The 71,833-nt window shown below is 40.8% G+C and overlaps 3 protein-coding genes across 5 annotated transcripts; 2 read left to right on the plus strand and 1 right to left on the minus strand.

Moving 5' to 3' along the window:
- Nucleotides 1–27,564: 27,564 nt before the first annotated feature.
- SPATA2 (spermatogenesis associated 2) lies at nucleotides 27,565–35,934 on the minus strand. Its single transcript, XM_081949364.1, has 3 exons — nucleotides 35,725–35,934; nucleotides 30,833–31,250; nucleotides 27,565–29,283 (listed from the first exon to the last, which is right to left on the minus strand). The coding sequence occupies exons 2-3, from the start codon at nucleotides 31,142–31,144 to the stop codon at nucleotides 28,048–28,050; spliced, it is 1,548 nt and encodes a 515-aa protein (XP_081805490.1). The 5' UTR covers nucleotides 31,145–31,250; nucleotides 35,725–35,934; the 3' UTR covers nucleotides 27,565–28,047.
- A 4,145-nt stretch (nucleotides 35,935–40,079) lies between these two features.
- Nucleotides 40,080–48,975, plus strand: RNF114 (ring finger protein 114). The gene is made up of 6 exons (XM_081946209.1): nucleotides 40,080–40,378; nucleotides 43,057–43,207; nucleotides 44,825–44,931; nucleotides 45,640–45,754; nucleotides 46,134–46,241; nucleotides 46,592–48,975. Exons 1-6 carry the CDS (start codon nucleotides 40,257–40,259, stop codon nucleotides 46,655–46,657), a joined length of 669 nt encoding a protein of 222 aa, XP_081802335.1. The 5' UTR covers nucleotides 40,080–40,256; the 3' UTR covers nucleotides 46,658–48,975.
- An 11,730-nt stretch (nucleotides 48,976–60,705) lies between these two features.
- On the plus strand, nucleotides 60,706–71,635 carry SNAI1 (snail family transcriptional repressor 1). Of its 3 annotated transcripts, XM_081948622.1 has the most exons (5): nucleotides 60,717–60,824; nucleotides 62,324–62,358; nucleotides 65,740–65,845; nucleotides 66,608–67,129; nucleotides 70,050–71,635. In XM_081948622.1, the coding sequence occupies exons 1-5, from the start codon at nucleotides 60,776–60,778 to the stop codon at nucleotides 70,229–70,231; spliced, it is 894 nt and encodes a 297-aa protein (XP_081804748.1). In that variant the 5' UTR covers nucleotides 60,717–60,775; the 3' UTR covers nucleotides 70,232–71,635. The 3 variants fall into 3 exon arrangements, with proteins under 3 accessions (XP_081804750.1, XP_081804748.1, XP_081804749.1); XM_081948624.1 differs by lacking the exon at nucleotides 62,324–62,358 and having other exon boundaries at nucleotides 60,706–60,824; XM_081948623.1 differs by lacking the exons at nucleotides 60,717–60,824; nucleotides 62,324–62,358 and adding an exon at nucleotides 60,848–60,892.
- Nucleotides 71,636–71,833: the final 198 nt, after the last annotated feature.

Here is a 71,833-nt window from a genome sequence, read left to right on the forward strand (position 1 = left end):
TGTAAGTTGCTCAAGTAAGTTGAACTGGGAGACATAAACATAAACTTTGTGTGAATTTCCACTTAATAAAGAGTGCAAGAATCCCTTGCAGCAAAAATGAAGAGTCTTGTGACATCTTAACATCTAACAAATTTATTATCGCATAGACTTTCATGGATCACAGACCATTTTATCACAAATCTTTCAGTTTCCAGAGTGCTCAAAAACTCAGGACTAGAGATGGCATGATAGCAGTGTTCCAATAAGGGGCTGGCACAAAAAGAGCGGTCAACCTATTCTCCAAAGCTTCTGAAGGCAGAATAAGAAGCAAAGGGTGGAAACTAATCAAGGAGAGAAACAACTTAGAAATAAGGAGAAATTTCCTGATAGAACAATTAATCGGGGGGGGGGGGAGGGTGATGCCTCCAGAAGTTATGGGTGTTCCCACACTGGATGTTTTTAATAAGACAGTGGACAACCATTTGTCTGAAATGCTATAGGGTTTCCTGCACAAGGAGGGGTTGGACTAGAAGAACTCCAAGGTCCCTTCCTATTCTGTTGTTCTGTTATAATTTCTCAACTGAGGTGAATTGCTGGAAGCAAATTGAAGCCTGCCTTCTTCATGATTTCACTTATGGAGACGGGGAATTGTAGATGTTGGGGCTATCCTTTAAGAAGCTTCAACTGATCCATAATGCAGTAGCGCAAATAGTGATGAGTATCTACTCATCTGTATGCATCTGCTTTGCAAGCTAAACTGGTTGCTAGTTTGCCTCCAGATGTCATTCAAAGTGCTATAAATGTCTACATGGCATTGGGGGTGGTTTCTTGAAAGACCATCTGTCTTCCATAACACCTGCCTAGCCAATTTGATTCTGCAGGTTTGATACACCCTGTTAGGAATGTAAGCTAACAGTTGGGTTAGCAATGTATAAACCAGGATGGTAGTACTGTAGCTTTAAGTACTGCTGTAATGTGATTGGTTGCTGTTACCTCAAGCAGCCATAAGAGGGAGCTAGAATGACTGTTAGCTCTCTGTTTGTTAGAAGCTGATTGGTGTATTGTGAGGTTTTGTGTTTTTGCTACTGTTAGCTGCTTTGTGTGCTAAACTGACTATTAGATACTGGACTGTGTTCGAAGGAGTTCCTTCAATATTGGCAACACTCAGGATCCTGGAAGTGCATTTTCTCTCAAAGCAGCATCTGCCCTATGGAGTGATGTTACCCCCAAGATCCAGATTGTCTTCACTCTGCTGTTGTTTAGAAGAGCTTCAAAGACTTGGCTTTTCATCTAGGCTTTTGGTGAGGGGATGTGAGTCGCCTCACTTCATTGCACTTGCCAGTTTTTACTTTTGTCTTTTATCGTTATTGTCATTTGTTTAGTTGTCATTAGTTACCCTGTTTCCCCAAAAATAAGACCTCCCCATATAATAAGCACAATTGGGCTTTTGAGCACATGTGCTAAAATAAGCCCTCCCCTAAAATATTTAAACTCATGCACAGCAGGTCAGCGCCATTTCCTGGGCGGGGAAGGGGGGAATATGCACCTGCCATCCACACGCAACAGCCTTGTGGAGGCCACTCCCGCAAACCCTAGCTACCATGCCCCTTTTCTTAGTGGCGGCCGCAAAAAGAGCAGCAGACCCAGCGACACTTGGGCAGCAAGAGTGTGCCTGAAACAGAGACAGAACTTCTGGCCTTCTCTAGATCAGCTGATCTGCGGGCTGAGGTTTAGGAGCCTCCTGCACCACAAAAATAATAAGACCTCCCTGAAAATAAGGCCAAGCGCTTATTTTGGGGGCTGAAAAGAAAATAAGACCCTGTCTTATTTTGGGGAAAACATGTTAGCTAGAATCATTGAGAGTCAGATGGTATACAAATTCAATAATGATGGTTGGTCTCATAGCAGTCAGATGTTTAGACTATATTTTGCACTTTTACCATTCTATCAAGTTCTTCCCAGTGACCTGAGATAGGTAGATGTTGCTGTTGGATGTTGTTAAAGGTATCAATGCAGAAGGTAAGTTGTTCCAAGTAAAGTTGCCTTTCATAATTGACTGGTGGTGATTTTGTCAATGTCAGTAGTGTTCAAGTGATGCTCCAATGTTTTGCGATTGCACCCAAGGAGCCAATTACTATTGGTACTACCTGTGCTTTCTTTTTCCACAGATGTTCTACTTCTACAGTATTGGCAGGTCTTTGTATTTTGTGTTTTTCTCCAGTTCTTTCTCATATATTCTATTTCTAGGTACTGCAACATCTACTATCCAGACATTTTTATCTCTCTTATCACCAATTGTTAAGTGTAGGGTATTGTGTGCCAGAGGCGTGTCTATTTGAATTCCCAGAGCACTTCTTCATTGTCTACTCCTTTGTTTATTTTGCGATCCCACCAACTCTTGCTTGCAGGCAAGTGATATGTCTTATAGATCTTCCAATGCACCATTGTTGCTACTTTGTCATGCTGTTGTATTGGGCATTCTGTGCAATCATTCAGCAGCTAACCACGTGATCCACTGTTTCTTCAGTTTCCTTGCAAAGAAGGCATTTGCTGTCTTCTCAATTTTGGCATTATATGGATTTGTTCTCAAGGTTTGGTCTTGTGCATCCAGAATTAGCCCCTTGGTCTCTTCAATTTTCCTGCTCTTAGCTTTTACCAGGTCTTCTTGTTGTTACTGGAGAGAATCTGAATTTTAAAAGAATCTGAATTTTAAAAGACACTACCCACCAGTGGCAAAGATGGCTTAGTAGAGTTCTTTAGTTTTAATAGCCAAATTGGCTTCCAGCAACTTCCCCTCCCTTTCCCAAAGTATTTCAATGTGTTGATTTTTGACTTGTAAAGCAACTTGAAGTCCAGATACCTTATAATTTCAGACAAAGATTAATTTGGATTTTCTTTTCTTCCTACAGTTGCAAGCAATGTGATTAGAAGCACCTTTACGCACAACAGCTGTTACACAGCAGGGCATAATATACATTTTGTTCAATGGAGAAAGGCCACAGTATTTCAGAGTTTTGAAAAGGATGTGATAAATACATTCCTTTCTTCAGTCTTGACGTCTGCTCTAGCCCTTGTGAAATTTGTAGGTCCTCGCAGTGATTCCAAAACTAGAGGAAACCTAGCACCTGATATTTTAAAAAGATAAAAGAAAATAATTCATATCTAAGGGTGTCAAATCACCTTCAAACTCTTAAAAATGGTTGCTTGTAGAAGATAATCTCTCCCACGTCTACAGGTAGTCTTTAGTTAGCCTGGTGATTACAGTTGTAAGTTGTAATGGTCATAAAACGGGCTACCAAGCTCCTAGACCTGTTTTTATAACCTTTTTTGTGATGGTTTTTAAGGTTGTTTCTCAACTTTGGCTGCTTTAAGCTGTGTGGACTTCAAGTCCCAGAATTCTCCAGCCAGCCATGTTTGTCTACAGGTAGGAGAATTCTGGGAGTTGAAGTCCACCCAACGTAAAGCAGCCAAGGTTGAGAAAACACTGCCATAGCTGTTAAGCGAGCCCAGTGTTCACTGTGGGCCAGTTTTTACCAGAAACTGGAAATAAATACCAGTTTCTACAGTAGCAAAAACATCAATTCATGGTCATGTGACAGTGCAGTTGCTACAAATGACTGTAAATGTAAGTTAGTGGCCCAAAATGCAGTCACATGAATATGGGGACACTAGTACTTCAAAACTGGGTTCTCTTTTTTGGGGGGGGGGATCCATCATTACTTGAACTGAACAATATGTACATTTGTCTGATACATTACTGTACACTGCAATAGTAAGTGAATTAATCCAAAGCCAAGTCAGAAGACTTTAGGCTTAGATTATAAAATTTGAATTCTGCTGCAGTAGTCTCTGTCTCCTTTGAATTCCTGAGAAATCTGGATTTTGTTTAAATGTTTGATTACAAAATCATTATAATTCTTGTCCCTTGAAAACAGGAAGGGAGTGAAGGAGAATGCATAGCATGATGGAGAAGGCAATACATAGGAAAGTCGTCTTTGGCTCAGACTGGACTCCCCGTAAGGCTACTTGGATATGCTGAAAATTAGCTTGTCATTGGCTCCTTGTGGAACACTCTGAACATAGGTATTAAGAGAGCTGCAGTGGTGCAGTGGTTAGAATGCAGTATTGCAGGCTAATTCTGCCGACTGCCAGCAGTTCAATTCTCACAGGCTCAAGGTTGAATCAGCTTTTCATTCTTCTGAAATCAGTAAAATGGGGACCTAGTTTATTGGGGGCAATATGCTGACTCTGTAAAACGCTTAGAGAGGGCTGTAAAGCATTGTGAAGCTGTATATAAGTCTAAGTGCTATTGCTAGTAAACAAGTCCAATTCTGCATAGGTGTTTTGAGATTACTTGAGGTCAGATAGGTGCAACCATCTACAAGAAGCTCTTATTATTTTTTTCCCTAATAATTTTCCCCATAAAGCTCCATTTCTGCATTTCAGCTTAGCATGTTCTACCTGTCTGGAAGACAGAGGAAAGAGTGAGTCTGGAATCCTGAGGGAAAATAATGTAGATTTTGGATCAAGGGAGACCGCGTCAAAAGGGACAGGGAAGGCAGCAATTTGGGATTAGGCCTGACTTTTTTGCGTACGCTTTTTTTCACATGCTTCAGGCAAGTTTGAAAATACTAAAATAAAACCAGTTCTCTGAAGCGAGTTAACGGTTAGTTCATTCAAAATTCTGTGTTTTTTCCTGAAATGAAAATATATATTATATATATGAAAATTTCTGTGCTAAGCTTTACAAAGGATAAAGAGGCATTAGAGCTGTTTGACATGCAGTTTCAGCCGAAGGTGTTTGCTTCTTGGAACAAGGTTTAAGAGAATAAAGAAAACACCGGCTAGTGACACAATCCTCACAGGACATACTGTCTGAGGATTATAATGTGTGAGTCAGAAAGCCTGTTGATCCTGCAAAGGGCATCAAGAAAGCATCAGGTTAGTGTGGGGCCCTTTAAATAATATTTGAAGGCTCCAATTTCTTATTTGCCATTTGAATGAAGATTCATTTTCTCCTAATTTATGGTCCTGTTTTGACAGCGGTCTTGATGTAACCAATCTCTAATTCAGTCGGAGCCCTTTACTAATAATTCTAGAAGGCAGAAATCGGATCAAAAGCCACAATTTTGTGAATAAGAGTCACTGTAATGGAAGAGCTTCATTTTTCATCAATCTTTTCTGTCCATAATGTTTTGTTTCTGAACAGTATAGGTTAAAAGTCAATAACCATACAAACAACTGGTATAGGTGTTTCCAGGACACAACAAATGGGTAGGATTAGTTTAACCAGGGACATGCGCCGGCCGCGCCCGGGAGCTGCGGAGGCAGAAATGTTGTCGGCACTCCCGGATAACAAAGCCACGAAAGCGACTGGGGAACGAGAACCTTCCTGCCTCTGCTGGACTTGCGCAAAGTCCAGCAGAGGCAGGAAGGTTCTCGTCATTCCCCAGTCGCTTTCGAGGACTGCGGAGCGTGAGCTGGCGGAGCACGCTCAGGAAGGCGGGGAATGGGATCACGTGTGCTGGAGGCGGAGGCAGCCTCCGCCTCCAGCACACGTGGTCCCATTCCCCGCCTTCCTGATGAGGTCACCAGCCTCACCAGCAGTAAACCTCACCGCACGTCACTGAGTTTAACCCATGCATGATTAGATCTGTTTAGGGTTAATTTTAACCACTTAAGCACAGCCTAAGTCAAGTAAGGGTTGTTGTTTGTTTGTTTGTTTGTTTTTGTATTTCCACAAGGCACAAGTACTCTATTAATCCAATTAAATATGTTGTGGAACAGATTCTATCTATATAAACTAGTCATATCAGATTAGCTTTCTATTTCTACTGCAATAATGCAATTATCCCAAACCAAATTGAGCCACTGTGGACTTACAATTAAATAAATACAAGCAGGACAGGATGAGCATTGATACTTTTGAACTTTAGTGTTGGAGACGAGTCCAGAGAATACTGTGGATAGCAAAGAAAATAAAGAAATGGATCATTGAGCAAATCAACCCAAAGTATTCAATAGAAGCACAAATGGCTAGGCTCTAATTATCCTTTCTGTGGGCTAATTATGTAAAGACATAGTTCACTGGAGAAAGCTCAAATGCTGGGAAAGGTAGAAGGGAAGAGAAGAGGAATAAAATCAGCAGAAGCTGGATGGACTCCGTTACAGTGGTGATGAGTCCACCATTAGAAAACCTGAAAGGAACAGATAGCCATGGAGAAAATCTATCTATATAGTCACTGAGAGTCAACATTGACTTGGTGGCACACAATCATAATCTAAGCAGAACAAACTGTGGTTTGTATTTTGTCTGGTGTAACTCTCATACGTGCTCCAACCTGTAGAAAGTCTTCTATGCTTCTGGTTTCCACAAGCTTCATTTCAGCAGTATAATTTTCAGCAAGAGGGGAATAATTATATTGCTAAACAGTGAAAGGTATGGAAACATTGCAAATCTATGGCAATGTCCCCCATATGTCTATCAGTAAAATGCTGGGAAAGGTAGAAAGAAAGAGAAGAGGGAGAAAACTAGATTATTTCTCTGATACAAAGTGTTTGTTGCTATGGCAAAACGGTAGTTATCTCGCATCAACTTCATACAGTTCCACTGTGTCCTGATGTCATATTTGGATTTTTGTTTTTAACTATTTGACCTATACTCAGTAAACCTCTTTAGGATGTTAGTAGATAAAGATGGACAGAATGTTGGAGAAGTAAAGAGAAAATTAATCCCAAAGCAGAAGACAGTGACGAATTTGGACAGGATTGTGAAGGATAAGGATATTTCAATGACAGCAGAGATCAGACTAGCTAAAGGAATGGTCTTTTTAGAGGTAATGTATAGCCTTGAAAGTTGGGCACTTGAAAAAAAGTGAGAGAAAGAAGATAAATGCCTTTGAATTATGGATTTAGAGATGTTTACTAAGAGTACCATGACTGCAAGAAGGGCCTATCAATCAGTCTTGGAGCAAATAAAGACTGACTGCTCCCTTGAGGTGATACCAGCAAATAGAAACTCACATATTCCAGATGTATAATGCAGGTGGACAAAGGAGTAGAAAAAAACAATTATGCTTAATAAGCTTGAGGGAAATAGAAAAAGAAGACAGGTAATTAGACAGCTTCAAAGCATTATTGAACTGTCCTTAACTTTGTTCTAAGTTTTATTTTAATTTTATTCTACAAAGTATTGATGGTTGAATTTATACCTGCCTGCTAGTGGCATGCCAGCCCAAAGCAACTCATAATATAACATTAAAGAACACTAAACATCAACAATTAATCAGTTAATTGCAGCACCATAAAGAAAACACAACAATAGTAAAATCATAAAAGTAAAAAAAGCACAATCGTACACAACATAAAAACAGCAAAACAAAAAGATGCACAGGAAATGTTACTTCATAAAAACAGAGATTCAGGTTTCTTTTCAAATCAGACAGTGAAGAAAACATGGAATAGAGAATAGTTATTAGAAATATTGTATGTATTGTATGCTTGTATGTCCTGAAGACATTAGGTAAAGGTAAAGGTTCCCCTTGCACATATGTGCTAGTCATTCCTGACTCTAGGGGGTAGTGCTCATCTCCGTTTCACAGCCGAAGAGCCAGCACTGTCTGAAGACGTCTCCATGGTCATGTGGCCGGCATGACTAAATGCCAAAGGTGCACAGAACGCTGTTACCTTCCCACCAAAGGTGGTCCCTATTTTTCTACTTGCATTTTTACATGCTTTCAAACAGCTAAGTTGGCAGAAGCTGGGACAACTAATGGGAGCTCACTCCATTACGCAGCGCTAGGGATTCAAACCACCAAACTGCCAACCTTTCTGAAACAACGTCACTGAAAAAAGTTACCGATGACCATTTTTCACACTTATGACCATTGCAGCATCCCCATGGTCATGTGATTTACATCACACGATGCTTGATAACTGGCTCACATTTATGATGGTTACATTATCCCAGAGCCATGTGTCCCCTTTTGTGACCTTCTGACAAGCAAAGTCAATGGGCAAACCAGATTCACTTTTACTAATTTAAGAGCTGCAGGGATGCATTAACAAATGTGGTGGGAAAAGACATAAAATGGGGCAACACTCATTTAACAAATTTTTCACTTAGCAACATAAATTTTCAGCTGAATTGTGGTTTAATTTGAGGACTTCCTGTATTGAAGAACACAGCAAAACTTCATAGGGGTAGAATAGAAGAACTATCTCAGTACTAACATCTGGAATCTGTCCTCAAGATATGATTGGAACCAAGGTAAACTGTGACTTTAGCCCACAACTCCATCAAGTGTTCCAGGAAGATTACATGATGGGTGGTATCAAACGTCATTGAGAAATCCATGAGCATGAAGAGGCACACATTCTTAAGAAACCATTCATTTGGGTGACCAAAACCATCTCCACGACATACTCCATTCAGAAGCTGGACTAAATGGGATCTTGGTGATCAGTATCATACAGGAATTCCAAGAGTTGCCCAGCCACCACTTGTTCAACTTCTTGGCTATGATTTTGTTGTTAGTTGTGAAGTTGTGTCTGACCCAACGCAATCCCATGGACAATGTTCCTCCTCCTGTCCTCTACCATCCTCTGGAGTCCATTTAAGCTCACTCCTACTGCTTCGGTGACTTCATTCAGCCACCTCATTCTCTGTTGTCCCCTTCTTCTTTTGCCCTCAATCTTTCCCAGCATTAGTCTCATCTCCAGTGAGTCCTTCCTTCTCATTTGGTGGCCAAAGTATTTGAGTTTCATCTTCAGGATCTGGCCTTCTAAAGAGCACTCAGGGTTGATCTCCTCTAGGACTGACTGGTTTGATCGTCTTGCACAGTCCAAGGGACTCCCAGGAGTCTTCTCCAGCACCATAGTTCAAAGGCCTCAATTCTTTGGTGCTCAGCCTTTCTTGTGGTCCAACTTTCACAGCCATACATTGCAACTGGGAAAACCATGGCCTTGACTATATACACTTTTGTTGGCAAGATGATGTGTCTGCTTTTTAGTATGCTGTCTAGATTTGCCATAGCTTTCCTCCTTAGGAGCAAGCGTCTTTTAACATTTTGGCTACAGTCCTTGGCTAATTTCTTGGCTAAGATAGTAGCCTAGAAACTGTTTTGTAACTGTTGAAAACGGGGGAATCTAAGTAAGTTCCTTTAACTGGAAAAACGCCATTACCTGTTTCAAGGAAAATGGCAACAACCCCAGAAGAGAGAGACATTAGTAATAGAATAGCACCCTAAGTAGATTCATCCCAGTAAGAACCAGCCAAAATTAGAAGGAGGCAGAAAGGCAGGAAAAGATCTGAACTTGCTAAGCACCCTGCTCATATCTTCAAGAGAAACTGGTGAGAATTGATCCAATGAAGTCAGAGAAGCTAATGTGTTGTTCTCCTCCTTGCTGTCTCCATTAATAGTCTATTCAGTCTTCTTCCAGACAGAAGTAACTTCAAGTACAATCTTGCAAAGCCATCATAGTTGATCATTGAAGTAGGTGTAAAAAAGCCTCCCACAACTATACAGATTGCTTCAGCCTCTGCCCAGGAAAACAGTTTTCTGGAGTGATTTTCAGCAGATGTCATGATGGAAGAGAAAAGCAGACTTATTGCTAAAGACAGGTGAAAATGGCAAGCATTCATCTATAGAGTCACCTGGAGCTGACTCTTTAACATCTGGGTTTTTTTTTTAAAACTTCCCTGTTAAGACCATTTCAATACTCTCTGATATTAGACTGCCATCTACAGGAATTTTCAATAATTTCATCTACATGACATAGACACAGTAGTTTATTTTAGAAATACAAAGTCCATGTTCCATAGTAAAATTTGCTTGTCAAAATTCTAATTTAAATTTATCTTGTTTGGTTTTGGTTTTTTTTTATTACCTTACTCCTATCTAGGGTTACTTCAGAATTTTGTTTGGAGGGGAGGATAAAGAACAACTGAATTTGGCATGATTACAGTCTTAAAAAGCGTTAATTTCCATCACAATCCATTTCATTTCTATTCCAGATTATATCCCTATGAACTCAATGTAATTTACTCTCAGTTAAATAGATGTAGGATCGTAACCTATATACCATCTATCAAATACAAAAAGGAAGCCGTTCCAGGTGACCATCTTAAAATGGGTGCAAAATGTTGCATGATGATAATGTGGCTTTAAAACTTTGAAAATTTTAACCAATTTGAAAAACTAACATAAATATCTTCCCTGATACAAGGGGAGCAACTCTTCAGGTTGTGAACTGCATTTCCTCCCAACCCCCCCTCCCCTCTAACAATACCCTATGACTATCATTAAGTGTTGTACCTTATGATTCTTGATGAATGTATCTTTTCTTTTATGTACTCTGAGAGCATATGCACCAAAGACAAATTCCTTGTGTGTCCAATCACAGTTGGCTAACAAAGAATTCTATTCTATGCTATGCTATGCTATGCTATGCTATGCTATGCTATGCTACGCTACGCTACGCTACTCTACTCTACTCTACTCTACTCTACTCTACTCTACTCTATGATGGAAGCTACACTAGTTAGCTTTCTCCCTGCAAACCTAAGCATCTGTGGAGGAATAGAGAAGATGGCTGGAGCATCCTTGCAGTTCCCCTTCCTCAGACATTCAGAATAGAAGCAGTATGAACTGAAACATTAGAGAAAAGCAATGGTAGATGCATACCCTTCAGGGCTTAAGACCAAGTTATCTGAGGGACCGGTCACATCCACCTGACCCACTAGAGCGGGGAAGCAAGGAATGTTGCAAGTTCCTTCCCTTAAGGAGTTATATCTGGCGGAACCCAGAAGGAGGGCCTTCTCTGAGGTGGCTCCCTTCCTTCAGAACATCATCCCTGCAGAAATGAGGCTGGCCCCCATTTTGACACTCTTTTTTAAGACCCTGAAGCCATGATGGTGAACCTATGGCACATGTGCCAAAGGGGTCATGCAGCGCCCTCTCTGACAGCCCTGAAGATTTGGTTTTGCAAGTGGGCCTGGGGAACCCGGAGTGTGAAGGAGCCCATCAAATGGGTTATTGGACAGTGTGTTGTTGCTGGAAATGGGCGGGTGGTTTGTTTTTTTTAATTGTGTTTTTAATTTTAATTTTTTTTCTATATTGTTTTTTATTGTGTCTGAGATACCTTCAGTCACTGTCAGTGAGTAGGCGGCTATATAGATTTTCTAAATAAATTAATACTTGTGGGACTTTTGGGAAAGCAGCAACTGATCGATTGCCATAAATGTCCTCGGATTACAATTGCTACGCCGCCCCGAGTCCCTTCGTGGAGAGGGAGCGGCTAACAAGTCTAATAAATAATAATAATAATAATAATAATAATAATAATAATAATAATAATAATAATAATAATAGTAATAATAGTAATAATAGTAATAATAGTAATAATAGTAATAATAGTAATAATAGTAATAATAGTAATAATAGTAATAATAGTAATAATAGTAATAATAATAATAGTCGCGAAATACCAGGACTTAAAAATTGAAATCCAACGATTATGGCACAAACCAGCAGTGGTAATTCCAGTGGTAATCGGCACACTGGGTGCTATTCCAAAAGCACTGGAATTACATTTAAAACAGTTAAAACTTGACAAAATCACCATCAGTCAAATGCAAAAAGCTGCACTGCTTGGATCTGCACGTATATTAAGAAAATACGTTACGACGTCCTAGGCCCCTGGGTGGGGCCCGACTAGTAATCAATGCCAAATCCGGCGAATCAACTGGCCGCTGTGATACAATCGAATAATAATAATAATAATAATAATAATAATAATAATAATAATAATAATAATAATAATAAGTTCCAATTTGGAGGACTGTAGCCACAATAAAAGCGAATTCCTTACTCTCCTTGCCATCTGTGGAGGAATAGTTCGGTTAGTCTGCATGCCAAAAACTCTATATTCAATCCTTGCATCTCCAGCTTAAAATGTCCATAGAGAATTTGGTGAGAAAGACATCTACATGCAGAACGAGAAACCAATCTATTATTAACCAAAGGATGATGGTTCCTGGCTATGGATAAATTAAATAGTACTGATAGTACTCCAGTTTTGGCCTCTGCATCCCGTTTTCAGCCTCCGCGCACCCCATTTTTTGCCTCTGTACGCCCCATTTTCTGCCCGTCCTGGGTGGTGGGGATCAGAATGGGGGGGTGGGGTGCACAGAGGCTGAAAACAGGGCTCACGGAGGCAAAAAATGGGATGCAGAGGCCAAAAATGGGGTGCACAGAGGCGGCAATAGATAATGACAATCTCTGCAGCCTGAAACAGCTGATGGTCGGGAGGCCGATCCAATCGACAATCAGCTGCTTGTGCTAATCAGGCTGTACTGAAGCTGAAATAGGCTGTTTGCTGTTTGCTGCTGACAGCCAGAGGCCAAAGGGTGGGGGCTGGTGGGTGGGCGGGGCTACATTTGGTGTATAAGACACACCCAAATTTTCACCCTCTTTTAGAGTGGTGGGGAAATGTGTCTCATGCTCTGAAAAATACGGTAAGACGACCTTGGTTCAAAGATTGTTATTACTTTCTAGCCACTAATAGCCTATTGCAGTTGAGCGCCTATACATTTCAACTTCTCCCATTATGCTGTAGCTCTCACTTGTTGCTTGATTGCTTCTTGTTTCCTTTCATAAAGAACTTTGCATTCTACATTAGCACCTGGTTATCTGAAAGGCAGAATTCTAGAAGCTGGATAATAAAAGTAAAGAAAAGACCCCTTCACTACCATGGATGGAATAATTTGATTCCATTGCCTTCGACCAAATAAGCAAATTAAGGCATTACATGAATAAACCACAGCTTCTGTCACACTACTGTAATCAAGTCATCCAGCCAAACACTTCCTACAAAAGCATCTCTAAAACTCATTTGAACAATATAGGAAGCACTCCATATCAGTATAGCTATTACAGTGATGGTTATGATTATGGCAGGCCAAGGATGCAAGAAGCAACTTTTCAGAAAATGAGTAGTGTATTTAAGAGGCTGTTAAAGGAGCAAATTGTTAATGGTCTGTTGAGAGTTTTGGCTGATATGTGTGCTTGTAGGAAGAAAAATTCCATCCAAATCTGCTTGAAAGCAAACAGAATGGAAGAATTTGCCTGGAAGCAAGCCAGTGTAACAACATTAATAATTCAGAGGAGGAAAAGCATTCAATATTATGTGGGAGGATCATTATTTCTTTTGGAAAAGTGAGACTATACTTATTTGGAAGCTGAACAGCCACTGTTTCAGGGAAATTTCAGCTCCCAGGCAGTATCCTGGGATACAGAAGAAGGAGGAGCTTCCAACGATGGCGGTCGCCTCCTGAGCTCCGGAGCGAACTATGGAGCGCCCGACCGGGTAAAGGACTGCAACCGGCCCTGTGACACCAGAGGGGGCCGAGAGTTGATAGCCCGTCCACCCTGGCTTGTTTTGGGCCAGTTCTGGCCTTCCAGGGTGGTCGGTGGAGATCGGAGGGCAGGAAGGAGCGGAAGATTGTAAGCGGCATTCGGCATTCGGCTGGGAAGAAGCCTACGAACATGGCGACGGCGCAGTGCGGCTGCGCGGGCGGCGCAGGCGCCGGGAAATTCAAAAAAGAGCCGAAAAGCCGGACAATAAAAGGGAAGGAATGGGCACCATCGGAGAGCCCCCAGAGAGCCCCCAGAGAGCCACCTGAGGCACCGGAGGGTCACCATCAGTACCGGAGGCACGGAGGCACAGGGAGGAACAAGGCAGTAACAACGGAGCGCTGGAGAGGCACCAAAGACTGGTGAGGCACTGAAATAATGGCCGGGGATGTCTTGGAGCCTTGAGGCCACTGGAGATCTGGACTTGGGGCTGGACATGGGGCTGTGGACAGGCTGGAGCAGCCTGAGCAGGCATTTGGGGCTATGGACAGGCCTGAGCAGCTACCCAGCCTAAAACAATTAGGATAATGAAGCCCCCCCCACCCATTAAGGAACTTTTATTCATCTGGGACCATTTGAACCATCTGTCTCCCATTGACCATCTTTGCCTCTTCCTACCATTTGCGCCACTTGGATATCTCTCACTTCCCCCCCCCCCTTCCTCTGGAGTTACCATCTTGACATTATTACCATCCAAACATTATTTACCATCTATCTATCATCTACTACTTACCATCTTCCGCTGAAGTTACCATCCAGACATTTTTACCATCACTTAACATCTAAACTTTAAGACTCTGGTCCTCATTGAGACCCAGCCCTGCCGGCTATTACCTATCAACTTTGTTTTATCAACACCTTACCCTACTGGGTCTTTCACTATTCAATCAATTTATTCGAGGTTAGACCTGCTCCACCTGCGAGAAGCCCCTCTCTCGCAGGTTTGGCCCCGGGCCCTTTCAAGGTCCAGCCTTGATGACGGGTTTGTGAACCCCGAGAGGTGGAAGAAAAGGAAGCTGAGGGGCTTTTTATCAAAATGTTTTATTGTGTTTTTAGGGGGTTCTAGGAAAGGGAGGGGGGATAACCAGGCCAGGAGGGAAGCCAACGCCAGACGAACAGGTGAGTCTACGAAGGAAGTGAGCGGGGTGAGGGGGGAGAGGGAACAAGTAATTCCAGTAGAGGGTTGTTTTATTACAACGGTCGCGGGGAGGGGGGGATGCGAGGACAAGAAAAGATCGCAAGGTCGGTTGGGAGACCGTGGCTGCTGGCTACGCCCGGTCGCTTGTACCAACCCCCGCAGCCTAGGTGGTCGGGAACTACAGAGCCAGGGCCTTAGGCTGATGCTCTGCAATGCAAGGTCTGTGACCAACAAGGCCCCCCTCATTAACAAGTTGATCTCGGAGGGGGAGCTAGACCTTGCAGGGATAACGGAAACCTGGTTGGGCCACGAGGGTGGTTTACCCCTCGTGGAAATGTGCCCACCGGGTTTCCGTGCATTCCATCAGCCTCGGGCCCTGGGTAAGGGTGGTGGGGTGGCGGTAGTTATACGGGATCGTCTAGAGCCGAGGGAGTTCACTGTTCCTCAGATACCCGGGTGTGAGTCGCTGGGTATGAAATGGGGCCCAGGGAGGCAGTGGGGTCTGCTGATTGTATACTTGGCTCCTCGCTATACGTCAGCGGCCCTGCCCGAGCTCCTCGAGCTGGTCTCGGAGACGGCGGTTGAGATTCCCAGACTCTTGGTTATGGGGGATTTCAACCTGCCGTCGACGGGAGCAGCGTCTGAGGTGGCTCGGGAGTTCATGGCTTCCATGACAGCCATGGGCCTGACCCAACTAATTCAGGGCCCCACACATGAAGGCGGCCACACACTGGACCTTATCTTTGTATCTGAACAGTGGACGAGTGATCTGGGAATAGGGGATTTAGAGATTATGCCCCTGTCATGGTCAGATCACTCATATCTCCGGCTCGACTTCCCTGGCGCTACCCTCCACCGCGAGGAGGCGGAACCAGTATGTTCAAGCTGGTACCGCCCCAAGCACTTGATGGAACCGGATAGGTTCCAGGCGGAGCTTGGGCCGTTACCTGTAGCCCTAACCCGCGCTCGGTCGGAGGACCTAGTCGACGCCTGGAATAGGGCGACGGCGGGGGCCTTAGACCGGGTCGCGCCTCTGCGACCTCTCCTGCGGCAGCGAGCCACCCGGGCCCCTTGGTATACCGAGGAGCTCAGGGTGATGAAGCGCCATAGGAGACGTCTAGAGAGCAGGTGGAGGTCCTCACGCTCCGAATCTGACCGAACACAGGTAAGAGCCTTTTTACGGACTTACCTTGTGGCATTGAAAGCGGCCAAACGTAGGCATTGTGCCGCTCTCATTGCGTCTGCGGATAACCGCCCTGCCGCCCTGTTTAGGGTGACCCGCTCTCTCCTGTTGCAGGAGACGCGGGAGGCGCCCTTGCAGGGAAGAGCAGAGGAGTTTGGAGAATATCTGCAAGACAAAGTCGCTCAGATCCGGAGCGGATGGGCCCCCCCCAGTGGTCCGGACGAGCCGACATCAGTGAGTCTTGTGAGTCCACTCTGGGAGGAGTTTGACTCTGTTGCCCCCGAGGATTTAGACGGGTTACGGGGACGGCTACGACCCACCACATGTTCAATGGACCCGTGCCCCTCCTGGTTGGTACTGGCATCCTGGGAGGTGACGCGAAGCTGGCTTCTGGGCCTGGTGAACGCCTCGCTGGGTGAGGGCTTCTTACCGGCTGCCTTGAAAGAGGCGGTGGTGAAGCCCCTGCTCAAGAGGCCTTCACTTGACCCAATGGAGCTAGCTAATTATCGTCCAGTCTCCAACCTTCCCTTTTTAGCGAAGGTTGTTGAGAATGTGGTGGCGCAGCAATTTCCACGGCACCTCGACGAATCCGTTTATCTAGACCCACGCCAGTCCGGCTTCCGACCCGGGCACAGCACCGAGACAGCCTTGGTCGCGTTGGTGGATGATCTCTGGAGGGCCAGAGATAGAGGTTGTTCCTCTATCCTGGTCCTATTAGATCTCTCAGCGGCTTTTGATACCATCGACCATGGTATCCTATTGCGCCGGCTGGAGGGGATGGGAGTCGGAGGCACCGTTTTACGGTGGTTCGGCTCCTACCTCTCCGGCCGGATGCAATATGTGTTGACTGGGGGGCAGAGGTCGACCCCGAGGCCACTCTCTTGTGGGGTGCCGCAGGGGTCGGTCCTCTCGCCCCTTTTGTTCAACGCATATGTGAAGCCGCTGGGTGAGATCATCCGTGGCTTTGGGGTTGAGTACCATCTGTACGCTGATGATACGCAGCTGTACATTTCAACCCCAAGCCACCCCAACGAGGCTGTCGAAGTGATGTCCCGGTGTTTGGAAGCCGTCGGGGTCTGGATGGGGGACAACAGACTCAAACTCAACCCCTCCAAGACTGAGTGGCTGTGGCTACCGGCACCTCGGTTCAGCCAGTTAATTCCATCACTGGCCATAGGGGGCGAGCAATTGCCCCCTGTGGAACGGGCGCGCAATTTGGGCGTCCTCCTAGATGCCCGGCTGTCAATGGATGATCATGTGGCAGCCGTGGCAAGGGGGGCGTTCCACCAGGTTCGCCTGGTGCGCCAATTGCGCCCCCTTCTGGACCGCGATGCCCTACGCACAGTCACTCATGCGCTGGTGACGTCTCGCCTGGACTACTGTAACGCTCTCTACATGGGGCTTCCCTTGGGTCGCGCCCGAAGACTGCAGCTAGTCCAGAACGCAGCCGCGCGGGTAGTCATGGGGAGTACTAGGTACTCCCACGTAACACCTCTCCTGCGCGAGCTGCACTGGCTACCTGTGGTCTTTCGGGTGCGGTTCAAGGTTCTGATTACCATCTTTAAAGCGCTCCATGGCATAGGGCCTAGTTACCTGCGGGATCGCATCCTCCCGCACACATCCCTGCGGCCAATCCGCTCTCACAGGGAGGGCCTTCTCCTGGTGCCGTCCACGAGGCAATGCCAACGGGCGACACCGAGGAGTAGGGCCTTCTCTGTGATGGGCCCAACCCTCTGGAATGACCTCCCCCCCGACATTAGAACCACTACTGACCTCCGCTCCTTCCGACAGAAACTGAAGACACACCTGTTCCGACTGGCTGGTTTGGCATAATTTACAACGTCTGCCCCCCTGGCATATACTTTTTACTGGCTTTTAGAGGGATAGTGCATAAATTGTATGATATTTTAAATTCTTATATTGTTTATTTATTAGCTGTACAGTTTTGGCCTATTTTATCCTCCTCCTATGCATACATGTATTTTATTTGGTGTTTTTTAATATGGACTGTACACCGCCCCGAGTCCCTTTCGGGAGAGGGGGCGGTATATAAGTGCTAATAAATGAAATAAATGAAATGAATGAAAATCCATACTACATCAGGGTTTCCTCAATTAACTTACCTGTAATTTTCTTAGTGAAAAAAACACAAACTATACCATGCTAGGCTAAAATGTGATCGTTTAGTGGGGATTCAGCCATAATAAAACCCAAATTATAAAATAAAGTTGCCTGCTGGGAGCATAAGTGGCCAGAACATAGGTTGGGATGTGATTAGCTGTAGAAATACTGTTTAGTCTTCTGTAGTAAACATTGATACATTTGATAGACTCTGGAATCTAGCCATTACAAAGCCTGTAATGTAACATGACTGGAGAGGATCCACTTAAGACTCACAGGTAGGAAACTGATAATTTGGAAGCTATTCAGTTGTGTGCTCTTAAGCGTCCTAATTTCATTTTACAGTGACAATTTCCAAAAGTAACCACAATCCTGATTTAGCCTCTAGGTTTGGTTTACTTGCACTTAATTCACAGTTAACTTTATTACAAAGCGGTCAAAGATTGTATATGCATTTCTTCTACAAGACTCCCTCTGATCTATGGCTCATTGACTTTTCCCTTGCACTTAAAGTTTCACATAGCTTTTCTAGCAAAATACAAAACAAAGGAAATATGGTGGTTCATTCTACCATGCCATAGTGCAGTGTTGGTGAACCTTTTCGGCACTGAGTGCTCAAACAGGAGGAGCTGCCCAGTGCGCATGAGCGAGTGGGGAAAATGTTCTTCTGGGTTTCGGTGTGCGCATATGCTCTGGCCAGCTGGTCTTTGTGCATGCATGTGCACCAGAAACCAGAAGACCAGGTGGCCAGTGCACATGCGCGTGCCGGAAACCAGAAGATCATCTTCCCTGTGCGCGCATATGCATTGGGCGGCTACTCTTCTGATTTTCAGCACCCCTGTGCACATGAAGACCAGCTGGCCAGCGCACTGGAACCCGGAGACCAATGGGCAACAACTTGCATGCCTGGAGAGATGGCTCTCCATGCCACTTCCACCACGCGTGCCATAGGTTCGCCATCATGGCCATTGTGCTTCGATTATTAAGATGGGAGAGATCAATCACCAAATCCACATTTTAGCCATAAACATTTTGGATGCAAACTTAGTCACTGGTAAGTACATGAAAGAAAGAAGTAACAATATGATGCCTCATCAGAGGATGATGCACCATGACCTCCAAATTTCATGTTAACAAATTAAGAAAAGGTCGCTGTTATCTCGGGGAGCTCACATGAGATCTCAGTCATTTTAAAATTGGATTTACATACCTTTGTTTTTTTGGCACCCATGGCATTGCAAAAAAACACAAAACGTTACCCACCGTTTGAAAAGTTTGCTGATCTCTGAGAAAGACTATTTTGATTTTTTGAAGAAAAGGATGAAGTTACAGTAAAGAAGGGACGTTCTTCAAAGTGTCAGGCTGCTTCTATATTAAAGACTAGTTGATAACCCGGTGTTGCCCAGATATTTATTTATAGTGGGAAAATGTCCGGATCAAATGTGATTTCTAATGTTGGATTTTCCCCCTTACCAGAGGGAGCCCCCTTGGGGAGGACTATGAAGCCGTTACCATGGCAATTCCACTGCAACTTCCGCACTTAAAACTTTTGCAGGTCCACATGATCAAAATTCAGGTGTTTGGCAGCTGGGATGTATTTATGATAGTTGCATTGCCCAGGATCATATGATCACCATTTGTAACCTTCTCAGTTGGCTTCTGACAAGCAAAGTCAATAAGTGAAGCCAGATTCACTTAACAATGGAATGATTCACTTAACAACTGAAGCGATTGACTTAACAACTGTATCAGAAAGATAATAAAAATGAGGAACAGTTCACTTAACAACTGTCTTGCTTAGCAATAGAAATTTTGGCCTCAATTATAGTTGGAAGTCAAGGACTACCTGTACTTCTTCTTTGGCACAAAGACACGTTTTGTTAAAACTGTAGGAAGTTGCTGTCCACTGGAAGAGTATTTTGTTCAGTTTAAAGGACATAAGTGCTTTATATCATACAAGTTGAAAAGCAAATCAGTTTTTGAAGTTAAAAAAAATCAATTTTCTCAAATCCTGTTTCTCCTCCTTTGTGCCTATATTTGTCAGGGAAAAGAAAATGCCCTGGGGAAATCTGAGATCAATGGACCGTGGCTGATTCCCTTCCGCATATCTTTTGAGATATTGAGAAAAATAAAAGTCTTTAAAAGTATTCTAATTAATAAACAAACTTTAATAATAAAATAAAAAATAAATGAAACAGAAAATAACTAATTGTTACATTTTGATAATAAAAGCTACGTCTGCCAAGCTGGCTGCCGAAACAAAGAAGAAAGGAATTTTGGAATGTGTAACGCGTGCGCAATAAATCACTTTCAAATAACATTTTGTTTTATGACCTGCGCAATAAAGCTTTCTTAGTTTAACTCTTGAATGTCAGTTTAGGCAGTTCAGGCCTAGCAAACCTTTTAACATCGTGACAATATTCTCCCTGGAATAACATTTATCCACATTTGTTTATTCACATACGTATGAATACACCTGTATAATAGGACACCTAGTCCAATTTCCATGCACTCTTCCTATGGGAGAACACTAGTTAAAATCTCCAAACATCCTATCAAACAAATAGTTTCCTTCAGGAGCCAACCCAATCAATCTGTCTTTGCCAGCTAGTCATAATAACTTTTAAAATAGATATAAGAGCCTTCGTGGCGCAGTGGTTAGAATGCACTACTGCGGACTACTTCTGTTGACTGCCGGCTGCCTGCAATTTGGCAGTTTGAATCTCATGGGGCTGACGGTTAAGTCAGCCTTCCATCCTTCCAAGGTTGGTAAAATGAGGATCCAGATTGAGGGCAATATGCTGACACTTTAAACCAGTTAGAGAGGGCTGTAAAGCACTGTGAAGCGTTATATAAGTCTAAGTGTTATTGCTATTGCTATAAGGCAGGGGTCCTCATTCTCAATACAATGCAATACAATACAATAGCAGAGTTGGAAGGGACCTTGGTCTTCTACTCCAACCCCCTGCCTAGGGAGGAAAATACCATTTCAGACAAATGACTATCCAACACCTTCTTAAACACTTAGTGTTGGAGCATTCACAACTTCTGGAGGCAAGCTGTTCCGCTGATTAATTGTTCTAACTGTCAGGAAATTTCTCCTCAGTTCTAAGTTGCTTCTCTCCTTGATTAGTTTCTACCCATTGCTTCTTGTTCTACTCTCAGGTGCCTTGGAGAATAGTTTGCCTCCCTCTTCTTTGTGGCAACCCCTGAGATATTGGAACACTGCTATCATGTCTCAAACTACGTCCTGCCAAAGCTATTAATCTGGTCCGCACAGAACCATGAGGCTTCTCCCCCCACATCACCCCACCTACCCACCGCCCCTCCCTCTTTTGGAGGCAAAGGAGGCCAAGAACGAGACGTGCAGAGGCCCTGGGAGGACAAAAACGGGTCTGTTTTTGTTTTTGCTACTGGAGGGCAGGAAGCCAAAAACGGGATGTGTGGAGGCCTCATGAGGGAAAAAATTGGTTTTTTGGGTGGCAAAGTGGTTCTGGAGACTGAGGCCTCCTCAGCCTCCAGACACACCCACACACAGACGTCCCTCAACACACCCCAAGGCAGCCACATCCCTTCACTAACCCGCATGAGTATAACAAATTAACGTTTGTGTATTGTTTAATGGACTGCTAAATTGGCCACGCCCACCCCAATCACATGACCATGTAGCCACACCCATCCAGTTACATGCCTACCTGGCCATGCCCACCCCAGCTGGTCTGGCCCTCCAACAGTCTGAGGGACTGTGAATTGGCCCCATTTAAAAAGTTTGAGGACCCCTGGTCTATAGGTTGGCTGGCAAATAATTACTGAATTAGAGTTTCCAGTTTATAAAGGTATCCACAGAGGGTGAAGGATGCCAAATATGAAAAAATGTATTATGCAGTTGCAACACTTAGTGTTTTGACAAAAACATCAGATCCTACATGTGCCTCTGATTTATATGGAATAGTGCAGTGGTGTCAAACTTGCGGCCCATGCTCTGGTTGCGTTATGCACTGGCCATGCCCACCCCCATTTTAGCAAAGGGAAAAAGCTGCAATATGTCACATGACAACAATGTGACAACGCGAGTTTGACACCGCTGGAATAGAATGAACTTGATTGGGATAAAGTTAGGTTTTGCTTGTTTATAGCATAGCATCCTGATTAAAATGCACCCAAACTGACTGGTACTGTAGTTAACATTAGGAGCATGAATTAACAAATGAAATGAAAGAAACAAAAATATACTGTATTTTATGTGTCTGAGAAAACCAAGGAAGGGGGTTTGATCAGAGCAGAATTCATTTTTTAATTATTATTTTTTTTATTTTTTGACTAAACACAAACACCTTAAAATCATCTTCCATTACAAATTGTAGAAAGTGTGTCAATTGGTTTAACAATAGTTTGACTAAGTTTAACTTACTTTTTCCCCTTTTTAGACCTTTCTTAATCATTGTTTACAATTTATATCCAATTTCCCTTTTATCATTATTATCATTATCAGTCATTTATTTAACAAGTTTGACTAGGTTTAACTTTCTTTTTCCCCTTTTTTCACCATTTAAAATTTATACCAAATTTCCTCTTATCAAACCAATACATATGTATATACATTGTTATCATTATCAATTATTTCCCTAACTTTATCATTATCACTGCATTAATATAATGCTCTAATTTTAACTAAATTTAACTAGTAGTTTATTATTAATTTTCATATCTCAACCTGTGTCTTTCCAGTAATAGTGTAGTCCTATTTCTTTTGCCATTTGTGGAATTAATCGTCTGGTTATTTCCTTAATCAAATTTGTTTGGACTTCTCTTTGCAACTTGTTGCTTGTTACATATCTTGTAAAATCTCAAAACCCTCCATCAGCTTCTTTAATCAGCTTTTGGTTATCAGTAGTATTTTTTGTCAAAGTTTCTCTCCTTAAGTCCATCCATTCTTCTCTTTTTTCTCCTTCTATACCTTAAAATCTGGGATAGAGCTTCTTTCCATGTTCCATTCTTTCCATTTCCAACCATGCACAGATCACTGTCAATATCCAGAGTTATTTTGCCTCTTTGTTCATTTTTCCCTTGGGTTTTTAAGACTCAAGCCTCCACTTTTTCCATTTGCTGAATATCTTCCATTTTTCCATCAGGTTTTACCACATTAAAATTTATGTTTTCAATATTTTCCCATCTCCTATCAATTCTCTCTGTTGTTTCTAATAATTTTTGAATTCCAAACATAATCTGTGGTAGTGTTATGGTTTCTTTTTGAAATCGTGCCATCCTTCCAATTAGTAAACACTGCCACTCTAGTTTAAAAACAAATCTTTGTTTTCACTTCTTTCCAGCTACCAACAAGCATCCAGAGAACACCTGCATAAACAACCCATGCTCTTCTCTATAAACAAGCTGAAACCTTTGAAGTGCAAGGTCAAAATGATCAAAGGGGAAAAAGAAAAAGCAATGTTTCCAGGTCTCAACCTCCAACCTCCAAGTGGCAGTGTAACTTCTTTTCCCTCTAAAATTACTACCCTCTTTATATGCCTTTTAAATCTTCTTTATGTTTCAGGCTTAGAAGAAACAAAGTTCTTAAATGAAACAAAAGAAAAAGAAAAAATCCATCCCAACCAGTATTGTAGAAATAAAGGAAGATTTAATCCATAGGTAAAAAAGAAATAGAAAATCCAATACTTTCACTTTAAAAAGTAAAAAATGTTTACAAAACTTCCATCGATAGAAAAAAATAAAATAAAAAAGATAACACCCTGTCCAATAATGCTTTAGTTTCACCGCTTGTTTCCTTTTCTTTACCAGTTTAATTTAACTTCAATCTTTTTTGGCAGTCTTTTATAAAAATAAGATTTTCTCACCAGATGGGCATTTTCTCTTTCCACTTTCCTCCCGTTGCGGAGCTGTCCCAACTTCAGCAGCTTGAGGCTGTGCTTTTTGTCACCGGCAAGAAGAGATTCTCTTGGATCAATCAGGGACTTTGCGATGTCCCTGAGATCAGCAAGATGTACTCTTCCCTGTCACTGTCTCTTCAGGACGGTTTAGGTCCAGATGGACCATCCAGCGGCAAAAGTGTCGACTGCGATCTCGGAGTTCCAAGGTCACACGTCGTACTGTTGCGACATCAGCTCCTTTCTCTCGATCAGAGCAGAATTCTTGACTGTATCGAATTATCAAATAGATCAATTATATATTAAAAAGTAAAAAATTGGTGAAATCTAGATTGAAGGGGCTGCCTACAACAGAAATTATCCACTGGGTGCGCTTATTGCATGTTACATTTTAAGTTAATGGCGATAATGAAAAAATTGGAGTGAAATTGTGAAATGTTAATGAATGTAAATAAAAAACCAAAATTTATTCTGCCAGGTGATACGAACTGATGGATGGAAACGAGATTACAGGAACATCTGATTCAGCTGTAGTAGGGGTGGATTCTTATAATAGGCAGTAAATTGGATGACTTCCAAGATCTCTTTTAACCCTTATATTTTCATTCTGTGATTGATAGGATTCATTTGGAGACCCAGAAAGAATGAGGGTTAGTCGGCATCAACTGTACTTTTAAAAAGCATGTTTGAATATGTAGCATAAGCATGATTTAATTATACTGTATGTAAGCAAGACGAAAGGCATTATTGGTTGTGATGAAATGATATAAAGGTGTTGAGTTGTTCTGAATGTGGCACAAACCATGTCTTAGTAGTGTCAAGTGTGGATCTGCAGGGGTATAGGGTGGGATCAGTGGTGGGTTCTGGTACGGTTGGACCGGGCCCAGTGTCATCCACATGGATGCGCATAACGCGCACATGCGTATTACCGTGTCTGCAAGCCTCTGTGACACTCCAGCTGCTCAGCGGAGCATCACGCAGGCGCTGTACGCGCCGTGCGCAGAAGCGCCAAAGATTTAAAAGACCAGTAAGGAGCTCAGGCGGGTGGGTCCTCCGGAGCACCATACTGGAATGGTATCCGGTGCTCTGGGCAGGCTCCGGTACACCCATACCGGGGCGTACCTCCTGCAACCCACCACTGGGTGGGATGGAAGATGAAAAAAGTGAAGGGAAAGACAAATAAATAGAACTGTGGGATGGAAAGTGTTGGGGGGGAAAAGGTGTTGGAAAGTCAATTATTTCCCAATGAATTGAATAGAAAGTGCACATAAGGAAAAAGAATATAATCTGTTCAGAACATAATGCTACAGAAAATAACTACAAAATAAGACAAAATAATAGTTGCAAAGAATGTAGTCAAAGACAAAAAAATGGTTAAAACTAAGAACTATTTTAATGGAACTAAACACATTCTTTGGAAGTAGATAAAAAGAGGAGCTGGGTTGAAATTAAAATAAATATGAAAGAAACTGGCAAGAGTAAACTGTCAGGGAATTGCTAAGAGTAACTGAGAAGGTGCTTGGCAATGTTCTGACTGAAAGGTTATAAGAGGTGAGAAAGTACATAACTGGGGAAGCAGAATGTGGGTTTATGTTAGGCTTGTTGTGTGCAGGCTCAAGAATGTGATCCATCTGATTGAGGAAAGTTACAGCATTCTATAATGGGCTTTTACTACAGCGGTTCTAGTCCTGACTATTCTGAGCAGCAGCATCAGTCAGATATTTCATAATGTATGTTAAATGAGGAGATGTAATCTCAATGGCATTTTCACTCTCTTTAGGAGTATCAAGTTGAATGAATCATTCCCATTTTTAAAATGTCCTCAGTCTTTAAAGGTGGTTGAAGCTGGATGTGGAATCAGTTACCCAAGTTTAAAATCTAATCCTGCCACTGTGACCAATATTTTTACTGTGTGTCCGAGATAGTAAGGCAGCATAACTTCCAAAGATTGGGGCAAAAATATGTCTAAGCACTGTGAAGCCCTTAGCTATTACATGCTAGGCAAACAATATTTCTCACACAAAACATGCCAACTCCTCTCCAAATTCTGAGAATGAACTTACTCTGTGTACAGAAACTGATGTTCTAACAAATCAGATGCCAAGCTGCTACATTTTAAATTAACATATATTTTACTATCTCAATCACAGCAATCTCATACAGTAAGTTACACATAAAAATATATTTAGCATAGTATCACATTTTTCTGAACTACAGGTATTTCAGGATAAATATATACATAGGACTGTTTCATTAAAAGCAAAATAGTTAATCCCTGCTAGGTTCACTGTATAAATTACGTGGCATCACAGTTTTTAGTTAGTGTTATGTGAATAAACAACATGGTATCCAAACAAGAGAAAATTAAAAACTATGGAGTATAGCAGCCAAAAACTATGGAGCTAATAACAGCCATTATGCTTTAAAGGGTTGAAGAGAAACTCAATACAACAAAATAAACTATACAAGCAGATTTCTTTAGAAAGACTAGAATTGCTTTAAATTTGACATTATATACACATTGTATCTACAGGTATATTAATATACAGTGATAAAAGTCCATCTACAATGTTGAAAATCTTAATAACTCACATAAGCAATGATTTTATTAAGCTTTCTTGTTGGTGGGAAATAAAACAAAATACTGAATGTAGAAAGTCATTTTGATCAACTTTTTTCAGATTTTCTTGAGTGTGAATCCTTGTTTTGATACTATTTTGCTGCTGGCAACTTTCTATAACGATCAATTGAAGATGTCAATGACCAAAAAATGTCAGCAAACGTACAAATATTGAATCCCCTTTGAATTCATGCCCACTCTTGCTAATCTTCTTCCCACCAACCTCTCACTGCACACTGATAATGTAATAACTGGCCGTTTGTATACGTTTCATCACATGAAAGGTGAAACGATGATACTCTTACAAATCCTAGAATCAACCACCATGCTCTTAAAATGTACAGTTTTAGCTCAAGGATAATGTTCCACAAAATTCAGAATGCAATGCAATGGCGTAAAAAGGCTACATAAATGTTAAGAGTGACACCTTGATACACTTTGGAACTAGATCAAATTTAAACTCTTACCTCCAGGGTAGAGAAATCTTAATGGCTGGCAACAGCATTAACTCTCCTCATTTTTGTTTTAATACAACTAAATTGCAGTGGAGTGCAGCTATGTGGAGTTTATGTAAACTTACTCCCAGAAGTGTGAATGAGTGATAGCATAATAAGTGTGTGTGTGTGTGTGTGTGCTCAATTCTTTCTAATATTGAGTTTAAAGAAAGATGAAGTTATGTATCCAACTGCTTCTGATTCAGGAAACAAAATTTTATGTGGCTGAAAGGAATAAAGAAAGATTTCTAGGAACAAGACTGTATACCAATGATAATATGCTGCAGGTCAAATAAAGTACAAAGTAAAATGTTACCTGAAAAAATAACCCAGAGACTTCAATTACATGATCTTACCCATATTCAAAAGACCACATATTGAATATATTTATTAAAATAAACTACTTCCATATTAACTATTTACAGTAAAAATAAGAATCTGATACATGTGAAGAAGAATTATCATTGATTATTAGAAAACAGAGCACTCCAGGCATAATGTAACACATACAAAGTGATATCTTTAGAATACTAGAACAGTCAAGCAAGAGGATATTTTGGCAATGTGGACAATAAAGTAAACACTCGGTTTAAAATTTAATGTTATGAGAGGGAGGGAGAGTGAATGAATGAGAATGAGAATCTTGGGAAGTCCACAAAATGACTTCTCTACATGATTTCTCTATAGGAACCCAGGAAATGTAAGTAAAACTTCACTTTTGTTTTTTTAAAAAAATGGGTGTGGAGGGGATGAACTAAGAGCAAACATATGTGTGAAAGTTTTGTATAAACTTCAAACAATTTTACAATGATCTAAAAATGTTCTTGATTCTTAAGTTGCCCTTTTAGTTATTATTCTGGTGCTATGTTACATAAATGAGGCAAACACCGCAATGAAACAGCTATGATTTTTTTTTTTTAGTAAAAGAAAGTAAATTGATTACCTGGTTCTGAAAAAAAAAAAAGTGCTTCTCTTCCTCATCTAAATGGAAAAGCAACTAAAGGTTGCCTAAAAAGAGTAGCAGCATCAACTAGACCATAAACATTTATAAAACCACATCATCAGGATTGGCACCTATGCTGTATACACTATTAAAAGGGCATATCTGTTTCTCTTCTCTTAAAAGTTTGCTAAAATACTTATCAGCATATTTGTGTTTTTAGCCCTTTTGCCCCAAAATAAGGGATTCTGAAAAAAAAAAAACCTAAAAAAACCTTATCTATAAACCAGGTGGGAGAGCTGGTTTGATTTGAAGTTTAATTGATTGTTTGGCAAGAATCTGTGAACCTCACTTTTTCGACAACAGGCATCATAATAGTAAACACTGAGGCAAGTATCACAGGAAACTTTAGAACAATAAGTGCATGTGTTGGTAGCTCCTGAACGGTTGCAAAAGCCACAGCGAGAAGAACCCAAAGCTTTGGATTTCGAACTATGAGATGCTCGCTCTTGAGTCTGTAACATATATTGTGGCTTCTCCCTTCCAGAAGATCCGGATGTACTTTCACCTGAAAGTGATTTGAGTGAATAGTTGCTTTGTTTTATTGCTGGATATTCTTGTCTGCAGATAAGCACACTGTCACATTTTTGGCAAATGGAGGTGCCGCAAGACAATCCGCAATTTTGGCACTTAAGGGAAGAGGTCTCTTTGGCTAGATGTGTACGTTTATGGTAACTTGGATTGGCGTCATTTTTTAGCAGCCAGACATCATGTTTAGAGGATTCTTGTCTTTTAAACACGCTTCTAGAATCGGGGTCGGTATATAAATCTAAATCATCTTGAGGGGAATAGTAAGTACCAAATGGCACACCTGTTCTTAATATGCCATTGGTGTGGGATGAAATTGGTAAATATTCCTCAGTGCATCCATGTGGAGAACTGGACATGGCTAGGAGGGATGGCGATGGTCGAATTATTTCATCTTTGATGTCATCTTCAGTATCAACCAAAATGGGCTCTTTCCGGAAACTCAACGATGCCATCAAAGGTGGCTTCTTACTATCCAAGTAATTATCATACGTGTCCACTGATTTAGAAGGTTTGCTAACTTTGGGCTTGAAATAATCTTTAGAGCCTCTTTCACTGGCAGATTTCTGAAGGACCATTCGTGACATGGAAGTGTTTAGATTCTCTTTGCATTCAGCACGGCGTTTCAAGGCATCTGAACAGCTACGAACATCATCGTTGCTATTTTTTCTCTCCTTCACAATGTCAAGTTCAGAATAACCTTTTTCCTTCACCTGCAAGTGAATTTCGATCAACTGTTCACATTCTGTTTTGGCCAGAAACAGTTCAAAGGATACCATCTTGACTTGAAAGGTATCAACCAGGTCTTTGAGCTTATACATAGTTCCAAGTTCTTGAACGTATCCCATCAAGTTTAATATCTGTTTTATATTCTCATCAGATAACGTAGACTTTACGTAATAAACAAAAGGGCCCGTATAAGTCTAAAAATAGGGAAGAGAAAATATTTATACATATATTAATGAAATCAAGCATAATTTCGAACTGCTTATATATATAAAAATTCAAGAGATGTCTTAGACAGAAGTCTTAAAACTTTGCAACTTTAAGACTTGTGGACTTCAACTCCCAGAATTCTCCAGTCAGCTCTGCTCTGCTGGCTGGAGAATTCTGGGAGTTGAAGTCCACAAGTCTTAACGTTGCAAAGTTTGGGGTCCCCTGTCTTAGACTATAAAGACTTCTTGGGCACTATCCAAAAGAATTATATGGATAAACCACCCAATTTAAACTTAATATCAAATTAATATTAAGCCATATTAATTTCTGTCACAGTACATCAACATCAATAATACAATAATCAACTTCAGCATTTGGTAAATTGGGTAGTAGAAGCCAAACCTTTATTCTGGTTATGAATTATCAGTTAATTTTTCACTCATACTATTTTTGTCAGAACCAGAGTTTGCTTGAAGCTTTTCTGTAACAGACAATGAAACTCCAAAAACCATTTGACAAGAGGAGTTGAAACTTTATAGGCAGTCCTCATTTATAGTCCTCTATAGTATTATAGAGTAATTGGTACTCGGCAATTTGATCATTAAGCAAAGCAGTCACAAAATGAAACTTCAATGGTACTTATGATTGTATTTCACTTTTCTGTTGCTTTATAGACCTGCAAAGGTCTTAAATGCAAGGATTGGTCATTCAAGTTACTTTTTAAACCAATGAGACTGAGAACAATTGCCAAACAAGACATTTGCTAAAGAATAATTACCTGTATTACTAAAAGTAGAAATATAACATCAGTTTAGATTTTGGAGACTCGGGCCCAAGATAGGGTGGTTTATCAACTTCTGTGTTATAAAAGCATTTTAGGATTCTTTTCTTATAGAGCCAGCACTGTCCAAAGACGTCTCCGTGGTCATGTGGCCAGTATGACTAAAGGCGCACAGAACACTGTTACCTTCCCACCAAAGGTGGTTCCTATTTTTCTACTTGCATTTTTACATGCTTCCGAACTGCCATTACTTGGGACAAGTAATGGGAGATCACTCCGTTACACTGTGCTAGGGATTCAAACTGCCAACCTTCTGATCGACAAGCTCAGCATCTTAGCTACTGAGCCACCACATCCATTCAATTCTACTTTTGTGTAAATGTCAGCATTACCAGGAAAATCTGGGATAAAAACATTTTTGCTTCTCTTGGGAAAGCATTGTAGTCCATTTTTTAAAGTCCTTGATGAAATATCTCTGCCAAATAAGGAGCACCAAATGTTCATATTTAAAATTATATTTCTCATTTGCCTCTTATTTTTAAAGCATTTTCATTTCTTTTCTAGATTTCAGATCAAAGAAAATAAGAAGTCAGCAAAAAAGGATAGATAGCACAATGCCTTGTACTCTGAAGCACTATGGAAGATTCTTCATAAAATTTCCAAGAAATTCAAGATACTGTACTTAGATCCCAAAATATGATATATTTGTACAGGCTTACCTTTATATTTTTGAATATATATTTGTACAGGCTTACCTTTATATTTTTGAATTCCTTCTTCCAGGGGTAAAGAAAAAGATTAATCCCAACTGATTCTAGCACTTCGAATGCATTCTGGAGTGAATGCAGACTTGAAGTTCTCAAGGACCGAAGTGAATTTTCAGCAATTTCATAAAACTTAATTAACCGGAATCTATAAAAGGGATCAATCTTGGGAAAGCAGAGTAAAGCTGAAGCTGCCATTTGTAGATTGGTAATTGGGCACTGCTTTCTGTCAGAGGTATCCAATTTAGATTCATGGAACTGTACATATTTCCTAAATGCTTCGTCTTTGTATTTTGTATCCATCTGGAGTTGGATTTAAGCACGCTCGTGGGCGGCTATCTCATCTCATTCATGGCTCTCTTGAAGCCCACTGATCAACAGGCAATGTAAGGCAGCAGCCGAGTAGATTCTAAAAAGAAAAAAAAAACCAAATCACATCAAAATGTCATTTATATTTCATCAAAAAATATTTTCAGCTATTTTTTCCTGTCCTATAGAACTACAGCTTTTCTGAGGATTCCTTTCATTTCAGAAAAAAGAATTTTAAGTATTTCACATCAATCAGCACAAAGAAGCAATGCTGAATTTTTATCTGGGCCTAAGTCTTGACTGCATGGGTTCTCCGGGACTGTGGCTGTTTGCTTGAAGATACAGGGTTTTTATTTAATACAGGGAAAATAGAATGAGAAGATAGTGTAGAAAGGCAAAAAGGTCTACTAATTCTATAGCATATAGTGGTTTCAAAATGTTTCTCCTTAACATGCCAATTCTGAAGTGTATTTTAGTCATCGTCACAACTCGGGGGGGGGGGGGGGAGCCTTTATTGCTATCCTCAGTAGGGGTGGATACAAAATTTGGTGTTTTGATGCAAGTTACCAAATTTCTACTTCCCAATTATATGCAAATTGAATATACCCATGTGCCACAGTCAGAATTATATGAATCTTGCGATGCAATGTGTAATGATGGTATAGGAACCCACATTAGGAAATTCTCTCCATAAAAAGGTCCTTGTAAATGTGCATGGAAACTTGTTTATACCAGGCAAATGTTCATACGTCTAAAATTTAGAGGAATTGAAGGTTGCAAAATTGGGGTGGGGGGGAAACTATTCAAAATGAACAAGTCGTGTTTCATATCCCTTGTCAGAGTTCCAAATAGCATCCAAAATAAATGACAGAATGGTAGGGGAGATTATATTGACATCCCTAATCTTTAAGCAATCCAATAAACCTTTCTTGTTCTCTTTTGGGAGACAGAGAGCTGCAGCTAATCTAATCTGGGTAACAAAATTATAGCTGTTGTGTAGATTCTCCCCATCTTTATCTATCCATTCAGAAAATCCCCGTATACATTGGCTTTAAGAAATTTTATTTGAGATCCTATCTTCTAAGAACTCTTTAACATGGAAAAATGTCATTTGGAACAATACAGAACTGTCAATATTTAAAATACCAATGATGTGTAAAAAGAATCCAAATATATGCCTAGAGGCATTGGTGGAATTCATTTTTTTTACTACTGGTTCTGTGGGTGTGGCTTGATGGGCGTGGCAGGGGAAGGTTACAGTAAAATCCCCATTTCCTCCCGATCAGCTGGGACTCAGGAGGCAGAGAATAGATGGGAGCGAGGCCAGTCAGAGGTGGTATTTACCATTCTTCAAACTACTGAAAATTTCCATAATCTGTTCTCCAGAACTGGTCAGAACCTGCTGAATATCACCTCTGCTTATAGGATAGTGTTATATATAGCGATCATTGAGTCTTTTGCAAACATAGTTTACCTGACCACACCTACAAAACGAATGATTACACCTTGAAAGCCATTTAGAAAGAAAAAAAATCCAAGCCCCAATAAAATTTGTAATCCTTTTCCATCCTTTTATCGGAAGCAAATCCCATTGCCTTCAGTGTGATCACTGCTAAGTGAAAATGCATCAGGTTAGACCACAGTTGTGATACAACTCACAAATGCCATAAGATTACAATTGCAGGTGATTCTTAAAGATGATCGCATTTATATCCTGCTGCAATTGTATACAGACTCCCAATGCCTGACAATGTAAAAACAATAGCAATACAAATAAAAATACAGTAAAACATGAATTAGCATACAATCCAGATTGCATGAGGGATAAGCCTTGAAAAATCCTCTAGAAAAGATGCTTTCAGAAGATCCTGGATGATGACTAGAGTTGGGGCCAAATGCATTTCTCATGACAACCATTCCAGAAGGCCAGCCCAATGACAGAAAAACAGAGCCTTTGGGCCTCAGCATCCCTGACCACATGAAAAGGAACTACATTATGAAATTACAACAGTGAGAACTACAGTGGTGCAGTATAATGTTTTAAAGCAGTGTTTCTCAACCTTAGCAACTTTAAGTCCTGTGAACTTCTACTCTGGCTGGGGGATTCTGGGAGTTGAAGTCCACAGGACTTAAAGTCGCCAGGGTTGAGAAACACTGTTTTAAAGGATCAAGACAGACTTTCTAACATTCAAAAAGTCTGTAATTCAAATCTTACTTGATCTGAATTGTTCTATTTTTGACTACTATTAGATCTTGACTAGCTTTTATCATAGGCGGGGCAATTTTAACATACCAACACAGAAATCCCACAAAGTTCAACAGGTCCAAGATAACAGCCTTTAAAAACTAAAACCTTACACCTGATTAAAAATTCGAAATAAACACTTTTATTTAAATTGCATGTTTTTTTTTTTTGAATCTCACTTCTCATCCTCAATCTCTATAGACTTCTCATCATTCAAATATATCATCTCTAATGTCTCTACCACTGGCCAGAAACATGAAACTGATCACAATAGGATTACTCAATAAGTTTAAAAGATAGGCACTAAAAGGTTTTCCCCTCCCAGAATATAAACACCCACAAAAGATAATGTTTGAAGTTGTCTTCAATCATAGGTAACCACTTCAAATATTCAATCCTCATTAAGAAAGGTTGCTTGCCAAACAAATACTTTTCTCTAACCTCAAGTTTATCTATTTTTCACGCAGTTAGAAGGGTAGCATTTTAAATGTCTTTCAAATTCTTCATTTAATTAACTAAAGCTTGTGGAAAACTGGAAAACTCATGATACTTCCCACAGTAACAATATTTTGAATTCCTTATATAACTTTTTCTATTTTTAAAAAAAATGTATTTCTTTGTCAATTGTTCACAAATATCAGCATACAAAGGAAAAGAAAGGGAGTATGAGAGATAAACACATGCAGAATGTGCTGCCTAGGTTTATTAGTGTGATTCTAAAAGTCTTATTTCTCAGCAACACCCATTCTCTCATCCAGATAAAACACTAGGCTGCAAAACAAAATTTCAAATCTGGTAAACACAATTGTCCTCTTTACTTTGTGTATTATAAACACTTTGTATTTAACTTGCCACAGACATTTATACAAACAACACACATACACCTGCTTGAATGTACAAGAGCACCTTCATTTACAAGTGGGTATTGTCTGAAACAGAAACACCATTCTAGGCAAAACATTCATTTTTATCACAGAAATTCTTCCTAACAGTGACAATTTTAACTTCTCCCATCTTAATATCTTCTGAATTTCACTCTTTGTCAGTGTAATTATTCTGAAATAATATAGAATTCATATTTATCATAATGCCAAATTACTAGGCTAAGGTAGAAATCTGAAAAAACAAAATCACAAAAGGGGATTATAGTAAACTATAATGTTGCTATTAAAATTACAGAGCCATGACCATTGTTACCAGAAGTTAAAACATAACTCAAGGGGGAATTTACTTTTAACTAGAGTACTGATGGATAAGATCAAAGTTAATATAGCATGTTATGATCCAATACCAAGATGCATTTGAGAAGTTCAGAAACACACAGAGAGAAGGGCGATAAATCCATTCCACCATTGCTCTGCTGCAACTATAACTTTCTTAACATACCTTTTAGAATTTGTTTCTGATCATCCAATTATATTCTAAAAAAATAAGCCAATTAACAACTTGTCTAACACTTATCATAGCACAACAGATGGCCAAGCTATCTTGGCTGATTGGAAAAAAGCTAGTAACCAGAACTGATTATTATTTGCAAAGAAAAGTATTGTATTGATTCCTGATAACTGTCTGGACAAGTCCCTAAAGTTTTTGTGGCTGGTCCACTGGCATTCAAAGAGTAGACTGAATGAATGCAATGCAAAGGCATTCTTACCACTACCCAAGCATTTGAAAAGGCAGCAAGACGTTCCCCATTCAAGAAGAAACATGCCCTTTCCCAATATAACACTGCACAAATATTTTGTCTCCGGTGACTATCGTTGTACCTTATGATTCTTGATGAATGTATCTTGTCTTTTTATGTACACTGAGAGCATAGGAACCAAAGACAAATTCCTTGTGTGCCCAATCACGCTTGGCCAATAAAGAATTCTATTCTATTCTATAATAATGGAGGGACCTTTTTAATAAAGCGCTTATTGGCTGCAGAGAGATAGATCTTTCCTCATCCGACTTCCCAAGCACGTAATCAAACCGAACTATAAAAATTGTTGATTAGACATCCACGGGAAAAAGGCACCCTTATTTCAGGAATATTTAAGGACCTTAATCTACCATCACACAGAAGTGGCAAGCAATGCTTTTCACCCGCCATCTCTAGTGGGTCCCTGCCTCCCCATTTTAGTTACAATCTCTGCAAAACCCAAAATAGCATCTAAGGAAACTCAGAAGGGGAAGCCAATATTGTATTTATTCCCATGCCCACCAGACTCCCCCCTTCTGGACCTCTCACTGCTGGACAGCCGAGGACGTGTAACTCTCTTCCTTGGGGATGCAGGGAGCGAAACCAACCTGCAGCCACAATCAATGACGCTCAAGGCGAACCTACCCGACGTTTACGAGGACCGGTGCCAGGACCCGACCTCCTGCTTAGCTGAGCCCCTGTCCTCCCTCTTCGCTTCGCGCCCACCGACTCTTCGTTTCTCCCACCATGCGAACTGCGGGAATCCGGCAGCAACAGCCCACCTAAAAACCACCGACCAGCAGCCGCCTTCGACACTGGCCAGACCGGAAGACAACTCGGGACCCGGAAGAACAATCTCTCTCTCTCTCTCTCTCTCTCTCTCTCTCTCTCTCTCTCCCCTGGCCCCTCCCCTCCCGTCTTCTACAGAAACCCGGAAATGGGCTCCGTCTTCGTGTCGCGCACCTGATGCCTTTCTGCTGAGAGCGCAGGCGCAATTTCCCAGGGCTCGCGCGGAGGTACTGAATGACGTGGGTGCAGGAGCATGCGCATAATTTTCCATATGTGCTCTCTCTCTCTCCCTCTCTCTCTCTTGTATTTGTTTGCTTTCCATGTGGAAAAAATAACATGGATGCCCTTTCAGAACAAAAGTTATTTCTGTGGTAGCAGCTTACACTATCTTCTGGAGTCATCCACTCAACTTTTTGCAAAATAATTGTAATGAGGAAAACTATATCACTTCAGGGATCACTGGGTTATGCTTTGAGTTACTGGTGGTTACAAATGACTGAATGCGCATTGTGATACTACAGCGCAAGGTGTTTGATGTATGGCCTCCATCTGATGTTGGAATGCAACCATGAAAATACAGGTTTGTGTCAGGATACATATTTTGTTTTTGCTTTTTTTTAATATCATAGTTTGCGCTTATGGTAAGGGATAGTGTTGAATCGAAACAAGCCAACCATATTAACTGTGTGAACCCAGTCTGAATTAATGTTGAGGGTTGTACACACGTCCCTGCGACCTATCCGCTCACACAGAGAGGGGCTCCTCCTGGTGCCGTCTGCTAGTCAATGCCAGCGGGCGACACCTAGGAGTAGATCCTTCTCTGTGATGGGCCCAACCCTCTGGAATGACCTCCCCCCTGACATTCGAACTACCACCGACCTCCGTTCCTTCCGGCAAAAGTTAAAGACTCACCTATTTCAATCAGCTGGCCTGGCACTTTCTTAGTTCTACCTCCCGGGGATTTATTCATTTTAATTGGGTTTGGGGTTTTAAAAAGTTTTTAATACACTATATACTATATTTAATATTTATTATTCTATGTACAGTCTTGCAACCTCCTCCACCTACGTATTTAATTATTTAACTGTTTTGTATGTATTTTATAACGTATTTTAGTGACTGTACACCGCCCCGAGTCCCTTTCGGGAGAGGGGGCGGTCTATAAATATGAATAATAAATAAATAAATAAATAAATAAGAGAAAAATGCCCAGTGCAATTATATACCGTAGTAGTATGCATATGGTATTTTTAACATACTGTAACCTTATATTTTTCTGAAAGGGACAAGTCCTCAATGCAATTCTGCTGCTAGGGAATGTTCTTCGGATGCATTCTGATAATACACTTTGCAGTACTGATTAGAATGCAGTCCTTTTCTGGAAACATGGTGAACAGAACGCTTTTTACATTCCTCATTGCCTTTTGTAATGATCTTAATCAGTCTCCTCGTGCAATTATTCTCTGTCAAAAGGATAATTTCACAAACCACTAGAGAAATGTACACAAATGCATGTGGACAATATATGGGTGTGTGGAAGGAGGGCTGTTTGATTTTTGAAGCACTAAAAATATTCAGTGAGAGGCCAAGCTTGATAGAATAATACTGATGTTCCTTACACCTGGCCATTTAACTAGCTTGGATTGGGCAATGATTGACTGATAGTACTTTCTGTGGGTTTCATATAAACAACACCAGGCAGAAATCATTGGAGATCTGCAGATGGTAAGGACAATACGAAGAAATTTAATGTTGTTTTCTAAATTTCAACCTCTGTCGTTTATCCATAGTAGTTCAGAAGCAACAGCCGAATTTGGGGAGAAAAGATATATTTGTTTCAATACAGTCAAATTTCTGTTACATAAATGAAAAATGTGAGAAAGCAATGCCATCATAAATGTTTATATTATCTTCTTGCATCAGAAGGTTCAGAAGACTTAGTCCTTAGAACAGATCAGTTGACAGATTGATATTACCATTCTGCACAAAATACTGAAAACCACACGAGTAACAACATAAGTAATATATTAACATGTTATCCATCTCTTAAGTTGATATCGAGAAAACATCCAACAACCCTTTTGGATATTTTAAGTGCTATTTTCCCTGAGGCCAAAGACAAATGTTGAATATTTAGATAATCTCCAAGAATGTCCCAAGTTTTAATACTGTGAAAAATTGTTCTGCTTTTATGGGACTTTTTACTACACTTGTCCCTTGCCTAGTTCTTCCTAGGCCAGTGATGGTGAACCTATGGCACACGTGCCACAGGGGGCACACGGAGCCATTTGTCAGGGCACGCGAGGCGCTGCCCTGTCAGCTGGCCAGCCGCATGCACGCGCTGGCCAGCTGAGTTCACCGTTTTTAAAAGCCATTTTTCGCCCTCCCCAGGCTCCAGAGGCTTTATAGGAGCCTGGGGAAGGCGAAAAGAGCCCCCCCCCCGACGCCCTCCAGAGGCTTCAGGGCCTGGTTTGTGACTTCTGGTTTGCTCGGAGGGTCATTTTAAGCTTTCCGAAGGCTTCAGGGAAGCCTCCGGACGATCCCTGAAGCCTCCGGAAGGCCTCCGGGGAGGGGGGCGGGGGAGGCTCTTTTCGCCCTCCCCAGGCTCCTATAAAGCCTCTGGAGCCTGGGGAGGGCGAAAAAAACATGTAAAAATGGGGGGGAGTGCCTGTTGCATTATGGGTGCGGCATGCCCGCACACGACCCCCCTGTGCTCCCCCCACTTGTGGCATGCAAGCCAAAAAGGTTCGCCATCGCTGTCCTAGGCGCACTGAACTTCCACCAATCCCAACCAGCAAGTCCATGCTAGATGTAGAAGATGAGAATTGAAATCCAGTGCATTGGGAGAATACAAGGCTGGGGTAAAGTTTTTCCACCCGCTTTGTTTGTCATACAAGTGAGCTCTGACTCAACCCCAATAACTGTGATTAGTGGCCTGAGGATGTATATGCCATTCTGATCCACTTGGTTGCTTTGAATCATCCACATTGTAACTCTTGAATGTCTCCTCTGCTTGACTTACAACCTGTAGCCCATAGGTTCCTGGAGTTCTACCATTACCTACCTCTCTCACATAGACACAGTCGTGAGGATTTATTTATTTATTTATTTTAGTTTGTCAAAGATAACAGGTATTAAGTATAAACATAAATATGAACACAGTAAATGGATACCAATAAATGGAGACAGTGGGACAGGGACGGTAGGCACGCTGGTGCGCTTATGCACGCCCCTACTGACCTCTTAGGAATGGGGTGAGGTCAACAGTAGACAGTTTAAGGTTAAAATTATGGGGGTTTGGGGATGTAACAACAGAGTCGGGTAGAGCATTCCAGGCATTGACCACTCTGTTGCTGAAATCTTATTTTCTGCAATCGAGTTTGGAGTAGTTTACCTTGAATTTGTATCTATTGTTTGCTCATGAATTATTGAGGTTGAAGCTGAAGTAATCATTGACAGTTAGGACACAGTAGCACAGTGGCTCTCAACCTGTGGGTCGGGACCCCTTTGGGGGGTCGAACGACCCTTTCACAGGGGACGCCTAAGACCATCGGAAAATACATATTTTTGGAAAAAAATACGGAATACAAAAAATAATTTTATGGTTGGGGGTCACCACAACATGAGGAACTTTATTAAAGGGTTGCGGCATTAGGAAGGTTGAAACCCTCTGCAGTAGCAGATAATTTTGTGTACTACGCTTAGGTCAGACTGTAGTTCTAGGTACTAGGTACTATTGTACTAGGTACAATAGGTTCTAGGTACTAGGTACTATTGAATCCTACTATTGAATCCTACTATTAAGTAGTTGAATTTTGCTCTCATCGCATCCCGCTAAAGTTTATTATGATTTGTTTAATGAGCTACCTTTGCTAATACAGAAGACTTAAAATAACTTTGTCATTTTGAACGAACACTAATCGGCATACATTAAAATGGAATTTCATTGCATACAGCTTTCAGGATCTCCACCTCCAATATACATTAATAAACATGGCAAAATAAATACAAAATGATCCAAATCCCCACATAATATACGACACGGAGAAGCTCACTGAATGTAGCTTAGATCCTCTCCATTCGTTCTATCTTACAAGGTTTACATCTCTATATCAAGTGACGTGACCCACTTCGATATCTTTCCCCGCCCCCCTCGCCAGCTTTTAGCCTGCCTTGATTTCTAGCCACCCGCGCGTCGATCTCCCCAACCTCCGCCTTGACATCAAACGCGCGCTCCTACGCGTGCGCATGCGCACTTTCCCGCTGTCTCGCGTTGATGGGCGTGGTCGAACCTAGATCTGGCCCTTTTAGGCCGCCGTCGTCGTCTGTAGTTTCGCGGTAGTTCTTCTGTTGAGGCTGCCAGAGTGGCTTCGCGGAAGTCCTGGAAGATGGCCGGTGCTCGGTTGCCGGAGGGTGCGACTGGGGAGCGAGTGGACCCGCTTTCCCGCTTCACTTGCCCGGTGTGCCTGGAAGTGTTCGAAAGCCCCGTGCGAGCACCTTGCGGTCATATGTAAGTAGGAAGGAGGAGGCGGAAAGCCAGGCCACCTCTCTCAGGTCCTGTGAGATAACTGGGTAACCATGGCAACGGAGAGAGTGGCCGGTCGGAATTGAGATTGAGCTGGCTTGTCGGAGGAACGAAACGGCTGGAAAAACTTTACCTCAGCCTGGTATTCTCCCAATACATAGACCTCAGTTCCCATCTTAGTATCTTAGGCGTGCTGGTTGGGGTTGGTGGAAGTTCAGCGGGTCTAGAAAGAGCTAGGCCGGGCGGGGGGGGGAAGTGTTTTTCCCGTGTTTTTCTTTTTTATCAACTTGGGTAATGAAATAAATCAGCTGTGCAAAATCTTAACTCACAGCAGCCCCTTTGTCTCTCTCTAGATATTTACTGTAAAGCACCCGAGCTTTCAAGAATTGCAGCCCGTTGGTTGCGAGGGAGGCCAGAGCTATTAATAACTATTTTCACACAAACGAAAGCGAAATGAACTTGTGGGCAAGAATCCAAGGGAAGCCTACTTCCTTTAGTGTAGCTAGGGAGGAGGGATTTTTGCTCAGATAATCTGAAGCAGTAATGTGTTTTTAACCAGATTTTTTGTGCAAAAGTTTTAAAAGTGAAGGAATTCGGTCCTTGGGTCACTCCACTGAAATTCTGTAGTTGATGCTTTTTTGAGATAAAAATAGGTTAGAAAACAAAACGATTGAATACATTTGAGAGGCATTTTTTTCTGCTAATTTTTACTTTACCTCATAATCCTACCTTGAGGGTGTAAGAGTTTTGGTTTATCTGTTCATTATTTCTTTCAAAACCTGTTCATTCACAATATTTTCTGTTTACATCTTACTCTGGCATCCATTGTTAGCCACTAGGAACAGGAAAGATACTGTAAGTCTGCAGGAACGCTAAATACAATTCATCTCTCTTGAGAGATAAAATCCCAATGAAAGGACATCTCCCTTGGATTTAGGTGTGACCGAATGCAATTTAGATAAAAAAGATATATTGGTTGAATAGAGTCTATTTAAAGTTTCTTTGGAGATAGAAATAACAAGAACAGATGAAGAATTTGCTATATAATTCTTATTTGTAATGGAGCCTTGAAATTAGAATGGCCTAATACAGTAGCATTTTGAAAGAAATAAAGTAAAATAAGGAGTAATAGTTTTGGATTTATCATATTTTATCTAAGCAAGAGCTTTTTGCATAGTTTGGTCATTAAGACGGAACTGATAAGCAGAGCCTAGACTAGGTTATGAAACATTTAGGAACTGGCAAGACAGTTACAAATAGTCCTCGACTTACAACCACAATTGAGCCCAAAATTTATGTTGTTCAGTGAGACATATGTTAAGTGAGTTTTGTTCTATTTTATGACTTTTCTTGCCACAATTGTTAAGTGAATCACTGCAGTTGATTAAGTTAGAAACCCGGTTGTTAAGTGAATGTGGCTTCCCCATTGACTTTGTCAAAAGGTTGCAAAAGATGATCCCATGACCTTGGGGCACAGTAAAGGTCATAAATATGAACCAGTTGCCAAGCATTTGAATTTTGGTCACATGATCATGGGGATGCAGCAAAGGTCATAGCTATGAAAAACGATCATAGGTCATATTTTTCAGTGCTGTTGTAACTTTGGTCACTAAATTGACTGTTGTAAATTGAGGGCTACCTGTAAATTAATCCTTGTATATTCCTGAGAGGATGATGACATGTGAATCTTTCAAAGAGGTGGCTTTTTTTTCCAGCTTTGGTAATATCCATCTGTCAGTAGAGGTAAAGTACTGTTTTTTTTCCACCTGAGTTTTACTCTGTTTTACGACTTTTACGTCCTGTGTGCAGCTTTTTTTGTTAATGTGCATACAGTATGGTTATGGTCGTAAATATTTTGGATGTGATAGGTTGGAAACTACATCTTGTTCCAGGCCTTCACAACTTGGATGTTATATATTATCAAATATTATCAGCTATACGTTAATACTGTGCTCAGAACTTTGCCTAATTCTGCAACAGAATCATTTTCTAAGATAACTTTCATTTTAATTAGTAATTTCTAAATTGCATTCAAATGATATAACTTCAGGTACCTCAGGGCTTTAACATTCTCTTCTCTCAGCTATAATCCGATGTAAAATGTTTTAGATATATTGGCATGGCGGCATGTATTTATTTTATCTTTCTTTACCTGGTTATTTAATTTTATTCATTTGCAATGTTTTAACATTTATGACTTTGTAATTGTCTCTGAACCTGGTTATTGGATGGAGTAGAAGATAACTTCTATTGCACTACCAGCATGGAAGTTTCTATTTGAAATCCTGTTAGATATATGCATTCTTCTCAGTTTATGCTGAGCTACTTTGTTTAAAGATTCTGCTAAAAATAGGATTCAATTCTTGCTGTTGTATAATACTATTGTAACAAGATTTAATCTTTTAACATATTTCTATTTTACAGTGCACACTGCACAGTTAAGTATACCACTCTCATTAATGAAGCTGTAAGCAAATTTTTTGGATACTTAAATTAGTAATTTGGTATAATATTTTTTCCCGCATTTAAGATTACATTGTGATGCATTGATACATTGTGGAGGTATGCTTATCCATTATTTTAGTTTATTGTTGAAGGGAATTAGTACATGCCTGTATTTTTAATCAATGAAAGTTCATATATATATTTTTTTTCTGTGTTAGCTTTTGCACGCCATGCATTCAAGAATGTCTTAAGCCTAAAAAGCCTGTTTGTGGAGTTTGCCGCAGTACCCTTGCTAATGGCAGCAGAGCTTTGGATTTGGAAAAGCAAATTGAAATGACAGAGGCTACTTGCAATGGCTGCAATCAAAAAGTATGGAAAACTGAGCAATATTTATTACTAGCTACATAGAATGAATATAGATGCAAATAAATATACTGATACTCTGTCCTGATAAGCAATTGTTGTTACAGAATTTTTAAAAAATTGTGGGATGGGGAAGAGCCAATTCAAATCTTTGAAAGAAATTCCAAAAGGGAACTAAATTTTTTCCATTGCCTCTACTAGAGCATTGGAAATAACAATTTGCAGTTATGTAAACAATATAGAATCAGCAGACCTTGCCACAACAGCTAGTTGTGGTTGTGCTTGGCAACACCACTGTGAGAGTGATGAAAACTTTATGCAAATCCTTATGTCACCTTTCACTGTTTTTCTTTAAGAAATGAAATGTTCATAGAAAGTATTGGTATAATGTTAGCTATGTTTTTTAAATAACTTAATGTAAAATGTATGTCAATGTGACATTTTGAAGAAATCATAGAATCAAGGAAATGACCTCAGAAAACCTTTCATTCAAAACCTTACTTTGTTCAGGATCTTTACAGCATCTCTGATAGAAGACTATATTTGAAAACCTTCAATGAAAATTAATAGATTTACTATGGCAGCTTTTTCTAGTAATAGTTTATGCAGTAAGAAGTTTCTCCTCAGAAGTAGCATGAACAAACTTCCTTGGATACTTTTTGTCTAATAATTCTGGTTCTGCCCTCTTGACAACAGAGACCGTCCATTACTTTTCTAGATATCAGTTAATTTTCAGATACTTAAAGATTGCTGTTGTATATAACCTCAGCTGGCTCTTCCCAATTTAACTGCACCTTGTAGGACTTGATTTTCAGATTCTTTACCATCTTTAAGCTTGTTTCCATTTGCTACAGTCCTTTTCAAGTTGTGATGCCCAGAAACATGCTGGGTTCTCCCCCCCCCTCCTTCAAAGCAGCTGATAGAAGTTGATACTTTTGTGGCTGTTTTGAGCTAATGTTCTTTCATGAGTAGAATTAGTTTTGATATTGCCTTATTCCATGAAGCAACTGTTTGTAAAAAGAGTTTCACTTAATAAATTTCAGTTCAGGAAATAACAGAGGCACGCTTAATATGCTGTACTCTAATCTAATCTATGAACTTTGTGGGAATCCATAGCTTATCTGGCTACATACAATATCAGCAATATTGATTCATGTCTAATGCAAATTTTAGAGATATGCCTATATTTCTAAACTTATAAATGTATCTCTACATGGCGTTGAATATTTGTAAATATACTGAGATACTATGAGTATCCTAGTTTTTACTTGTAAATATTAATATTCTCTGAAACAAAATTGATAGGTCAAAAATTACTTAAATATTTTTAAAGCAAATTACATATGGAAAATTCAATGGGGATTATGTGATTTGGGAGTTATTTCCTGCTTTCTGAGCACAGAATTATTTTTTAAAAATGTTAAAAACAAGCAGATATAATGAAAATTGAAGAACATTAAGAACATGTACCATAATTTTTTGGACAATCATTTATAACATGCTGCATTATTATTGAGATCCTGTTGCAGTGCAAAATTTAAATCAGATAAGTTGTGGTTATACTTCGGGTTTAATTTAAGGAACATGATGAAAAGTGAATATTTTGTTATATTTTCTGTACAGATGTATCTCTCAAAGCTGCGAAGTCATGCAGCTGCTTGTTCGAAGTACCAGAATTACATAATGGAAGGTGTTAAAGCTGTGACTAAAGAACCATTACAGAATACTAGGTAATCTTGGTGAATTACAGCATGCCTTTTTAAAAAGTTTAAATGATGTGCTAGTCTTTATCTTGAACAAATGACTAGAGAGAAATCTGCTGTAAGTAAGGGATATGTGTTTCTTCTTCTTTTTCCCCATCTGAACCCTTATTGCCAACCACTCTTCATTTGAATAGCAATGAAAGATGGGAAGTGGTTTGATGATTGTGCATTTCTGATATATGGCCAGACCCCCCCCCAGACCCTCCTCCCCCAACTTTCTACCTTATAATTCATGACCTACTTGCTATTTTTCCCTCTGAATGTTTATACAAGGTTATTAGGTTTAATACTGAAAGGTTTCTTCCAATAGTACCTCTAATTTGTAACACCTGTAGTCCACAATGCTATGTAAGATATAAGCTAATTGCTTTTGTGAGCAACCTGAGAAATTTTATATAACTATTGCTCATTTAAAGCTTTTTCTATATCAGGCTCACATGGGAGGTGGGAGTGAAAGAACTATTGTATAAATCTGTTTGTGAAACACTTCTGACCATAATTGCCATCAGTCCTCTTTCTCAGACAAGTTAACTTTTGCTGTGATCAAACTAAGAAACAGTAATCTTATACAGCAATGGAAAAAAGCTTTTCGTGTATTCACCAATTGTTCTTAAATGTTTTCCTTTATGTACTTTTTTCTAAAATGTAAATGCCTTTTTTTCTGTGTTCCTGCAGGAGTGTCCCCAATAGATTTACATTTTCTTGCCCTTATTGTAATGAAAAAAACCTGGACCAAGAAGGACTGGTAGAACACTGCAAAAGCTATCACAGCAACGATACAAAGCTAGTGGTAATTAATACTTTTTTCATGGCATAGTCTGATTCGGAGATGAGCAATCCACAGGTTGCATTTGATCCCATAGCATCACATTTGTCCTCCCTAAAGTTGGTTAGTTTTCTAGAAATATCAGTTGTCCTTCCCCTGGAGTGCCCAGCTCATGCATCAGTAGTCTGGGGGAAAATGGAACATTCTGGAAATTTTGAATCTTTATAATACAACATCTGAAGAAAAATGGAGTTAATATTGGGAGAATTTAGCATTACTTTCAAGGGCAGAACTTCTTTTTAATCTAATGGACTTCTGTCGCCTCCTTGTTGATAGACATGGTTTAGAATGCACGGTGATGAGATTCATAAACTGAAGGATAATTTTTTGCCAACTTTTCCAGGTTTGCCCAATCTGTGCATCAATGCCCTGGGGAGATCCACACTACAGAAGTGCTAATTTCATGGAACATCTTCAGCGACGCCATCAGTTTTCATACGATACGTTTGTGGTAAGTTATAATTGGGTTTCAGTCTATTGTACAACAACCTACAGCAGCAAAAGATTTTTTAAAAAATTCTGATTAGTCTTGTTCTACTAATTGGAAAATAGACTGCTTTTTTAAAATGCGGCTTGTCATAATTCATTCAATATAAAAAGCAGCTAGTGAGCCATCAGAGCACTTAGCCTTTCTAAACTTTTATTTAGATAATAAGTCGATGACAGAAGCTCAGGTAAAGCACCTGTTCTTTTGTTTGTCTTTCACGCTCTTCCAGCCAAATCTCCTTTGAGCAGCTGTGATCGGTCCCTGGATTAGGCAAAATTACTCCACTGATGCATACTTATGTCTTCTGTATTTAGGATTATGATGCCGATGAAGATGATATAATGGCCCAAGTCCTATTGCGCTCCTTGAGGGATCAATGAAAAAAGCAAGAAGTATTCTTAATACTTTGCTTCCATTGGTGAGAAAAGACCACAGACATGACTTCCTCCAAGATACTTTGGCACACATAAACTTAAACTGAAGGCTCCCTCATGGTTCTTATTCCTGTCTTCGTATTTCTAATTTTGCTTTTTTTTTCTAATAGACTCTCTGTTGAAGTTCATCTTCTCCAAGGTCTTTTTTTTTTTACTCATTTCTGGATATTTTTTTCTTATCTGTTTCAGATCTGAATGCCTGTAGTCAGGAGACTGCAAATATTTCTAATGTATTAGCACCTTTATTTTAATTAGTGTTATTATATTGTTTGACATGGATCATCAGTTAGAAGCCCAGGTTTCCTTAGAAACTCTGGTTATTAGATTCAGATATCAGTCCAGATACAGGATTTCATTTCTAATAAATTAGGAATCTGATACCTACTTTTGCAAAGCTGGATTTGGTATCAGCCTTCAGCAATATATAAAGCCCTGGTTGGAGATTCTTACATAGTAAGCCATTGGGTTTTTTCCCCTGAATGTACAATAGTTAAAGATGGTGTTTATCTTAATATGTATTTTGACTCTGAACATTTATGCAGAGTTGAGATAGAGACTATTAAGAGATCATTGTATGGTTCCTGAATGATGAATGATTCAAGGTTCATATTTCATTTCCAGCTTCCTAAAGCTGACTACATCTTTATATATTTCTACCTCTATGCCTAGAATTCAGAACAATCTTTATAGCAACAATAGTGCAGACTTTAACATCTGGTTCTTTAGGTATAACAAATATTAAAGCCCCTTATGCTTTGTGAAAACTCTGCTTCTGTCTAATGCAGAAAGTTGTTCATTCATAAGTGAGGCTTCCATGCAGACCATGGATATTTCATTTACTTAACAAATCATGCCATACAAATTGCCACATCCTGAATTCAGAGACTGCTATGAATCCTTGTCATACAGGTTAATTCCAGTTCTGATTCTCACACATGGTCTTGAATTTTTGAAGATGATTGATTTTATTTTGCTCAAGTGTTGATTGAGGCCAAATCTGGCAAACGAGGGTAATACCAAATAGCCCTGATATGTATGTTTTCAGTAGGAAATGAAAGTATTTGTAAAGATATGTGTCTTTACAATGGAGTTAGACTGACTATATGTTTCTGGGAGCCCTGATCTTAAGACAAAATGTGTGTACATATTGCTTCACTGTCTACAGAGGAGAAGTTGCAGGTGGATTTCTACTCCATCATGTTTACTGAGAGTACTAATAAATGGAATAAGATTGCTGTGGTGAAGTGACTCACAAGATTTTGCTGGGATATGGTGATTGCTTTTGAATGTATTAAAGTGTTCGGAGATTAGTCCCAAGTAATTTAAAGTTTTAATTTTAGGGCGGCACAAGCAAGACATGTTCTGAATGAAAAACTACAATGCCCATAAGTGGAAAATGCATGTAAGACCCGAGCTAGATAATGGATGCTTTTGTTACATAATGAAATGCATTCAATGGCAGCTTTTTGCACTAGATAGATGGGATGCTGACCTTGAGTGTACATTGACCAGAAAAAGATTGATTCATAAACATTTGGCTCAGGAGTCTTGTGGTATTGATCTGAAGCTTAAATGTGTATGTGAGAAAGACCTTCTGGAAGACAATTCCTTTAAATTTAGTTGATGGCCTAGAGCCAGTAATGACATAGCATATCTGACATGGGTGTCTTGATTTAACTGCCAATTGCTCATGCTGCCTTCTAGACAGAACTGTTTAATTTATGCTTCAGCACAAATAAGTCTTTGGTGGCTAGGATTTTGGGAGTTTCCACTGGATCGTTTAGTGATTGTTCTGGTGAGGTTGACCAAGAAATAAAGAGTGCCTGGGTTATCATGGGTCTTCTTCAAGTTACCTCTTCCAACAGCTGACCTTTGTGCGCTCCTCACCATCTTGGAATGACCCCTGAAGGAGCCAGAAGGGAAAGCTGACCATATATAGATGCCCCAAAGTGCCTTCTGCATGCATGTGAGCTCCTTGGGTCCAGGCCATTGCCTTTCAGTATTTGAACAAGTAGAAATGTTTCTGCCAGTCACTTGCAGAATTCACAGGACGCAAGGTATCCTAATCCTTGAAAGTACCTCCCCCCCCCCCTGTATTCTAAGTGCACTTCTAGTGTTTTAACAAGAATTTTAGGAGTTCATATTTGTCTTTTAAATAAAGTAATTTAATTTAGTTGATAAAATGTACAGGAATTTTGTTCCTTGTTATAGAAGTTCCAAAACTGTCATTTGAACTAGATTAATAAACTGAATAGTAAACTGCATTCTCCCAGCTTTTGCCCTATCTGTTCTGTTTACTGTGAAGTGATGCTGGCATGTAATGGGGTTGAATTCAGCAATCATTTTTAACTAAGTCTACTTCAGTATTGCCCCACTTATACGTTCTACTCTGCAGCTGCAAAGTGGATCAGCTTAAATTAGACTCTTGGTTTGGACGAAACCTATACTTCAGCAGAACAATTCATTGAATTCATATCTGAGCTTCCCAAGAATGCATTAATGATATGGAGTGACGTATCATTTTCTTCAGACACAATACACTCACACAACACTTTTCTCAGCCTCTCATTGGGAAAATGCCACAAGGTTGAGAGAGATGCAATTCTGTGTCTCATGGTTCCAGCTGATTGGTTTTAACTGGGCTTACTATAAAATTGTCTTCCAAAATAGATAGCAGGAATTTTGTAGAGTTCAGTTATTTTTCCTAGGGTTTCTTTTTTTTGGGGGGGGGGGGGTGTCTCTTGGGAGCTACAACTGTTCTCTCCAAGTATCCACAGAGTTAATTGTTTGGAGGAATCTGCCAAATCTGAAAGAATGTGGCATCATGTGACTGGGAAATGCTGGCTGTTGAAATTATTCTACCTTTGCCATTCTTTGTTTCACCACATCACCCACTCTGGTCCTATTGCACTTCCTGTTGTCTTTTCCAATTCTGTAGAACATGACGGTTCTGAAATTATTTTGCATTAACTAACTTTTGTCTCCCTACTTAGAAATGGGCAATAATTTAAAAAAGATAATGTTTGTAGCTCAGAGCTGAAATGGGGAATCCTTAGTGCTCTCAGCTTGGTTGTTCTTTTGGCAGACACCTTATTATCCAAACTAGGTAACAACATCAAGTTCTGCAAAAACCGCTTTGCACAAATGTTGGGTGGAAGATTCCTTTCTAGTGGAAGTAGTTTTCAAACTTTCTCAAGATCAAATCTACCTTCAGTAATAATAATAGCTTCACTGCCAATCTATCTAATCATCCCCAAGATTGAAGTTTCCTTATATTCTTTTCCTCTGTTTAATTGGAAATTGAGGATGCATGAAGGCTGTAGGCCTAAGGAGATATTGTTGTACAATGTTAGAACATCACAGGCATTCCTAGATAGTGTTTTAACATCACTGAAGTTATTTGGGAGAAATATATTCATCAACTTTTAATGAGAACTTGTATTGCCTGATTGCATATTCTATAGCTGCTAGAAAGAACTGGCCAGGCTTCTCATTTAGCATAATTGGAACTGGCTGTATTGGTCATATTTCAATGTGTGTCTGATTTTATAGCCACAATCCTTCAAATTCTCAGGACATTTATGATGTTGAGATTAGATTCCCATCTTCCAGTAAACAAGTAGCAAAAGGAGATACCCGGACTAAAATTTGGTGAGCATTGATGCGTCCATTCCATTGGTAAAGGCAGCTCCTCCACCCTTTGTCTGTGTTCTGAATCTGGGGGCATTCTAGAGCACCAATGCAGAGGATTAGTGGAAGAAGAAAAAGTGCAATAATAATTGAAATCTGCCTCTGGATTTACTCCATGAAGTTAAGACCTATTTGTGTAATTTATATAAAAATGGCATTTATTGCAATAAACCTTGTTTCTTCACATGCCATGACAATAAAAATATTAAGATACCCCTTTCTTTTATGTTTGGTACAGTTTCCATTTTTTGAACATGTCTCTTATTTCATTGTCATATTTTAAAAAAATATTAACATCTGGACAGAAGAGAGCGCTGTTGCAATTTTTTAGAACTGTAGTTGTCAGTTGTATGGTATTTTGTGTATCATGGTTGTTGTCTTCTTAGCATTGTGTTTGTTCAATAATATTTGTTTAATAAAACAGATGTCCCCAAAAAGGCATCTAACTACAACTGCAGTCAGTCCTATATTATGGATCATGCTGATAAATATTTTAATGATCCTTTCTTGATTTTCTTGGTTTTCTTCTGTTTCTGTACCAAATGTTTGTATTCAACCCAGGTTAGTATAAGCAGAAGCCAAAAGTGACGTTCAGTAATCTAGTGTGATATAGCACTTAAGACCGCCTGTTGGGATTACTTTGGACCTGTTGCTATTTTTTTGCCTTTGTCATGAGCTATTGCAGAGAAAGACTGGAGGAGGGAATGCTATTTTATTGTTGAGTGGGATATACATCTAATAAATACATGAAAATAGTGGGTTAGGGGGTAGATTTCATACTTGGGAACTACTGAGCTGCAAGCAGTGATCCTGCTCTGTGAGGAACTCCTGAGGTTAGAAGATCAAACGCATGTCACTCTATTACTGTTCTCATGATTGAGCAGCCGTTCAAAAAGGGTTCAAAGCTTATCAGAGTCTTAGCACTTATCTCCTTCAATATCATTTTAAACATCAATGAGGAAAATACATTGCCATAAATTTGACAGCTACCCCACCCCAGTTTGACGTCACAGTTTTTGGTGACTTAAATGGGTTGAGGGCCAAATGTTTTCCCACCCCTTTCTTATGACTTTAAGCATTTGGCAAGGGTGCTAAAGGCTTTATGTTACTGGTAAATTTAAAACTTTGCCTGAAAATGGGCAAACTTTCCAGGTTTTAAGCTAAGGTTTGTTTCCCATTCAATGACTCTTAAAAGACAACTGCTTATGGCTTGGCTGTGACATTTGCACAAATGGACTGCTTTTGCTGCAGTCCTGCCTGTCAGGCCTCTGTTCTCTTTTTTTAGTGAGTTTTGAACCCTGTAAATACCAAAAAGAAAGAATATTACTTTGCTGCCAGAGAGAGAGAATTCAAATAAACTTGAACTGGTTCAGGCATGCTGCTGCTCTTGGCCTCCTAACACTAAGTACTGGGCGAAACAACAGCTAGCAGCTTTTGTGTCCTCTGTGTCAGAGAAGAGTAGGTGGGCCAGAATCCTGAAGAGGCAGCTGTGGAAAATGTTTCAGTCATCCAGTAAGTGGGCTAGTTGGCTTGTGTTCTATCCATTGCATGAAGTGTCTCTATCTAACTTTGATAGATAGCCGGCAGAGTTTGCTTGTTTACTTAAAGGCTTGAAAGATTGAGGAAAGGGCTGAAAACACAAGAATATACAGTATATGTACAACTACATGTCTATGGGAGTTCTCAGTCTTCCAGGTCATGGTTGTCCAAAAGCTGCTTTTTCAAAAGGCAACTGAACTTTGTTTTTCAAACCAAAGTCCAGTTGTCTTGAAAAAGCACCTTTGGGACATAAGTACAGTTAATGCATATCAATACTTATCTAGCATATAGTTAAACAGCATTTCTGACACTCTGCCATTGTTACCATAGGCATAGAATGCAAGAGGGCAGATTCCTATCCCAAAGAGGTTTGTAATCTCCAGGTAAACAGAGAAAAGGAGGGGAGGTGCAATCAGAAGCTCGGGCTCCAGAAGCAATGGTGACACATGGGCAAATTACAACATGTCCATCAACTATATGGGCAGCTGCAAGCTATTTCAGCTAAACCACCTAGAATGATATTCAAGGTCATAAACATATAGAGCAACTCATGAGATGACAAGAGTTTGCATGACTATCCACAAAGCTACCTGATGCAAAAATGGCTACAATTTGCACATATGATGTCACTGTGCAAAGGCTCTCCCTATTCCAGCAGTAAGTTAAGTCCAGAATCTCCACCTCAAGAGCCAAGTACCTTTAGGGGAACAACTTGTTCAGAGCTAAAAATGGAAAGTCCCCAGTTTTAATAAGTCTTTGAATCCATAGCCTATGATTTGGAGGTTAAGTGGCAAAATTTGGTAGTGTCATCTTTGGAAGTAGTGCTGCAAAAATATATACAGTAGAACCTCTGGTCACAACCATAATTCGTTCCATAACTTTGGTCGCAACCCGATTTGGTGGTGACCCAAATCAAATTTTGGAAATTTGGCGCTTACAAAAAAAATGGCTCAGAAGGGGAATTCGGCCTTGAAGCTTTTTTTTTTTAAAAAAAGTATTGGTCGTGGTCAGAAGGGTCCGTGACCAGAGTTTTTTACTTGTGTGTATGTATGTTTTTCAGTTATATTGGATTGCCAGTCTCATCATGTTTTAAAGAAAATGGACAGAAACAGAAATAAAGCAAGACCATCTAGATCAGGGGTGTCCAACCTTGACAACTTTTAAGACTTGTGGACTTAAACACCCAGTGTGGGTGTCAAAGTCCACAAGTTGCCAAGATTGGATACCCCTGATGTACAAATTACGAGGTTGAGAAAGACTGCAGTACCAAGGTTTCAAATGAGACAACCCTCTCTTGAGCTGCCAGATAAGAGTGCTAGAACTCCCTGCACTGAAAATAAATCCCTCTTGAGTTTGACAGGAGCATCTCGAGGAGTTAAAAGAGAATTAAAGGAAGGTCCCAGAAAATAATCTCACAATTTTGTCTTTTGGTTATAGTATTTGTAAAAGTACCTCAATCCAAAAAGAACCTTAGGCAGTACACAGGAAGGAAAACCTAATGTAACATAATTATAACGTTCAACACTACCACGTTACTACAGCTAGATGGCCTTCTACACCTTTAAAATACCCTTTTATTTCTGTGGTGGTGAGGTTACAGAACTAAAATGGATTTATGGGTCTTCCAGAATGCATGGAAGGGCTGGAACCTTAAATGTGCCTCTGAAGACAACATTTTCCACAATGTGTGAATCACTATTGAGACCTACTCAATAGTGTAAGTCTCTTACCTCAGTGGAAGGGATAAATCTTGCTTGGTAAATCTTGCTGGTTAGTAATTATATTTTGTTATTTGCCTTCATCCCCAACTAGTATGGCCATTTGCAAGGAAGCGAGAATTAAGAGTTCTAAACATCTGGATTGCACTGGGTGACCTATCCTTGATAGAAAAAAGATTGTTCCACAGCAAGAGGGGAAATAAAGTTCCCAGGAGCTTAAAGCATATATTATGAAACATCTGACTCCTCTTCAATACTGGAAGAGAAAAGGGGGGGGGGGGAACCCAGCAGCTGTTTTGGAACTGAAAGTAATTCAAGAACTTTCAGCAGGTGCCATTTTGGGCTGCCAAGATCTTCAGCAAAGGAAGTCCATGATGTACTTTAGGCAGCAGGACAAGAAGAGAGGTTGGTCAATGAAAAAGCCAGAAAGGTCTTTGAGAAAGTTTCACCTTCCAACGACTGAGGCAACAGAGCGAAATAAATCTCAGTGAAAAGATTGGTAATCTGCACTCACTTTTTCTCTAAAAAGTCATTTCTGCCATTCAATTTGTAACTCTTCATTCTTAGACAGCAGGTAAAGCTACCTGTGATGTGTTTTGTGGAATCACAACAATTGAAAAGTGCTATTTGCCTTGCAGTAGACGGGAAACTGTTCCTGGAGAAAAGACTCAGGGAGCTGGAGATATGTAGTGTCATGGTGGAAGTTGGAGAAGACTTACAGAGCTTGCAGGCTTTTTTAAAGGGGTGAAAATAGGGTTAAAAAGAAATGCAACTTTATGTTGCTGAATACATAACACTAGCACATCACAAGTCCTGTAGCTTAGTACAGTTTCTGACCAGTTGAAGTCTAAGGTGAGGATCGTTTTTTTTTTTTTGTTGTTGTTTTTTTGCAAGCAGTAAAGTAGGCAAGAATTGGCCATGATAGGTCTTAGGTCTTTCTGTTACTCATGAAGAAGCAGCTGTGTTAGGCAGGTGAGTTTGGAGACTGGAAAGAGCAGCACTGTGTTGCTTTTAATAAACTTGCTGTTTGCCTGCTCAAAGTGTAGATTGGGCCTTGTGACTTTCCCCACCTCCTCTCTCTCATGGGCCAAAACCAATAGCTATTTTTGCAAACTCAGTTTGACAGCATCTTGGGCAACACTATTTTGCCTCTGTCATAAAAAATATTTTGGAATAGCCCCGAGTTGAAGAAAAAGCAGCAATTGGAACTGGTATGTATGTTTTTCCTGTCCTTTTGAAAGAATGTTAAGACTAAACTTAGCCATAAGCAAGCCTCTCAACAGAAGTTGATGCTTAGATAGATGTACCACTTCGAATTGCAAACACTGGACAGAATCATGTCCTTTCATGAATTCCTGGGTCATCTTTTGCTCATTTTCCTCTCTCTCCCTTGCCTGCAAGTAAGAAAATGGAGTCAAAGCTGACTGCCTGTCACCCTGGAATACTATTTTTCTATTGTATGCAGTTTCTACAAGGGTAAACAACGGGCATCCACAGGGAGGATTTTAAAAAGTGTGGATTATGGTTGTGATTGTGTAACTGAAGACCCATAGTTTATGTGTGCTGCATGCAAAAAAAGGGTGTGTGGATTGAATGGTTGCAGCAGCCATCTTAACTGCAGGCATAGCTGGCAAAGAGTCTATTGTCACCTAGAACAGTGTTTCTCAACCTTAGCAATTTGAAGATATGTGGACTTCAATTCCCAGAATTCCCCAGTCAGCATGAGTTTATATGACCTAGGCAGGGGTGTCACTGACAGGCCGGAGGCATCAAGCACAGGCCATGCTCATCCCAGCTCCCCGGAAGTGAAAACCGTTGCAATATGTCACGTGACGGCAACATGATGCAGCGAGCTTCACACCTGTGACCTAGAGTTTAAACTGAAGACTCTCTAAACCAGCAAGATATTGCTTGCCTTTATACATCATACTAAGGATATGTTTTTGTTAACCATAGTTTAAGCCACAATAAGATGCTTACACCATACTAAATTAAAAAGAGCTACACAGAATCCAACCCTAATTCTTCCAGACTTTGTTGAAGCTGAAGATGGTCTCAAATTCAGCTCATCTGCTAATGACTTCATATCCATATAATTTCAACAAGATAAAAGTGGTTGCTACTGTCTTCTTCCGGACTATTTTTTTCCAACTTGAGAAAAAAATTAGCTTACAGCTCTGGGATTTTCTGGTGGTTTCCCATTCAAAACTGACCTGATCTGACCCTGTATAGTTTAGAAAAAAAATCTGCCCACATTGGCAAAGCACTGTCACCTTCATTAATTTGTGTAGCTGTAGGCTAACAAAAAAGGGGAGAAAATGATGCAGCCTTAAGATGAAATAAGAGAAAGGTTATGTATATTTCATTAGATTACTTAATTAGATCAGCCTGTGCTTGACATGAAATAGATTTCAACTTGCACTGAGGAAAATAATACCATGTGCCTCTTCTTTCCTGCTTACCTGTTTGAAAACCAGAATATTAAATGAACAAAACTATAACACGGTAAGCGGATAACTACAATTTCAGAAAAGTTACCATCAAAACATGTATTCTTTTAAAAACAATGAGTAACCTATAATGGGATGGTACATATATTTTATATCATAGTAAACTATAATAAACCTTGCAATTTTGAAGATGCCGCAATTGTTCTTTTATTCTGCTGTAGCAACCCACATTGTACTTCATGTTGTGTTTTGCTAAATACAGAGTCAGCAATGGTTTTAAATCTATGGTTTGCCTTTGCTTTCACAAATCAGATTTGAATTTGAAAACTAATAAAGTCTACAGCAGGGGTGTCCAAACTTGGCAACTTTAAGACTTGTGGACTTCAACTCCCAGAATTCCCCAGCCAGCTCAGAGCTCTGAGCTGGCTGGGGAATTCTGGGAGTTGAAGTCCACAAGTCTTAAAGTTGCCAAGTTTGGACACCCTGGTCTACAGAGATTAATATGGTAGAGACATCATGTAAGCAAAAAGGAGCACCTGGAAGCATTTGTGCTCTCATTTTAATAGCCTCAAGTTAACAGTGGCTTTGTTCCATTGACTGAAAAAAATTACAAATAAAACCATCACACATAAGTGCTGGTCATTCCCGACTCTAGGGGGCAATGCTCATCTCCGTTACAAAGAACCAGCGCTGTCCGAAGACGTCTCTGTGGTCATGTGGCCGGCATGACTAAATGCCGAAGGCGCATGGAACACTTACCTTCCCACCAAAAGTGGTCCCTATTTTTCTACTTGCATTTTTACATGCTTTCGAACCTCTAGGTTGGCAGAAGCTGGGGCAAGTAACGGGAGCTCACTCTGTTACGCAGCACTAGGGATCTGAACCGCTGAACTGCCTACCTTTCTGATCGACAAGCTCAGTGTCTTAGCCACTGAGCCACCGCATCCCCTTTTCTAATAATTATCTTCATCTTTACAAATATTGAGGAGGCATAATTACTGAGTATGATTCAAATATTGCAGGAGGGAGAGTTGGCTGATTCATTTATTTAATCTTGGATCCGTATAAATGTAAGCAAACAAAATTAAAGTTAAAATAGACAACTGTAGAGGAAGGGTGCACTTGCTATTAGCTAGAAATTGTTTTTGAAGATATGCCGTACTCGTCTACCTTCAGGTAAGAGTGTGCAATTGCTCCAACAACTTTTTTTTTTACATAAACATTCTAAAGATTCTTCACTAAATCCTTTCCAGTAATTTGAACCTATGCCTTAATAACCACTGTACGTGTTCAACTAGATACCAACAGGTCTTTAAATTAGCTCTATTGAAATATAAATTGCCTTTACAAAGTTCACAGTACCTATAGTTAAAAAGTTAAATAATACAATTGATTATCTCACTGCTGATTAGTTCAGGGAACATGCCAATGAGGCCTGGAGGTTCTGGGCAGAAGGCCTGGGTGAGGAAGTTGTTTTCTAGCTCCTGTGATTCTGTTGCTTCCCCCCCCCCCCCCCTCCAAATGAATTTACGGAAAATGCATTAGGAATTTGACAAGGCATCTTAGAGCAATTATCAATGAGCAAAGTCAAATGAGATAGGAGTCTGCTGAGTCTTCTATCTCATTTGACTTTGATGTTACTTACACATTGACCTTTTGAAGATCTTTAATCTGTAGTTTTATCTTATTTCTAAAACATCAGTAATTGTTTTAAAATGAATTCTGCTACTGTTTAATTCTGGGAGGCGACTGAGACCCATGAATTCCACCATCCGTAGCTGTATTCAGAGATATACTGGAAGGGTTTCAGAGGCAATACTGATTAGGGGACTAAATCCAATCCCTCTAAAGAGAGATTAAAAGAGTTTGAGAAGAGGAAGGTAGGGATGATATCACTCTTTCCAGACCTGAAATGATCTGATGAGTCAAAATGCAGGATATGGGACCACAGATTTAAGTGAGGAGGGTTTTTTTTCACAATCAGAATCTGCCTTATTTTCATACTTTAAGAGCTATTCAACAGTGAAAACTATTATAGTAAATGTTTTAAGTGGAATGGCAAGGAAGTCTGGAAGTAGCAATACTAAAACGTGTGCCAAGCTGAAGATGATTACTTTAAAATAGGAATATGCAACTCTGCAACTTTAAAATTTGTTGATTTCAGCTGTGCTGGGTAATAATTCTGATAGTTGAAGTCCACAGTTTGCCAAGATTGGACATCCTTGCTTTACAAAGTCCTCAATGCCTGTTTTAGGCCTGAAATCTGTACATAAATTAGCTAAATTACCTAGCTAGGTGAAATCTGGCTTTAGTAGAACTACTTTTGAGTAAACATTTCCCCAAAGTTTGCCTGAGAGGGAGGGTTCTCTCAAACATTCCTTTAAAATTCCCATAATCAAAGATCACAGCTGAGCCCAAATAATCCCACAGGCCATAATTAAAAGCCATTGTGACACCCTGTCAACAAAAACCTCCTTCAGCCACTGCATGCACGTACGTAGGCATATTCTTCATGAGTAACTCTTATCTATGGTAATTGTTTTGGCTAGTATATTTGGAAATGTGAAAATCATGATTTTTGTATGTATTCAGTAACACACGTGGATCTGAAGTCAGCCAAGCCATGGGTGGTATATGATTGTGAGTCTTGGTAGCATGCTAGCACTTAAGGGTTCCCCGCCCCCAAAAAACTGTTGTGTTTTGAAAGTGTTTGGAAACATTTAGTACAGTAACAGGAGTGGGCAATTATGCTGCCTGGTTTCCTTTATGATTAAAATGTGCCCTTTCTGCATTTCCTCTTTTGTCTTGCAGAAAAGTTTCAACATACATTTCATATAGGGATACATTTCTAGAAGTCTTCAACAAAGCAACCTAGAGTGAGACATTTTTACTTGCAATGTTGGGGGAAAATGTTTGGTAAAATTTGACTCAGCTCTACCCAGAAAAATATCTGTATATTTTTCATGACCAATGAAAATGAAAATTTCTATCCTTAATTAGATGATTTTCTTTTCTGTGAAGACCTATGTAAGATTTTTTTTAAATTTCACTAAATCAAAACAATACAAACCAGCATTTTTCAACCTCGACAACTTTCAGATGTGTGGATTTCAACTCCCAGAATTCCCCTCAACATGCTGGCTGCAACAGTATATTGATCTCCTCTTAAACTTGATGAGAAACACTGATATAAATCATTCCTTGCCTAAAATAAGATAAATATTGCAAATTCATTATAAACCTCCTTCCCAGTGACTAAAAGTAATACCAAGGATAGTATTAGTTCCATAGGTTTATTTCCTCTCAGAGACTAGAGGCAAGGTTTTCAACACAACTGCCTTTGAGGTAAGTTAGTCTGAGAAAGTACAAGGTTATTAATTTCCTTCATTTATATCTCACTTTTGCCACAAAAGCTCAAAATGGCAGTGCATAATATTCACTGCTCCAGTTTTTCTCCAGGAGAACCTTGTCAGGTGAGAGCAATGATTGACTCTAATTCAGAAAGAGTTCACAGTAACTTTTCAAGCATATTATATTAAAAGGGATAATGTTTTATAAAACCACAGAAGAGCATTTGATTGACCCAAAGTTAGCTAGTGGATTTGCAACGGATATGTGGTTGTGGTCTTGAGTGTTTCACGTCTCAGTCCAGCCTCCTAGCTACTACATCTCACTGGGTTTCACTATAATTTGCATAGCTTCCCAGCTGAAGTAGGATTTGAACCTGCATCTCTCAAGTTCAAATGCCATTGAATCCCAGACTCCTAAAGAAACATAGATGCACTGGCACATTATGCTGATCAATGCTCACCTGGGAACTATAGTTATAATATTTATTTCTGGATGTTCCCCATGGAAAAATGTCCAGTACGACCTATATTGTTGGGTAGCAGCCCAACCACCTTTGCTAATTAATGCAATGAATTGCTTTTGAGGATGTAAATTCTAAAGAGACAAAACTATTAGATCAACTAAAGTTTGAAGGCATGCACTCTGAGGTAGAAGGTTGGATCTCTTCTGCCTGCAATGCCTGTTTTAACACCTCTAAGGAGGAGAATGAAAAATGATGAGAATGATAGAAATGTTATGGCTGGAACAGCCCCATTTTGTAGCTTTTCCTGCTAGCCATTTCCACCTTTAAAGGAAAATTAACTGATTTTTTTTCTCCTAATCCAAAACAATCTAATCACAGTTAAATCCTTCTTATTCAGAGAACACACGGAAGCCATAGTTTAGGCAAGTTCAATAGTTTAGCCATAGTTTATGGAAATGACTAACCTACAAGTCATGAGCACAAATGGCGTCTAGGGCATTTAACAACGACCCATAAATTAATCCCCTGGTTTGAATTCATGGATCCTTACATTAGCTTCAATTACAGGAAATTTGAAGGCAGAGTTTCCGAAGTCTTTTTTTTTTAATCTCACTTTCATTCAGATTTTTATTATAGTGTTGAAAATACTCTTTCAACAAATGCATCCAATCTAAGCCACTAAAATATCAAAACCAAATGAAAAAATATAGTTTTGCAAGTTTAACACCATTGTGATAAAATTCCATTCTTTTTCCTTCCTTGATGACTTTGATTGGATTACAGGTGGATAATGCAATTCAGGGCACATGACCAGGCTGTGACTGAAACCTTTCTTCCAGCAGGTCCCTTTACAATGAAGTTATCACTACACGATCAGAGTTTCCCTGAATCACCAGACCAAGGTGAGCAGATCGCCTAAGCTGCTTACTTGCTCGTGACTATGCCTCTCTCTCTCACACACAATCTGAAGGTACGCAATCTCCTTTGATGAAACCATGGGTGCTTCTTTTTCACTTCTCCTTCCCCAAATTAGTCTTGTAAAGAACTTAGTCAAAGGCCATTAACACCACGTGGAAAAGTAGAAGCTTGGACAACTTTTTTTTTCTTGGCAAGTTAAATTAGAACTCCTTCTCCAAATCTTCCCCCTCCCCTATAAATTTCCTTGTACTTGAGTTTAATCAGTCTAAGTGTATCAACACAGCCTAAGTCTTTCAGTCAATAGCTATCTCAGTTTATGACCAGCAACCATTGTCTGACTAATGTAAACCCACCTTTAACTACACCTAATTGTATTCATTTTTGGAACACTTTAGCACAATAGGGAGTTACCACTATGGTGACATTGCCTTGCCCCCTCTTGTTTGAAAAGAGTCCCTTCCTTCTGTCAGTGGACACAAGGGACAGAGGTTTTGTCTTTGAAAGGTTGAATGGGTGTTTACTTTGGTGGGAGTTAACTTAGCACATTGTTGCAAACCCAGCCTTGGGACTATTGAATTTATCAAGGAGCAGTTTTGTCCACATTCTTTCATAACACTAAACGTGAGGTCAGCCCCACCATTTGGCCATTGGTCTAAAGATGCTTTGCTTTCATTTTATTGTTCTTTGTTTTTTCTTCTTTTTGAGCAGGATGGTGTCAATAATAGGTTTAATTGACATTTGAATCATCCTTAGCATTTCTTTGATTAATGTGAAAATTTATTTTAGTAGCATGTTAATACTATGCAGATACAATTGAAAAAAAAAACCCATACATTTCTTCTAGGTTAAAAAAAATTGTTTGGAAAGCATTTGTTGCTTTCTTGCTTGAGAATAAACCCCATTGACAAACTTTTGCCTAACCATGAGTTTTAATAAGTCACAACCAGATTCGGCATGCAGCAGGCTAAGTAAATCTCAATATGGCTTAGTGTGGAACATGTAAACCAAGTCACAAGTTACTGTAAGATGCAAGTTTATGTTTTTCAGTTTTGGATGCAAGATCTCATTTTGGTCTATTTTGCTTTGTACTGATTCTGATTAATATTTTTGATGAAGTAAAAACCCTTTCTAGTTCCGTGTAGAATAGTTTAATAAAGTTCTTGTATCATCCCTTTTTACTTTAATGGACCTACTTCCCAGCATTCATTAAAATGTCTCTCACTTTCATCATTTTAATAGCTCAACATGCATCATCCATATTGAAAGTATGATATATGCAAATTTGCTTAGAGGTTATTAAACCAAAGACTGATAGGTCTTTTTTAATGCAATCTTATCCATGTCTATTCAATAGGATTTATTTTATCAACATGTATAGGACTGAGCCCCAAAATTTACTTCCAAAGAATTATGAACTATATATAACTATACCCCTAAAGGAACTAATTGTGAATGTCTTGAAATATTGTTTTCCTTTGTTCAGATGAAAATACTTTTATCTACAGTTCCCCTTCTATGGTAAGTAATGCAATTTTTCAGGTGGACACCATCCATTTACAAGCTTATTACCTGATTGCATTTAAAATAATCTAATTAAACTTTGTTCTCTATTAGCAATAGCAGTCCCTTAATTTTCACAATCCATTTACACCTTTCTATGTGATTTTAATCTAGGTGATCTTAATCTCAAATAATTTGTCTAATCCTTTAGACAAAAATGGGGAAGCTGGCAACTAGTAAAACTCTCTCAGCAGGTTATTTGATGGGTTTATCAGTAGCATAATTTGAGATCTTTGCATTTCATTACATATCTTGACTTGTTTGAAATCTCAGTTTACAAACTGAAGTTTCTTTGCAATTTGGGCTACTTAACATAAGCATAGTGCCACCTGTTAAACTGACCTCCAGTTCCCCCTGCTCCATTGTCATTTCAATAACTATCTTTACTGATACTGGGGACAAAAGCAGATGGGGAAGCAATTTTGGTATCTGGATGATCATGGAATGGTTAGAGGTGGAAAAGACTATTTGTTAATCAAGAATCCAATTCAGTGTATCCACATATCAGCTTGAACACTATTAACAGGAAGTACATTATTAGCAGAAAGTTTTAATCTGGAAGTCTTCTGCATACTGCATTTAGAGAAGGAATGGTGACTTGTTAGCAATCAGTTCTTACCCAAGTAACAAATCCAGGACAAAATTGGCCAACATAAGGAATATTAAATGAAAGTTAGGGAAGTTGGACCATAAGGAAGGTTGAGCGCCAAAAATTGAGGCCTTTGAACTATGGTGCTGGAGAAGGCTCCTGCGAGTCCCTTGGACTGCAAGGGGATCAAACCAGTCAGTCCTAGAGGAGATCAGCCCTGACTGCTCTTTAGAAGGCCAGATCCTGAAGAGGAAACTCATATACTTTGGCCACCTAATGGGAAGGAAGGACTCACTGGAGAAGAGCCTAATGCTGGGAAAGACTGAGGGCAAAAGAAGAAGGGGACGACAGAGAATGAGGTGGCTGGAAGAAGAGAAGCAGTAGGCGTGAGCTTAAATGGACTCCAGAGGATGGTAGAGGACCGAAAGGCCTGGACGAAAGTTGTCCATGGGGTTGTGATGGGTCAGATACGACTCAACTAACAACAGCAACACCAAAGAATATTAAAGTTGATTTCACTAGAAGTCCAAAGCAAACTGATTTGAGGTTTTGATCCTGGTGGGCTTACGGTAATAGAAGAAAAGTGTATTAATTCTGCTGAACGTTTCACTTCTGAGAGTGATTTGGGGACTTTTGCTGAAGGGATCCCAGAGAGGGCGCTCATGGCCTTGCCATGAATGAAGTCATTCTAACATCAAGGCTTCCTTTTCTCAGTGTTCCTGGTGCCTCATTCATATATCATAATCTATTAAATCATTTCTATAGATGTACTTTAATTTCCGTCTACCGACAGCAGATACTGTAATAAAGCCAAAACATCACCACCAATCATTATATAGCCTTTTCTAGCATGTTGTTTGGGTTTTCCCAACCGGGTGCCCACAGATGTGTCAGACTTCCCAAGATTGTGTGCCCCACCGGTTAGGAACCATGTGTCAGACTTCCCAATATACATCAGGGCAGCACCTAGCTGGAACAAGGGAGCCCTGTTAATTACTGTGCCTGGAATTAGACACCAATTTAGCTTAACACGCGTCAGCACCACCTGTTGAATAATCAGCCTTGAGAACTCAGATCCTTCACTGTACGTCTTGTAAGTGGGTAAAATGAGGACCCAGATTGTTGGGGTCCATATGCTGACTCTGTAAACCGTTTAGGGAGGGCTGTAAAAGCACTGTAATGCGGTATATAAGTCTAAGTGCTGTTGCTACTCAAAGCAAGAATCTTGCTTTTACGTTTCTCCAAATTCAGCCCCCAAAGCATCTGCGGGACGGAGGACAGGACAGGCATCAACCTCGCGGGGATTCCCACGACCTGCCGCCCAGGAAACTGACGCGCACCCCGCGTGTCCGCAATACTCATCGGAGAGGGAAAAACTCGCCAGGGCCGGCGCGGAAGACAGTTGTGGCCCGTGAGGTGGGGGTGGGCGTGGTGGTGGGGAAAGAGGAGAAAAACGTTTTGCGGATTTCCCCGCAGGAAGGCGGTCGGCGGTCGGTTCTCCGTTTCGGACATCCGCAGCACGTGTCTTTTGCAAGAGATTGGGGGGGGGGATTGTCGCGCATCATTCCCCCCCCCCTCTAAGGAATCGAGGCGGCGATTTTTCCCCGCGGTGCTGGAAGTAAATGCTGACCCAGCATTTCAAATATCCCCCTTTTCTTAACTTGGTGGAGAGGAGGACCCACTCCTTGCATTTGCCCCGGAAACGCGTCAGGAAAGGAATGCATCTTCGTTCCGCGATCGCCACCCATATTTCGGGATTAAAGGCCCCTCCGGAGGCTCCCGAAATAAGGGTGGCGATCGCGGGACGGTGCCTCCCAGGAGACTCTGTGTGTGTGTGTGCGCCGATTCCTTGTACTTTTACTTGCAAGCCTTTGGTGTGTCGGGACGTGAAGGCAGCACAGCCCAAGGCAGGGCGGGGATTATGGGGCGTTAATCAATCCCAACGCAGTTGCAAAGCCGCCGGAGTGAGAAGAGCTTGCTTCCACGTGTTTCGATCGGGGAACCTCGCTGAACCGCGTGGGCTTCGTTCCGAAAGGGAAAAAAAAACGCCAACCGCGGAATGGACACCCGGGAACACAAGTCGCTCAGGCAGGAATGGCTTAAGGCGCTTGTTGGTAGACTTCGCGGAGAGGGGATGCGACACTAAGGGCTGATCCCCTAAACACAGGGGTCCCCAAACTTGGCAACTTTTAAGACTTATGGACTTCAACTCCCAGAATTCTCCAGCCAGCTGGCTGGAGAATTCTGGGAGTTGAAGTCCACAAGTCTTAAAAGTTGCCAAGTTTGAAGAGTTCTGCCCTTAACCCCTTTCAGGCAAGGCTGCCCAGAGCCGAGTCCGATCCGCAGACGGGTTCTTCTTATCCCCGCTCCGAGTGAAGGTGATGCCTGGCTAGACACCCTACCCCACCCCCGCGGTTTCTGTCGAGCAGTCCGGCGGCTCCGGCGTTCCCCTCCGCCTGGCCGGTGGGGTTTTGTTTGCGGAGCACCTGCTGGGAAGAGGCTCGCAGCTGGACCCCTCCCCGCCTTTGTCCATTGGCTGCCAAGTGACACAGGGGGGAGAGGGGGAGGCGGATCGGCCTCGCCCACCTGCCGCCCGGCCCATATTAAGCTCGTGGCTGAGCCCGCTCCAATTGCTTTACATCGCGGCGGCCTGGGCGATAGGAGGCAGGATCCCGGTTTATTGGGGAGGAAAGGAGAAAAAGAAGCAGCTGCAACGGTGAGACTGCAGTGGGCTCTTTTTTTAACCGCAGTGCATCGGAGCCGCCTCCGCCGGAAAGATGCCCCGCTCCTTCCTCGTCAAGAAACACTTTTCGGCCAGCAAGAAGCCCAATTACAGCGAATTGGAAAGCCAGACAGGTAGGCGCTGCGCCCGGGATAAGAGCGGTTGGCGAGGCGCTGGTATGGGGGCTGCGGCAGTGTTTGGGGCGGAGGGCGAAGAGGACTGGCTAAGTTCAACCGGCCCGTCGGAGACTGCCTTGGGTGGGCGAGTGGGTGCCGGATTCAACGCAGCGGCTCTTGCTGCAAGTTTCCCGCGAATAACTTGGGGCAGGAGAAACATGTGGATCGGAGGACGCGGAGCGGCGGATACTAACCTAGCAATTAGGGAAGAAGTAATCCTGGGTTTTTTAGGTCAGTTTAGGTGCCATCCAGTCGGGCTCGGCTGGGAGACCGCGGAACAAGCTCCCACAAGTAGTCCATGGGGAACGGAATCCCTATGAACTCGAGCTCTGCAGCGGAATGCTTTCTGTAAACTAGCTGCTTTTTTTTTTTTTTTTTGGTGACTTGGGCATGCCAAATTCCAAGTCCCATCGGCCTTTGCCACCACTCTTTTTAAAAAAAAGAAAACCCAGTCTGAAGCCAAGGAAGCTTTCCAGGTCCTCCCAAGGAGTGCTTGCGTGTGTTGGGTCGATTTTGCTGCTTTGACCTCCCTCAGTGGCTAAATTCCAACCCAAAGGATGCTTCAGATTTTGTTCCTCGGATTTCTGGCTCTTTACATGTGCCCAGATAACTTATTCAAGGTCTCCCTGAAGCATGTCAAAAGAAAGGTAGGGTTGTGTCTAGTTCTGCAGGGTTGTTGTTTTTCTCTCTAATAAATTGCCTTTGGTCTCTTTCTTGCAGTGATCGTCTCTCCCTTTTTGTACGACAAATATCCCTTGTCTGCCATCCCTCAACCAGACCTCTTGAGTGCTGGCTCTTACTGCCCTCCTCTAGTCTGGGACACTGGGCTGTTCTCTAATTTCTTCAACTCGGAATCAGAGTACAAGAAAAGTGCATCTTCTCCAGCCAGTCCCAATTCCAAGCCCCTGGACCTGACCTCCTTGTCGAGCGAAGAGGAAGATGGCAAGACCAGCTCTGACCCGCCCAGCCCGGCCTCCTCTGCCACCGAAGCCGAGAAATTCCACTGCAGCCAGTGCAGCAAATCCTACTCCACTTTTGCCGGCCTTTCCAAGCACAGACAATTGCATTGTGATTCCCAGACCAGGAAATCTTTCAGCTGTAAATATTGCGAAAAGGAATATGTGAGCTTGGGGGCTCTCAAGATGCACATCCGAAGCCATACCTTGCCCTGCGTGTGTAAGATCTGCGGCAAAGCATTCTCAAGGCCATGGCTGCTGCAGGGCCACATCAGAACGCACACTGGTAAAGCTGAATTCTTCTGTTTGTTGTCTCTGGTCCTTGTTATCTTCCTCTCTTATCTTTCCTCTAGCCCCAGTCCTCTCTAACTTGCTTGTAACCTGATTCACGTCAACACTGCCTGTTAGCTTATCAGAGGAGATAAGGGTCTCCAGAGGGTGTTTCTCTGAAAAGAAAAGAAAAAAATTGCTGTTTTAATTAAGACCTTTTAAAAACAGATTTGCCCGAAATCTGCATTCTTTAGGCTTAATACTTGCCCAAGCTCTTGATTTAGGACTCTCTTTTTGTATTCACTAGTTATGTTTCCACAACACCTGAAGAGCCCCAAACTAGCCCCATTATAGCACAGTATGTAACAAAATTCAATTAATTTAGAGTTTAATATGTGGCTTAAGTCCATATAACCCCAGATAAAGGGTATCCTGAAAAGCTAGAATATCTTTGTGAGCAAATCTAGGTTAATGTTTATAAGTCAATGGTATTTTTCCTCAGTACCTATATTACTTGGTTTTCATCCCATCTTTCTAACCAGAAGCCATAGCCTCTGCACAACACATTGGTCCAAAAATTAGCCAACATTCCAGCATGTTGTGTGAATGCAGGTCATGGGAATGTGGTCCTAGATATTCTGTAAGCATAGAAAATTGGATTGATTCAGTTAGTATTCTTGCACACACTGCCATCCTAAAGCAGCTACCTGGTTACTACTCCCACCCTTTCCCCATTGCTTTTGTTAGTTTACATAAAGTTTTGGAGTGGTCCTGGGGAAGTGATTACACAGCCACATCATCTCATGCCTATTTAGTTTGGACACAGACGCCCTGAAGCCAGCTCAGCAGGCACTCCATCATGTGAATCAGCCTTGAGTCATTCCAAGCTCACACACAATGTGTGTGTGTGTGGAGGGGTGGGTGGGTTATTGTACTAAAAAGGGCTTGCTAGCATTGCAGTCTAATGCTGGGCAAGCCAGTGGCCAAGCCCTCCTCTCTATTTCCCTTGCCTGTATTTGCATTTCAACCCTCCTTGCAAGGCATTTCCTATTTTCTTCCCCCCTTCTCCCTCTTCTTTCTTGTCTAACCTAAGTACATAAAAGGTGCTAAACAGGGGCCATATACATTTGCAGGGAGGGAGGGAGGGAAGGGTGGGGGTGGGGGAAACAGCCTACTTCCTCATTTTTTCCTATATGGAAGGCCCCTGAAGCTCCCTCTGTGATATCTGACGCCTTCCCTGGTTGCAAGCAGGATAAGCTGGCTTCTGGGCACACAGAAAAAAAGTGGTGTTGGGAGATGCTTCATTCCAGCATTGTTTGCCTAATGGGACCGTGGAAATGGGGAAGGGCTCTTGGAAACCCCGGGAGCAGCCTTGGCAGGTGCTCTTAAGGGAGCTGAGCTTGCGCTTCCCTTCCTGCACCTGTTACTGTAACGCCCCAGGCCGAACACCAGATTCCACAGCTGCGGCTTTTTTGAGTGTTTAATCCAAGGAGTATCACATTTACAATGCTTTTCCCCCCAAGCAGCTTTTGTGTTTGGTGGGTGGAAGGGGGGGGGAGGGCAGGATCCTTTAATTGTTACTTAGTGCTGATTTCACACCCTTTTAAAAGTCCTACTAAAGATGACTGCCTGAAGGAAGCCAGAAAGACTTAATTGTGCTCTCCAAATTGGGCAGCCTGTTAAGGGAGCTCCAGAAGGAATTTTCCTGTTAGGAATTCAATCCTGCTTAAGTTGGTTGAGGCTTGGAGGAGGGAGGGGGGGACAGGAGAAGCAAAACCCGAGAAGAATATAGTTATATTGGAATGGGGGATACAATTAATGTTTCAGCTTTTTGCTGCACCTAGTTGGCAGAAGAGGGCATTTTGCACCATACTATAAGCTCTTGTATTCTATGTAGACCGGTGCAATACATGTATTACCTCTGGCATCCAAGAACATTATTTTCCAAATAAATATGCATAGGATCCTGTTGGAGTTTCCTACGCACTTACTTTGAACCAAGCTCCATTAGAATAAAAGTAAAAGCTTCCTGATTCCAGGTGGATTTTTGCTGGTAACTTGGATACAACTATTGTGGCAAGAATTGGGGAAGGAGGGGGGGGGTGTTAACCCACAACCTAGTATAGGAATTACTTAGTAGCCTCCCTTCCAAGAACAGACTACTTTCCTTAGCTTTTTAAGGACACCCTTGATAAACACAACCCACTCTCAAAATCCAGACCCTGCTCTTTGTCCTTTAAAATAGGGATCCTTTATTTTGGAATAACCCTTTATTTTGGAATCCAGATCTGCCTGATTTAAACGTGGCCTAATGTCTTACATAGAATTAAGTCCTTTGAACTATGGTGCTGGAGAAGACTCCTGCAAGTCCCTTGGACTGCAAGGGGATCAAACCAGTCAGTCCTAGAGGAGGTCAACCCCGACTGCTCTTTAGAAGGCCAGATCTCAAATACTTTGGCCACCTAATGGGAAGGAAGGACTCACTGGAGAAGAGCTTAATGCTGGGAAAGCTTGAGGGCAAAAGAAGAAGGGGACGACAGAGAATGAGGTGGCTGGAAGAAGAGAAGCAGTAGGCGTGTTCTTAAATGGACTCTGGAGGATGGTAGAGGACAGGAAGCCCTGGAGGAATATTGTCCATGGGATCATGATGGGTCGGACATGTCTTTGCAACTAACAACAACAAACGTCTTACGTACAAAACCATTTATATATTTGGTGATTCAAGCAGAATTTATTTCCAAACTATGAATTGTGCTCTAAAGATTTGTTTAAACCTGTGATGAATCTTGGATTTCCATAAACATGTGTCTTTTACTTATAGTAGTGAAAGATTGGGAATGCGATATAAAGAGTCAGGAGGTGATTTTTTTTTCTTCTGTCACATGTTTTTGTCAAGATTTAGGCTCATGATCCCTTTTCTCCTTTTATCTTTCTAGGGGAAAAGCCATTTTCCTGCACACACTGTAGCCGGGCCTTTGCTGACCGCTCCAATCTCCGTGCTCATCTGCAGACCCATTCAGATGTTAAGAAGTATCAGTGTAAAACTTGCTCCCGGACTTTCTCTCGCATGTCCCTTCTCCACAAACACGAAGAAACGGGCTGCATTGGGACCCGTTGAATCCCATGGACTCCTCCTCCACGCAAAGCCATTTATTGTTAACTAGTGTCCCTAGGAAAATAGTTCCACTGAGCTGCCACAAACAGCTTATATTGACATCTGGTTGTTTCCAGCTGCTTCAAGCCTTAAAGCATCATACACAATTGCTTCTTTCACTCTTTGTCTTCAAGAGAATTTTTCCAAACCTGATTTGCCTCTGTATTCTCTTCCCTGGGCCCTCCTGGTGGCAAAATGTTTCTTGATTCAAGCCCATGCATGACCATTGCTTCATCAGAAATGATGGGTTGCCAAACAAACATGGGATGATATTTCAAAATGAGCTTCTAAAACCTCAGGGTGGATAACAGTCCCCAGAATTTTTAGAAATATGGATTATTATTTTTTGGCCAGGGAATTCAGTTATGTTAGAGCCCACACTCTGCAGGGTACCAATATGGGAACAGCTGCTCCAAAAACTGACATGTAGCTAAAAACATCTTGAGCTGCTCAACTGGGATCAGATACATCCTTGTAGGCAGATTATAAGGATAACGATTACCTCTTTCTCCTGCCCCCTGCATCTGGTACTCCAAAGTCTACTGTCACTAATCATGCCAGCTTTCATATCTTAACTGCCACTCAGTCCTCTCCCCTCAGAATTTTCTCCAACTTCTTCAAAGCCATCTTGAGTTAACAGCATTCACTAACGTTTTACAAATGGGGAAAAATATTCCGAGTCTCGTGCCTACCTTGCTTGAAAGATCAGTCTTCCGTTGTTTTTTTTACCCTTAAAAAGAAGACGACTAGAATAATAGATTCACAGTAACTCATGACCCTGAATTGATATGCCTCTAAACAAAGGGCAGAAAGCTAAGTGTTAAAAAAAACGCCTCCCCACCATCTCAAACTCTCCTTAGTGCAGCTATGCAGGGATACAGTATTTCATTAGTTCTGGGTCAGCAGAGGGATAATTTGCAGTGCTTCAAAGACTTATGTCTGCAGAAGGCACTGGGTAAGGCTCCTGTTTACAAAAGCAGCTATGCACTCAAGCACCTGTTAATATGACTTCTTTTAACAACTGCCTTTTTTCAAAAGAACTGTGACTAATAGCAGGCACTTGCCAGGCGATTCAATAGCTGCCTGGGCAGGGAAGGCTGCCCCATTGACAGGTGTGTGCCAAAAGAGCTACTTAAGGTTATTGACAGGTGCCTCCTGAATGCATTTCTATTGTACATTGTTTCCACATCAACAACAACAACAACAAAAAGACGGGGGCAAAAAACAAAAGGGTATGTTTACATTTCAAAGGTACACTGGTATTTATATATTTTTGTGCCACAATTTTATACTGAATTTTAAAAAAATACTTTTTATATATAATTATATACAATTTATTGATATTCAATAAAAAAGGGTAATTTATAATTTGGCTTTCGTGCACTTTTTTGGCCATACTTCCTTTTAGTCATTTGCCATGATTTAGGAATTGGCAGGTGTGAGTAACACTCTACAAGTGATTTGCAACTCACAGATCAAATGCTTCGACTGGGATGTGAGGAGCTTATTCCAGAATATCAGTGGATCCATTTGGCAGTGTTGGGAACTCCAGCTCACTTTTACCTC

Source organism: Natrix helvetica (genome assembly GCF_964273705.1).
Source record: "Natrix helvetica genome assembly, chromosome: 3".
NCBI classification, from domain to species: Eukaryota; Metazoa; Chordata; class Lepidosauria; order Squamata; family Natricidae; genus Natrix; species Natrix helvetica.

Bases quoted from the DNA above. Each gene is read 5' to 3' on its own strand.
- SPATA2 (XM_081949364.1), bottom strand. From the start codon at position 31,144: ATGGATACAAAATACAAAGACGAAGCATTTAGGAAATATGTACAGTTC. The intron at 29,284-30,832 runs GTAAGCCTGTAC...CCCTATTTTTAG, and splicing joins AGGAATTCAAAAATATAAAG to ACTTATACGGGCCCTTTTGT.
- SNAI1 (XM_081948622.1), top strand. From the start codon at position 60,776: ATGAAGTTATCACTACACGATCAGAGTTTCCCTGAATCACCAGACCAA. The intron at 62,359-65,739 runs GTAAGTAATGCA...TTTTAACCGCAG, and splicing joins TCTACAGTTCCCCTTCTATG to TGCATCGGAGCCGCCTCCGC. The intron at 65,846-66,607 runs GTAGGCGCTGCG...TCTTTCTTGCAG, and splicing joins CGAATTGGAAAGCCAGACAG to TGATCGTCTCTCCCTTTTTG.
- RNF114 (XM_081946209.1), top strand. From the start codon at position 40,257: ATGGCCGGTGCTCGGTTGCCGGAGGGTGCGACTGGGGAGCGAGTGGAC. The intron at 44,932-45,639 runs GTAATCTTGGTG...GTGTTCCTGCAG, and splicing joins GAACCATTACAGAATACTAG to GAGTGTCCCCAATAGATTTA. The intron at 45,755-46,133 runs GTAATTAATACT...CAACTTTTCCAG, and splicing joins GCAACGATACAAAGCTAGTG to GTTTGCCCAATCTGTGCATC.